Source organism: Magnolia sinica, chromosome 3 (assembly GCF_029962835.1).
Source record: "Magnolia sinica isolate HGM2019 chromosome 3, MsV1, whole genome shotgun sequence".
Classification (NCBI taxonomy): Eukaryota; Viridiplantae; Streptophyta; class Magnoliopsida; order Magnoliales; family Magnoliaceae; genus Magnolia; species Magnolia sinica.
Window position 1 is genome coordinate 94,393,534 of NC_080575.1, and position 72,089 is coordinate 94,465,622.

Here is a 72,089-nt window from a genome sequence, read left to right on the forward strand (position 1 = left end):
GAAATATGGACATGCTAGCTATTTACAAACTATTCAGCATAAGACATCATTAATTGGGACCCTCGAGGGTTGATAAAAAGTAACCTAGGGGTAATGGTCTGCTCCTCTAAAAAGGAATCTCCAATTTTGAGCTCCTAGAGTTAGAGTGTTTCGACAAAAAACGAATGAGTTTTGATAGGGGAATTATCATTCAATAATAATGAAGAAAATAAAAGAACATTCATCATCATAGATTTTATTGAATCTGAGTTCGTTTATATCCTCGTGTTTTCCTTGATTCTGAAATAAAGTACAATGAATTGGCATAATGACAGTAAAAAGAAGTAATCCAATGGCAATTTCGATAGCATTTCGGCGTGTTTTGCATCCATAGAGGCGACAAAAGGGTTGTGCGGGTCTGTGATCTTTACTCTAAGCTATATATATTGGAGGTCGGACTGTAAAAGAATCTATAAAACTATAAAGAATAGAGCTGTGGGGACACTTGTTGTGCTCATATCCAGTGTACCGCACAACACTATTCACCGCACAATATTATTCATCGCACAACACTATTCCCAGTACCTGCTCCTCTCTCTGGAACTTCTGATGATGTAAATGAGAGGGGGAGGGGGTATTTATAGGCTTTCACATGTGTGAGACCTTAAATTATATGCCACGGGCCCCATCCCACGCAATAACACTATTTTCATGCAACATTATTCACCACTCAACACTATTCTTGCGCAATACTATTTACATGCAACACTATTCCCACGCAACACTATTCACGCGCAACACTATTCATCGCGCAACAAATTTTTCAGAGAGAGGGATGATCGAGAGAGGATCGCACAAATAGGAGAATGCTACACAATAAGAGATCTGGGAAGATAGAGAAAAGGTCACAAAATGGACATGGCTGCCTATCTTGGATCCTTGATGCGCAATAAACCAAACTCCTATTAAATCGTGCTTATTTTGTGCCCCAACATAGAGATTTGGAGAAAATCATAAATTCCTATATAAACACTAAGAACTATGTGAGATTCATGCAATTCATTTTATAAAAACCTAAGTTGAAAAATAGGATTTGTTTCTTACCTCCCAATCGCGAGTGGGGTGGATTCGGCGGAGGAAAACGATCAAGGCTAGGCTAGGGCCTTGATTAGAGAAAACCGATGAAAGGAAGCACCAACACCTCCCCACTCCTACTCTTCACTCTTCTTCTTTCTCTTTCTCTTTTTCTCTCTCTCCTTTGGCAAAGACAAATTCGTATGGGGAGAGGGGGTGTGAAATAAAATAGGTTTTATAATGTCGGATGTTGCACAAATGGCCCCAATGGCCCTTTATTCACTATACTAACCCTGGAGGGAGTTGTTTCCAACCAATGGGACCCGCTAGGAGGTGTAAGGGTTAATCTGAGATATGAGATAAGCGTCCAAATAGGCGATCTATATTTGGGTACAACCATTTGATGATTGGGCATGCCAATTAACTAGGAAGGTCCTAACTTAGATCGATGGTCACCGATTATCAATCGGGGTCGTGGCTATACGGATATATGTAGGGAAATGTCTTTAGTTAGTACCCTGACTTTGGCCATGAATCGACGGTTCGAAAGTTACAACTTCGCGAAAGAGAAATGGGCTATTTTCGCTTAAATTTCAGATTTTCTTACAAGATATTCGCACAACTCAAGCACTCGCCTTGCGAGTCCAAGTTGAATGATTCGAGATGCTATCTCCGCTTAATGTCTCGCGATGGAGATCAAGCCCACTAAGACGAACATCTTTTTATTGCCTCGGGTTTAGTGGCCCACTAACGAGTGATTTATAACTTGTTCAGATAATCAGGACATATTTTGAATGAATTGGGTAGCAAGATTTCTTATGCGTAGCTAAGTTCATAGTGTGGCCTATTCACATTTAGTGGAAATGGTGATTTGATTATAATCACCCTAAACCGTCGGTTCTCAAGCTAAAAGAATACTGGGTCAGTTTGGTTTGTTAATTAAGATCTGACTTCTAGTTGTCTCGGCTTTAAGTAGATCTTTATTTAGTTATGATTGTCTTGATTAGTCAGTGATATGTTAATTACATTTAAGCCTTAGATGAACAAATCATGTGGCTAAACTTGGTGTTCAAGTGATCAGCCCGATTAATTGGCTTCCTACGGTTGATTAATTGGATTTGTGTGGTTCTTTATTGGCACCACCCGCGTATAGGCTAACATCGAGTGTTAATGGTCAGTAAGTGAAAACATAAGTTAATTTTAATGAAAAATTTCAAAGGTTTTTGAAAATCCAAAATAATAAAAAATTCAGGACATTACACTTTGTGGAGGCAAAATAAGGGAAACATGGTAGAATCATCTCTTTATATACACATGGTAAGGTCATCAAGTTATCTTGGTCACATATGACAAATAGTTTGAACTACAAGTGGATTAAGTAATGCTAGCCATGTTATTAAGGGCCTAAAAAACAATCGTTGAGCGATTGACTGAAAAAAGGGTTGTGTAAAATGTCTTTTCATTTCTTAAGCCTGTTTGGAATGAAGATTATTACAATAATGCAATGGAAAAATGCAATAGTTACAAATTCTTATACCTACTTAAAAAATAATTGCACTTGATGATGATTGCCTAGTTTAGTTTATTGATGGTAAAATTGTAACGATGATCCTATTATGTTACTCGAGGGTTTGTTTGTTCCATCAATTATCAAGACAATGCAAATAAAATGTGCAAAGATTACAAATTATTTTTTCTCCCATAACATTTATATTTGACCACCCATTTTTATGTATGGTCATTTGGCAATAAAATCACAATGATGACCTTTTTACATTACTAATATCCAATCATCATCAAAATTAAAGCTATACACGAACTAAGTTAGCTCAGTTAGCTTACTCTACTCAACTCGAAAAAGCCCGATTCGACTTAGTTTGAAACTGAGTTCGAGCTGATTTTTTGAGCTCAGAAAAATTTGAGGCATGTTCAAGCTTGCCCGAGCTCGACTCAATTCGGATCGAACCCCAACTCGAACCGAACTTGGATCGAATTAGTTCGGTGACTCGATTATTTTGATATTGATGTTGCTCAACAAGTGTTTGTGAAATGACTCAACGAAGTGTCGGCCGGTGGGTGGCAAGGAAGGTATGAATATGAAACAAATACCCTTGTATCTTGATTGTTATGTTGCCTACCGAGTGTTTGATGAAATACTTGTAAACCGATGTTGTTGTTTTACATTTCGTGAGAAATTGAAGGTGCACTCCATGTGTTTGAGAAAATGCCACAGAGGCTTGATCTTGGCTCGAACTGCCTGAGCTGTTGACCGAACTGAGCCAAGCTGCCTAGTCAGGCTCGAGGACCGAGTCGAGTTCAAGCTGGGGTCAGCTAGTGGCCGAGCTGAGTCGAGTTGTGCCAAGCTCAACTCGTGTACACCTCTAATCAAAATATTTTGATACACTATTGGAATTCAATAATTTTTTTATTACACCATAAAAAAATTGCAATAATTATAAACTTCTTCAATTGTTTCTACATACATTTGCATTTGACTGGAGACTCCCCTACTTGATTTGGTGGTAAGAAAATTATAATGATAATACTTTTCCTTTCAATTTTTGGGTAATTCAATTTTTGGGTATTTACCGAAACAAATACTCATTAAATGCCAGTTTATAAAATCCGTACAACGATGCGACTTTTTAGATTTGAGATTTTTCCGGTAATGCAATTGAAATATACAATGATTATAATTTCCTTTGTATATCCCCTTAAAACATCTGTATTTGGTTGATTATTTTTGTGTTTGTTTTTCGAGGATAAAATCATAATAATGGCAATGTTCCTATACATGACCTGATAATCTCTAGTCCAAACACGCCCTTATGCAATGATAAAGTGCATACCACATTTGTACGAAGGGTGTGATCCGACGAGGGCTTATATTTCGAGGGGATCAAACACGTGTGGGATACCTGAGAAGTCAGCGCACATGTAAAGAAGCCATGCCACTAATCAAGTAATGTACACTGTAAACATGACATGTACCAGTATCATACTCATCAAGTTGCACATGCACATTGAATTGAATTTGGACCGTTGAACTTTTTTTTTTTTTTCTAACCATAAATTCTTTTTTTACATACAAGCCATGCCAGCTTCATTTTTGGTTCACTACATGTTAACTGTGTACCTTATATGGTGAATGGTTAAAATCGTTGTATCAAAGGTCTTCGGAGTTATGGTCATATAAAGGTGGGGTGTGCACGATGCATGTGGATTGCATTGGCGCATCTGTTTATTCACATCGGCCCTGGCTTTTCTTATATCAATTTAAGGTATGAGTCCAAAAATAGGTGGATCCAACACTTGAGTAAACAATATCACATATGATTATTGTATTTAATGCAACCCAAGTTTACTATTTGGTGTGGTTCACTGGAGCTTTGGATCTACTTCAATTTTTGGCCCATACGTTAAAACGATCCGATAAAAGAGATGGACGGCATGGATAAATAGATACATCACGGTGGGCCTCCCTACTGATCTATCTGTTGGTGGCTAGAAAAGGTGGGGTAGGACAGAATCAGCGTCCGTATATGATATGCCGTTTAGATCAATGAACATATTTTTTAAATATTATAAGTCCTGACCATTTATTTTCAAAACTGGCATTTTTTACCTGGCGCATGAAATAATAGTTAAAAGAGTCGCTCCGTATTGAAATGTAACATTTAAATGAGCATTCTAGATAAAGAGTTTTATTGGAATTTTTTAAATTTTTTAATTTTTTTTTTTAAAAAAGCCCTTACCTGATGAGTCCCACCAAATAAATGGTCCAGATCATCGAAGGATGGCCACATATCCAATGGCAATTGCTCCAATGCAATAAAAGGGGAAACGGATTGGCTACTCCCCCTGCCACCCGCCCATGGCTGATGGTCAGTGCTCTGTGGGCCCACCATAGTGTATTTGTTTCATCCATGTCGTTCATCTATTTTTACGGATCATTTTATGGTAGGAGACCAAAAATTAGATATATACCAATATCAATTGGTCCACATTATAGGAAACAGTGTTGAATGAGCTTCTACCATTAAAAACCTTTTAGGGGCCATAAAAGTTTTGGATCAAGCTGATATTTGTCTTTTCCCTTCATATGGGCTTGTATGATCTAACCAATAGATTGGATGTCAAATAAATAGTACAGTGGGCCTTATGAGGATTTTAATGGTGGATATCCAATTACTATTGTTTTCCTGTGCTGTGGTTAGGGCTATACATCGAGCCGAGCCGAGTTGAGCTGGGCCAAGCTTGGCTTGACTCGTCCGTGCTATGCTCGAGTTCGAGCTCACCTTCGAGCTCAATATTGAAGCTTGACTTGTTTGCTAAAGCTTTCGAGTCAATCTCTAGTTGAGCTAGTAGTTCGAGTCAAGTCGAGCTTACCTCGAGTCGAGTCGAGCTTGTTTATATGCCAACCTAGTGCTTAACCCGACCCAAACCCACATCCAACTCAACTCGATGCTCAACCCAACCCAACCTAACCCACCCCCCACTTTGTAAGACCCGTATCCTAGACCATACTATTCCGTAGGCTTCCGCGGTCTTTCCAGTCGAATTTCGACAACCTTCGACTTTTATCCGACGTTTGCACATGACCCTGAGTTATACGTCGTCAACTAGAGTCCGCTCAACCCGAGACTTGTACCCTAGTGACCGCGCCATCGCCGCGGTTCCGATGCCGCGTCTCGCGTGCCGAGGCGATACCCAAGCCAGGAGATGTGGGTCTGCGTTCGATTTGAGGAAAACGTTGCGCGTTGCAAAACCCAAGAAGATCTCTACAACATGTCACCTCAATCCATTAATCAATCCCATCAAGGGTCAAGTACATGTCAAGTACACCATCACCTCTCACCCATTCCCAAGCAACCCCAAAAGTCAAAAATTTCTTACACCATCTACCCTAAAGTCAAAAAGTTCTTACACCCATCACTGACCACATTCATCACTCCATCACCCATCTCTCTCTTTACAACCCCCTCTCTCTCTCATTTCTCAAACTCACCTTTCCCAAGCAAGAAAAATCACACATCCAAAGCTCTCCCAAACCTCCATGAGAGAGAGCTTTGTATGTAGCCCACTTCCTACCCCTCATCTCTCATCTTAACCATCAAAACTCCATCTCTTCCGTTAGGATCGAAGCTAAGGAGCAAAGGAAGCTAAGGGAGCAAGAAGAGTGGACGGTAGGTGATCTTGGACCCACATTTTTATCATTTTGTAAATTGTCTTTTTGAGATCTAAAGGCCCACATATGGTGGGACTTACTTTGATGTATGCTTGTATCCAAGAGGGGCCCATAGTGGCGGGGCCCCTCCGTTATCTTCGATCTCTCTTCCCTCTCTCTCTCTCTCTCCTTCTCATGTATTATGGACCCCATTGTGATGAATGGTCCACGTCATCCCATTCGTAGGGCCCACCTTGCTGACCGTCCTTGGTTGGGCCTGAATGTAGGAGAAACACAAATATCAGCTTGGGCCATGGGACCCTGGGCCACCCCACGGACCCACGTGATGTATGGGTTTTATCATCACCGTCCATCAGGGACAATGAGACCCAGATCCATAGCTCAAGAGGTAGACTGGGTGATAGATACCTCGTTTTAACGCTGAGGTCTTGGCCGTCAGGCCCAGACCCATAGCTCCAGCGGTAGGCTGAGTGAAAGATACCTCCTTTCAACGTTGAGGTCTTGGCATGGATTTCCTACTGGGAGTGGCTAACGGTGAAGTGTAACTGACAATGTAGTGTGGGCTAGCGGTGGAGGTCCATGGGACCCATCCACGTAGTCCATCCTTTGGGGTGGGCCTGACCATCATGTATGTGTGGTGTCCACCGTCCCTGGACGGTGGGACCCACCCCACGTGTGGGCCCTCCTTGATGTATGTGACTGACCAGGCCGTCCAAAGGCATTTTATATATTATATATTATATATATTATATATATATATATATATATATATATATATATATATATATATTATATTATATTATATTATATATATATATATATGAGGTGGTGGGCCCTATAAGGGACCCACCCACGTGTGATGTATGAATGTCCAGGCCGTCCAAGGCTTGGACGGGCTGATATATTGTATATAATATCAATATATTATATTATATTATATTATATTAGCATATAATATAATATATTATATATTACTTTACAATTTCAATATTGTGGTGGGCCCTACGTGAGACCCACCTCTCCCTTTAATGCCTAAAAGCTGCACAACAGCAGATATTATATAATATAATATATATATATATATATTATATTATATACTGTATGTATATATAACGGCGGGCCCTACATGGGACCCACCTCTGCCTCTTTTAGGTAGTAGCAGTTGCCCTATTGCTGCTGTGTACGGCAGCAAGTGGACCCCACCGCCAGCTGCTGAACATAACATCAAGTTTCATGGGTCCCATCTGTTCCATCCACACCGTCTATCTATGGGACCCACCATGAGGCATGTGTTGTATACAAACCGTCCAACCATTTGAGATATCATTTTATGGCATGAGCAAAAGAATGGGTCAGATCTAAAGTTCAAGTGGACCCCACCATTTAAATAGTGGACCGTGACATCCACCGTTCAAACTTCTAAGGGCCATGGTAGTCTCCAATTAAGCTGATATTGTTTTCACTTTATTTATCTCTATGTTAACTTATGAATAGGTCAGCTCTCAAATATACATAAGGGTGGGCCTGATTGGATACACATGAGGCCCATCGGTGCGGCCTATTTGATGTACATGAAGCCCGTTGGTGTGACCCATATAATGCGGCCCATGTGCAGGGCCCACTTGTTATGTAATTGAGGCCCAGGTACAAGGCCCACCTATTATGTATATTAGGCCCATATGCAGGGCCCACCTGTTGTGTATTTGTGGTTCAAGTATGAGGCCCATTGTGTTGTGTAGCAGGCCCATTGATGTAGCCCACTTGTCGTATTTGAGACCCATGGGTTGCTGCCCATTATGATGTATTGAGGCCCATAGCTCGTGGCCCATTGAGATGTGTTTTCGGCCCATATGTCGTGGCCCATTTGATATATTCGAGACCCAGATATGTGGCCCATTGTGATGTATTTGAGGCCCGATGTGATGTGTGTGTGTGGCCGTTACGTTGCGTATAAATCCCTTATGTGGGCCACTCCTTGGGAGCAATGTTGGTTAGATGTCCACATTGATGGGCAATGATGGTTAGATATCCTCATTGTGACCTTCCCTTAGGCCTTATTAAACCCATTCTTGTCAATTCCGATTGTCGTGACCGATTGCCGATTCCGATTGACTTAACTAATTTGCCGATTCTGATTATCGATCGATTCTGGTTGTCATAACCGATTACCGATTCCGGTTGACGTAACCGATTTTTCAATTCTGATTATCGATCGATTCTGATTATCACGACCGATTGCCGACTCCGATTGACGTGACTGATTTGCCGATTCTAATTATCGATCGGTTCTGATTGTCATGACCAATTGCCGATTCCGATTGACGTGACCGATTTGCCAATTCTGATTATCGATCGATTCTGATTGACATGACCAATTGCCGATTTCGATTGACGTGACCGATTTGCCAATTCCGATTATCAATCGATTCCGATAATCGAGGCCGATTCTGATTTGTCGAGGTTGATTGTATATGCCTATTTCGATTGATGAGGCCGAGTGTCGAAGCCGATTCCGAGTGTCGATTCCGATTGTCGAGGCCGATTTCGATTGCCAAGGCCGATTGTCGAGACCTATGTAAATATATGCGGCCCATATTTGAGGCCCATTGTGATATGTATTCAACCCGTGTTTAAGTTCCAATGTGATGTATATAAGGCCTATGTGATGAGGCTCATTGTGATACAATTGAGGGTTAAGCGATGGAACCCATTATGATGTTCGTTAGGCCCATGTGAAGGCCCATTATGATGTGTATTAAGCTCTTGAGTGAGGCCCATGGTATTGTATATCAGGCCCTTTGTGAGGCCATGTGTCCACTATATGTTAGGCTCTATGCGGGCCACCCCTTGGGGGTAATGTTGGTTAAATGTCCACATTATCGAGGCTGATTGTCGAGGCCGATCGTTGATACCGATTATGAGTATGTGACAGCATAACATTATGATACATGCCCATACACATCATCTGCATATTTGATATGAGATATGGTTGACCGTTGTATATGCCATGGGGCGGGTGGTTCATGGGACTCCCTGATGGGCGGAGTTGCCCCACATGAGCCCACGGTATGCGTAGGATTAATGTATGATTGGACTGTGTGACTCATGCATCTTACATTTTGTGATTTTGATTACCGTATGCCCTAGCGACATTAGAGCTGAAGCCTCCACATGCATATCGTGGATGGCCAGATGGGACACCAAAAATCTGTTCTACATGGGGTGCTATAGATATCCTTGGGTGAAAGTCTCAGAATACTCTTGGTTCCAGAGGTTGCTTCAACGTGTAGACCGAGTGGATGCAAGAGCGCATGAGAGCTGTATACCGTTAGGCCGCGTCTCCCACTGTGTCGTGGTCGGTTGGAAGGGGGTACGGCCTTACCTGCCCGAGAGGAGGGGGCAACGCTAGACTGAGTCTGACCAGCTCGAGGAATGGGTCCGCTATTATAATGTCTCGTTCAATCGGTACAGTGTCCTAAGGCGTCCACGTAGGATTTTCCGCAGGACCGAACGTTTAAAACATTCGTGGCAGGGATACCATGAACTAATTAACCTGGAATTAGCCCGTTTGAATAAACCAGACAGGCCTTGGCAAGACCAAGTGCGGGCCGCCAAGCTGGATGACCATTTACACTGAGCAACAGCCCGTACGGGCTATACCGCGCGCTGAAAGGTCAGAAAAATCTAATAATTTAGGGAACCATAGAGCTCACTGGGCTTGTGGTCCATCGCAGACCGTGGACCCGGCAGACACCTAGAAGTGAGATCTGGCACTGACTAAACGCACCCCACCATACCAGGACCAAATCTGGCGCTTGCAAATGGAACAAAAAATTTCAGGTTATCCGACCATCGGATCTCTTCCATATTTACCGTGGAGGTCTAATGGATTTTCCTACACCTGCCCACCAACTCTGGGACCCGATCGTGGGCCAGTGACCGTCGATCACAAATCGGACCCGTGCGATCAAACCCCTGGTCTGATCGTCCTCAAATTTTACATGGCCCTTCATCGGGCCATGAAGCACCCATCCTAGAAATTTCATAGCCTAAGGACCACCAGAATTACTCAAATCACTAGAATGGACCCCACAGGGCCGTTTAAAGATCAAAGTCATTGACTCAAACCCCACAACCGTCTATCCGTTTGTTCCCAAATTTTACACGGGCCCTAATCGGGCCGTACGGCACCTACCCACCAAATTTGGTGGCTAAAGGAGTGTCAGGGCCGCTCCAACTCAAAAAAAAAGAGACCTTGTAGGCTATTTTGGGAATATGAGGGAACTTAAGGCCAAAAGGCCCAAGTCTAGGGAATAAACCCTATCCCTCATAACTCCCTCCCATTTCCTACAACCACCAAGGGAGAAAGAGAGTAAAGGAGAGTGAAGAGGAAGAGAGAGAGAAGGAGGGGATCCAAGGTGGACCCTAGATCAAGGTGGGCCCCAAGAAAGCCAACCCTTCCAACTCTTTGCCTCTCTTGCAAGGAGAAAACTCCTTTCCTTAGCCTCAACAACCATCTGTGGGTTGCTTAGGTGAGTTTTTCATCCATCCTTCTTGAAATTCATGTAGTAATGTGGATTTGGGTTGAAATTCTAACATGCGATACTTGATTTAGGGATTCCGACCGATCTACCCGGAAGCCCTCTTTCCTAGGGCATTTTCCCAAATCTCCAACGAGCCATAGGTGCGGACTATTACTCCTAGGTGGCCTAGCACCAATTTCAATATGAGTTTAATGATTATGATTGCTTGGTTGATGCATTTAGAGAGTGTAGAGGAAACCTAGGAATTTTATGTCTATTTTAATGGTATGGATTTGTATGTGTCATTTGATTTCCTCACATGATGCTATTCTTGTTTCTCATATGACTTGTTGAATTCTGATTATTGCTTGTGGATCACTTGTTGGATTGCTCATATGATGATACCGTATGGTATATGTGCCTTATCAATTCCCATGTTGATGTTTCTATGAGTTGTAGGAAGTGAGCAACTTCCTCACCAACACACACGACACATGCATCATTGCTAATAAATTATGAGAACTTGCTTATTAGACGAGTATGATTTATATGATTGAGGTGAGTGAATATGATTACGATTTTGCCTGTTGATACTCCTGTCCGTTGACATGTTGTGGACCACCATTCAAACCCTAGGGTTGGCCGAGGAAACGAGGAAAGCTAAGGCGGTCTTGTTGGTAGGACCGCCTTGAGGCTAATCCCCTAGATCCGGGGGAGAGCGGGTGGGCGGCTGTAGTCAGACTACATGGGTTGCTTGCACCCGATGTCGTTCTGCCATGCCCTTGCTTGGGCTCGTGCGGTCTAGCCTACTATCAGACCAACCTTGATTGTTAACCCTGCTTGCTCACACTTGTATGGAACCTGGCACACCCTACAACCGTTGTAGCTCATCGATAACCTACTTGAAATTGGTCCACAGCCTCGTGAGCCGGGCATGGTGGAATGGGACACTGTGTCCGAGCTATCGGCCTACGCTGGGGTACCGCGCCTCCCCGTAGTGACCGCGAGCGATCCCCTTTTTCTTGGCACTCCTCATGTGCTTGAAGTCGGGGTTGAGGAACCCGACGGGATCACGGACCGCGGGGCCTCGGCCTCACGCATTGAGGGGTCTTGGTCTCGCAACCAGTTTAGGGCGTTGATACGTGGGGTGTACCAGCTTCCCCAATCTGCTGGATGAATAAACCTAACTAATAACTTGGCTAACACGACCGCATCGCATCGCATTAGTTAGGTTAGCGACTCGGCAGTCGAGGTCGCACTGAGGGAGTGTTGGCATTGGCGATCGTTAGATGGCGTCGCACGAGGGAGTGTTGTGGCGAGGGCATACATCATATCATCCTGCATGCATGCGCATTAACAAGACTAGACAGATGCTTATGATTGATTGCTTTTCATTAAATTCTTATTACAATTGATGCTTATTATAACTTATGGCTAATAGCACCCACTGAGTTGATCACTCACTCCCACTCTGGGACGGTGTTTTAAAACACCAACCAGACCCTTTCATAGATGCAGGTGACTCGGGACTGGAGGAGCCTAGCGAGGCGTGCCTGGATGAGGAGTTGGAGCTGTCATACTTCCAGCTGATGGAGGGTTCGCCGCCTGCTTGAGGGGCGGGATAGGATGGCTGGGCGCTGGGCTCTGTCTCATTCTTTTGGGATATTATATTCTTTGTTATTTGTTTGGGCAACGCCTTGTGCGACCCATTTATTTTTGGACTTGTACATATATCCTTCGACCTCGTTCATTTCAGCAGACTTGCATGTTCATGTTCATGTTCAGAGAATTTCAGGCTGCGCAACTTAAACAGACTAAACACAAATTAATGAAAATCTGATAATAGTGACTCTCGGGAATTCGGGAGTCGAGCGGATGCGCGACCCCCGATTTCCAGGGTGTTATAGCTATCGACGAGCCGAGCCCAATATTGGCAGGAGGATAGTGAGGTCACTTCCACCCACCTTGTTGCACGTGATGGGGCAACAATCTGGTTTGGAGTGTAATAGACCCCGGTGATTCCCAATAGAGGAACCGTACTAATATGTGGACTTATTGAGTAGGAATTACGTACTCATTCATTCATTCATTCACTATCCACTCGGGCTAGTGGTGCGCAACTAATTATTGTGTACTTTCACATGGCCAAGATTTCAATTGGGCACGCGACTAACTAGAGATCATGAGTCTACCACATCGAGTCTGACTATCCAAATTTAGGTATGAGACTGGTTTGGATATAAGTCCTTTGTGATAGACCTCATAGCTTGTGATACTACGTACTATCATCCCGACTTCACTCTAGCTTGGTCATTTCATTCGCACCGCATATTGTATTACTCCGCGGCATATGGTATTTTAGGGTTGTTATGTTTTAGCACTTATATAGCTTAGACGCACTTAACACGATTTGCATATTACCTTGCATTCTCAGCATAGGATATTGGCTTATTACGTTTTTGCATCGCATAGCCTTGGTACGGCTAATAGCATTCATGGATTTATAGATTGCCAGTATTTCCGCTTACTCTGATATCGTGTGATTCATGATCTTGCCTGTATCACCAATGTTATATGATTTATGGCATTGTATTGCATTCTTGGCACTTACCTTACGCACACACTTTCACCACCCTCTAAGTTTTTTATAAGCTTATGCACGATAGATGCGTGCAAGTAGCGTTAGGTCGCAGCAACGTTGAGCTTGGAACATGCAGTAAACTTATTGAGCTTTGATTTTGACATATGTATTTCCCTTTCAGCATTGTATTCAAATGTTTATATTAGTGGATATGTGATGATGATGTTACCTTTGTGATTTGGGTAAACTTGTAGTTATGCTTATTACGAGTTAAATATACATTGGAAAATCTCCTTGTAGGATCCCAGGATCGGAATCTAGCGTATGGACGCTGGGAGCCAAGAATGGGGTACTATGAAGGCTGTCGGCACCTGATTCGGAGATCGAGAATTTTGTGAGCTCGGTTTTCGAGTTTAGGGCGTGACACACTTCAACCTAAACCTTAACTCGACTCAATCCAACACGGTCGGATAGAGTTTTTTAGTAAAAACTTTAAGTTTTAACCCTTTTTTTTTAAGTTAAACATTTTATATATATATATATATAGGGAAAAGGTACTATGCTCTCGACCTCACAAGACCATCTCATGAGGTCGAGTTGTGTGGACCCCACCATGATGCGTTTCGAACATCTACCCCATCAGTCAGATGCACCATTCCATCGTGGGCCTAGGTCTCAAAAATCAAGTCAATCAGTGACTTGTGTGGGCCACACCACATACAGAAGTAGGGAGGGGCCGTGCACCATTAAAACATTCATAATCATTTTTTGGGCCCACCGAGATGTGGTTTGCAAATCCAGCCCATCCATTATGTGTATCCCACTTGGATGAGGGTTCAGACCAAGTTTCAGCAGCATTCAAAACTCAAGTGGGCCCCACCAAGTGCTTTTATATGTTTTTGGTATGTCTTCACATGATTTTAGATGGTATGGCCCACCGGAGTTCCGTATATGGCTGACTTTTGGGATATCCCATAATTTAGAGGGGATCCATTAAATACACGGTGTTGATGGTCGACATGCATCACGGTGGGGCCCACACAGCTCGACCTCACGGGAGCTTATCGTGAGGTCGAGCGCATAGTATGTATGTGTGTGTGTATAAAATACATAATATTAAAATATATTACTGTAGCCAGAGTCAAGCTCGAGCTCGAGCTTCGAGTCGAGTCGAGTTGAAATGCACCATGATCGAACTTGGCTTGAACTCAACTCGAGCTTTAGAAAATAATCTTGACTCGCCCCAAGTTGGCCTTTCAAGCTGAGTTAATCTGAGCTGACTCCAACTGAGTCAAACGAGCTTTTCGAGCTAGCTTAACTTGTGTACAGCCCTAGCTGTGGTCCACCTGAGATTTATATCCTTCTCACTTTTTGGATCAAGCCTAAAATGTTCGTAAAAATGGATGAACGGAATGGATGAAACACATACATCATGGTGGGGCCCACAGAGCACCGACTATCAGCAACCGGGCTGGTGGCAGGGGGAGCAGCCAATCCGTTTCCAATAAAAGGGAGGCTATTTTTGCAAGATCTCATTTTGCATCCGCGAACATTTTTAGGATCCAGCGTGTCCCTGCCTAGTGGGACCCACGTGTGTGGTCCGATGACCGGAACGGTCCATTTTGTGGGGGCCACACCATGTTTGACGAGCCCCTCTCCTCTGAGACATTTGTCAAATAATCTTATCCTAAATAAGATTATTCCACAACGTGACGTGGGGGCCACACTTCGATGCATGCACGGCATCCACCGTCCAGCAGGGGCGACTTCCCATGTCAGTCTTTTACTCAGGTGGGCCACACCCGTAAATTCATGCCCAAAGCATCTAAAAATCACATGGTGTGGTGTGGCCCATCTGAGTTTTGAAATGGGCTGATTTTTGAGGTTTTCATTCTCCCAGGGGCTCATCTAATGAATGCATTGGATGGCTTATAAAAAACTTGGAGAACCCTAACCACAGTCTAAGGTTTTAATAGCGGGTGTACCATCACAACCGCTCACTTCATCGATGGGTGTTTTGGATCTGCCTTATTCTGGTATACAAGGTTGATTTGAAAGGGCCCACTTTATGGACGGAGTTGATGTAGGCCGTATGATACGACGCCACGCACATAGAATAGAACAGAATAAGGGTCTTTTGCGCCATACAGACCCAACGTAGTATTCACCTTTTTCGCAAAAAAAAAAAAAAAAACCCTTAAGCACGAAAGTAGAACTTATTCATATAGGCTAATTCAGAAATATAAAAATATACCTGCTTTGAACAACTTTCTAATCACTTTTACAAAAACGAGAGACTCACTTTTGCAAAAAAAACGAAGGGCAATTCCATCCTAAAGTCTAACTTGGTAACATAAGGTTTTAGGACGCCCCCAAATCACGCTGGGTAAATGGCAGTGTTCAAAGCCACAATCATTTCTACAATAAGCCTATTGTACCAACACTGAAGAGTCACCGACCTCTTCTTCACTTAAAGTTACTTCTCTGCCGCGTGTTGAATTTCTCAGTAACTGTGTATCATTATCACACTCGGCCCAAGTATAAAAGTAATGCAATAGGGGGGTCCTTACTCTTACTCGGGTGATAGACTCTTGGGAGTTCCAACAACCGGTATCCATAGGTGGTGAAAACCCACTATGGCATGAGTGTGTGTGCATGGGTAAACAAAAAAAAAAAAGTAATGCAATAGAGTAATTTTTTACTATAGATGTGAACAATTATTTATTTTTTTTATTTAATCAAAACAAAACATACTTACCAAACTAGATCTCTATTCATATGGACAAACCTATATATATATGAAAGCATCCCTATTATTTTCACTGCCTTACCCTAACTTAGGAGTATTTTTGTCAAAAACCTTTTTACCGTACTCAAAAATCTACTTTCGTGACCTAAGTTCTCGGCCGGCAAAAAAAAAAATAATGGAAGGGAAGCATCTACAGTGCTAATTTTTTCCTTCAAAATATAAGGTGCTCCCGTGCTCTTGGCGTACTGTAAGTTACAGTGCTCTTAGCTGCATTAGTTCACTTAGAGAATCCGATCAATCGATCTGAACAGTCCATTGAGTATACAACACACTTCATGGCCTACGATGCAAAAACCACTGATCAGATTATCCCATCTATCCTTGATTTGGCCGTATTTCTAAGCCATGGTGGGCCTTTTTTCCAAGCCATTGATGGATCTAATTGTTTATTTGACTTTTTTATATATAAAATGATCTTGACAGTCCATATTGAAACCACTGATCAAATGGTTAATATTTGTTAAATCAGCATGATGTTTGCATGGTAGTAATGAAACATACATTGGGCCTTAGTGAGCAGTTTAGATCATTGGATTAGATAGTCTAAATGTCCCAGTGCAACTAGGTGTACTACAGCTTACAGTACTACGAGAGGACCGGAGCATTTAATAAAGAAAACAGAAAACTTCTGTCCCGTATGAATGGTGTAATTTATGGGACCACTTAAACGCTATCCTTGGACTGTTAGAGGCATATGATTCATTATGATTTGATATTATAGAGCCACCTTCCACCGTCCACGCGGAAGGGTAGCCGAATTGGGACCGTACACCTTTCACGAAAATGATATCCTAGAGTGGGGAGCGGATTAGCTGCACAGCTTTGTGGATGTTACCCTTACTGTATGAGGCCAACGTTGTTGAGTTTTCTTAACCTCCGTTGATGCAGTTTTTTGGGAAACTCTCCTGGGTTAACTGTTCAAAACTTGTACAGATGAAAACAAGAAACAAATGAAACCTTGACTTACATAAGAAATCCACCGATACCTAAATCATGACCTTGGGTCTTTTGTAGGGTAGGATCTCTTTAGGAAAAGAGTCATCAGTCGAGTATAAGGATATGCAATGCATACTTTACATTAAATGAGGGTACCTTTTATTTATAGGAGAAGGAAAACAACCATAAGGAGGGAGTTGTTTTTAATACGTTGGAGACAAATTCGTCCAAAGATTCGTTTGGGATCTTCTCGAGAGTATCGTCGTCAAAGTTTCTCGGGATCTAATTTGACTCTCTAAAGTTCTTAGGAGAAATCTTCAGGCCGTTAAAGATATTCCCAGATTATTGATCCGGGAGAAGATCATACAAGCCATATTGAGCTTTTCGTAAAATCGACGTTTGCCCTGTTTTAGAGATTATCCCGAGCTATGGTCGACCTACAGTCGAGCTATGGTCGACCTATAGGTTATGTCGTCAAATAATCATTTGAGTGGACTTAAAGTTACATCTTCTTTGAGTATTTTTACAGTTACACCATTCTCTTTGAGTATTCTTATAGTTGTACTGACCTCCTTGAAGGTCGGCCTATTTTTGAAAGTAGATGTCCCTTAAGGCTCGAATCTCTTTGGGCCTGTGGTTATTAGTAAAGTTGGTCCATTCTATGAGTCAACCTGTTAAACTTATCCAATTTTTCACCCAACAATATCCACGCCGTCTATCCGTTTTTTATATCATTTAAGGACTTTATCGCAAAACTTAAGCAAATCCAAGTATCTGGTGGATCAGACCGCTGGAAAAGGTGGTGAACAACAATTAAAAGCTTTTTGTTGGCCATTAAAGTTTTCGATAAAGATAATCTTCTTAGTTTCCCTTCGTCCATTAAAGCTGATCTTATCAACAGGTTGGATGGAAAATAAACATAAAGGATCTTCTTATAACAGGCGTTGGGAAGTTTTTAACGGTGAGCATTCAATCATCAATAAGAATATGGTGTGGTCTATCTTAGATTCGGATATGCTTAATTTTTGGTATCACGTCCTAAAATGAGCTGAAAAAAATGGATGTACGGATTAGATATACCACCTATAATTGAGGTGGGCCCTACTATAAGGGTAACATCCAAGCTGTTACCTGGGTAACACGTGCCCGTCAGAGCGTGACTCGCGCAATAAGGTGTAGCTTTCATTTTTCCACATTCGTTTCATGACACGCGGATTGTGTGGTGATCCAACACGGACGCGGATTGCCCACCGACAGTACGTGGATTGCGTGGTCTCGTAATGTATGTGTTCCATCCACTCCACTAGTGTATGATCCGAATATCCAAATGTCAAGTGAACCCGGCCATAGAAAAAAGCGGTGATTGAACGCTCGCTGTTGAAAACTTCTTGGAGCCCGTTGTAATGTTCATACGTGGCTGTGGATATCAGTTTTGCCTAGCCCAGATAGTCTACACTGCAAGAAACAACGTGGATAATGTAATTCTCCGTTTGAAACCTTGGTGGTGCTCATATTGATGTTTATTTGTCATATCTAACTTATTTGTAAGGTCACATATACCTAGAAGGAAGGAAAACACAAATATTATACCGGTTCAAAAGTCTAAATGTCTTAGATGACATTCATTCAATCCCCACTCATTATATGGTGTGGTCTACTTGAGTTTTTTGATTTGGAAAGTGAGGAGCCGAGCAAGTTTTAACTGCACATCACCTTCGTGGGTGTTACCTTGACCGTGTGGGGTCCACTTTGATAAATTTATCGTTGTCCATGAGTTTTTCCCTCTCATTTCAGGATGAGATTTCAAAACTTATATAGATCCAAATCTAACTGTGACCACACTATAGGAAATAGTGGTGATTGAACATTTATCATTAAAAACTTCCTTAGGCCTACAATAATGTTTATTTGCCATCCAACTGGTTGAGGAGGCCAAACAAGCTTAGATAAAAGTGCAAATGCAAAGATTAGCTTAGTCTAAAACTTTTGTAGGGCACAAAATATTTTTAATGGTCAATATTCACCACCAATATGGTAAACTTGATATTTGAATCTGCTTTAGTTTTAGGACATATCAATGGTCTGAAAAAAAGGTGAGTGGAGTGGTATACAACACATCATAAAAATGATACACCTAATCTATTATCAAGAATGACAAATGGGCTTACCATGGTGTATGGATTTATCCACATTATCCGTCCATTTTTCTATATCATTTTCTTGTATGAGCTCCAAAACAAAACATATCCGAGGATCACGTGGACCTCAAAATGGATATTAAATAATCACTATTAAAAGTTTCTTAGGAGCCATAAAACTTTTGAATCAAGCTTGCATTTATGTTTTACCTTCATTTATATTCACGTGGGACAGGAATTAGATACTGACAAGGTCAGTAGCTAAATGGCTGTTGAAGTGACGTCACCAAGCTATGTGGACCCCACTATGAGGCATATGTTTTATCCATGCCATCCATTAATTTGGAGTCCATTAATTTGGAGAGATCGTTTTATGATATAAGAAAAGGAATGAGATAGATCTAAAGTTCAAGTGGACCCTACCACAGAAAATAGTGGGTACAGTGACATCCACCATTCAAAACTTCTTAGGGGCCATAGAAGTTTCCGATCAAGCTGATATTTTTATTTTCACTTCATCTATCTCTATGTTAACTTATGAATAGATTGGATAAGAAAAATACATCATGGTGGACCCTATTAATGTTTCAACGGTGAGCGTAATTGCTCCCACAGTTTTCTGTGGTTGGTCTACTTTAACTTTGGATCTATCTACTTCTTTTTCTCATGCCATAAAACGATCTCTCAAAATGGTTGGACGATATGGATACAACACATGCATCATGGTGGGGTCCACATAGCTTGGTGACATCACTTCAGCAGTGATATGGCTACTGACCTTGTCAGTATCTAATCCGCATATGAATTGATCATATGGCCCATACACATCATAGTGGGCCCTAAGTAGGTTTCAATGGTGGACAATATTATTATTGTTGCTTCATGTGGTGTGGTTCACCCATGTCTTAGATTAGAGTCGTTTTTGGCTTATAACTTAAAATGATATGAACAAATAAATGGAATGTGGATAAACCCATATGTCAAGGTGGGCCCCTTAGAGCGCTGCCTGTTCCAACCTTGGGATAGGGGGTATTACCCAATCCCCATCCTGCTCCCAAGAAAGTATAGGCAGATTTTTTGCCAAAATAAAGCCCACGGACACGGATTTTCTTCTACATGAAGTTTCGGAAAAGCTAATTGGAGCCAGTTACAATGTTTTTTAGTTTATTTCAGCCAGAATAACTTTATAAACAATTCGGATGGCATATAAACATCAAGGTGGAGCTTAAAAAGATTTCAACAGCAGACATTTTATTTTACTTTTTCAATTTTTCCTTTGGCATTGTCTACTTGAGTCTTGAAACCTATTCATATTAGGTCGAATGTAAATAAGGTTGCAAAACCTACACCCAAAGTAGATATCTCACAAACACTATGGTGGGCCTCACCTAGCTTCCAAGTGAAGGAACTTCTCATGATTCCTGCACAGTGAAGCTAGGTGGGGCCCTTGTGAGAAATCCATCATGTCCAATCATTTTTTTAGATCATTTTAATACATGAGATAAAAACAAGGTGAATTCAAAACTTAAGTGGGGCACATGAGAGGAAATAGTAGAGATACAACAATAGCCGTTAAACTGTTTATATAGCCACTTAAGTTTTGTACTAGGTTAAGTTTTTTTTTTTTTTGGTTTTCAGTTTGTATTAGATTTAAGTTTTTTAATTTTTGGTTTACAAGTCGTCCATGTGGGGAAGACCTTATAAACGGCCCCAATGGCATCTAAACATCAAGGCGGACTTAAAAGGGATACAAAGGTAGGCATTTCTTCCCCCGCTTCTCTCTCTTGCGCCTCCCAAATTTTTGGATCGGCATATTTTTTGACTATGCACGCAGCAGGTAAAATGAATGTCAGGTTGAGAAGCCGGACTGGCTATTGAAGTGACGTCACGAAGTTATGTGGGCACCACTATGATGTATGTTTTATATCCACACTGTCAATACATTTTGAGAGATCATTTTACGGCATGATACAAAGAATGAGCTGGACCCAAGGTTGGATTGGACCTCACCATAGAAAACAGTGGAGATACTGATGCCCACCGTTGAAACCTTTCAAAGGTCCACCATGATGTTTATTTGAGATCCAACCTGTTCATGTGTTAAAGCACGCAGGGAACGACACAAATATCAGCTTGATCCAAAACTTTTGGCCCTTAGAACCTTTCAATGGTGGGCGTCACTCTCCACACTGTTTTCTATGGTGGGGTCCATTCAAGATTTGGATCTGACTAATTCTTTCGATTATGCCCTAATATGATCTCTCCAAATGGATAGACGGTGTGGATACAAAACATACATCATGATGGGCCTACAGAGGTTGGTAGCGAGTCTCCTACTCAACCTATATCTCACCCGCGCTCTAAAAACGTTTTAGGGGTATATGAGTTTTGGATCAAGCTGATTTTTATTGTTTCCCTTTATATAGGTATCTATGACCTAATCAACTGATTGGATGTCAAATAGATAGTACAGCGGCCTTAAGAGGATTTCAACGGTAGATATCCAATCATTATTTTTTTTTCCTATGTTGTGGTCCACCGAAGCTTTTTATCCCCATCATTTTTTGTGTCAACCCCTAAAATGATCTTTAAAAATAGATGAATGGAATGAATGAAACAAATACATGGGGCTCACATAGCACCGATCATCAGCGACGGGGCTGGTGTCAGGGGAAGTAGCCAATCCGTCTCCGGCGTCCATATCACGTATCGTACGTGTGTTTGCTGTACCAATGAGAGCCCTCCACATGAGAGCTACACCTAACCGGGTATTTCCCGCCTCACCGAATAGGAAACGGATTGGCTACTCCCCCTAACACCAGCCAATGGCTGCTGGGCGGTGCTATGTGGGCTCCACCATGATGTATTTGTTTCATCCATGCCGTCCATGTATTTTTAAAGATCATTTTAATAAAATATACCAAAGATGAGTCATATCTCAATCTCAAGTGGACCACATTGTAGGAAACATTTTTGAATGAGTATCGACCATTAAACATTTTGTGGGCCCTAAAAGTTTTGGACGAAGCTTATTTTTGTTTTTTCCCTTCATCTGGGAATGTATGACCTAATCAACAGATTGGATGTCAAATAAACAGTACAGTAGCCGGAGGATTTTAACTGTGAATATCCAATAATTATTGTTTTCATGTGGTGTAGTCCAACAGAGATTTATATATCTCTCATTTTTATGATAAAGCACTAAAAGGATATTTAAAAATGGATGAACAGAATGGATGAAACAAATACATCATGATGGGTCCCACAGAGCACCGACCACCAGCCACGGGGCTGGTGGCAGGGGGAGTAGCCAATCCGTTTCCCACCGAATCCGGTTCTGGTTCCAATACGTGGCAGCAAAGACGTTATCTGTGAGCCCCACTATGATGTTTGTGTTTTATCAGGCCGTCCATCAATTTTTGATTATTATTTTTAGAGCATGAGCCTAAAATGAGGCAGATCCAGAACTCAGGTGGACTACACCACAGGAAAGCAATGGTGATTGAATGCCAGCCGTTGAAAACTTATTAGGCCCACTGTAACGTTTATTTCCCATCCAACCTGTTGATTAGGTCGCAAAGACCTTGATGATAGAATAACACAAATATAAACTTGATCTAAAACTTCTGTGGCCCTTAACAAGTTCTTTAGTGGTAGGCGTTCAATCACCACTATTTCCAAAAGTGTGGTCCACATGAGAATTAAGTATGCCTAATTTTGGTTTAAATACAATTAAATAATCTGAAAAAATGAATGGACGGCGTGGATGAAACATATACATCATGGTTAGGCCCCATAGCACACATAGCACTTATAATAGTATGGACGTCGGTAATGTCATTCCGTATGCAATCCGCGTCCGCGGTGGGCGAAGGCAGTCCCAATCCGCGTCCCAATCGAGTCAAATGTGCCTGTTTGTAGCATTTTCGCCACCGTTATGTAAAAGCCATCAATGGTTATATGCACATCCATCCAGACCGTCCAATATGTGGACCACATTGCAGACAGTGCGTCAGCCAACAGATTAATCCGACGAACTTAACCATCCTATCCATCCACTCAAACTTCAAATCATGATCGTTTTCTTTTCATCGGTCCATTTGAGTTCCCCAGTTGGATTTTTGCAGAAATATTATGGTTCTGATGATTGTTCTGTTGTCCATCGACGATGAGACCAAAGTATCGACGGTCTGGATAAGCACACAGATGAGTTACCGAGTTCAACAAATGGTGGCAAACGCGCTCGTCGCGATGTTGTTCACGTCTCGAACGCAGTAAATTGGACTCGCTACGCGGGCGATAAATGGATGGAAGGCTTCGCAGTACAAGTAAAACATTGAAAGTTATTTGTAAGATCTAGACCATTAATATGAAATAAATAATTTAAATGTATATTACAGAAAAATATATAATTTTTTTCCTCAAAAGAACTAAAATTATAGAAGATAAAAATACACCGTTAGAAGAGAATTAGCATCTAGACGATCTTAAATGTTTTATTTCTTCTATAAGGAAAATCAGATATGGGACGTACCTGAAAAAAGGATGTGATTCTTAACACGTGCATTAATATGGTACGTGTAGTGAGATTTCCCTGTCCGTGTCATGCGAGCGATTGAACTCGTAGTTTCCAACTTTTTAAGCGATCAACCGCCTAGTCCGAGTGGCTATAAATAACCGTCTCTCTGTTGACTCTTGGTCCAAAACAAAACACTCTAAGCTGTTGCTGCTTTCCATCAGATAGCTTTTTTCGTTAAAAAATCCCCCATTTTCAGGTGAATTGAATTTCTCTTTCCTTTCTCTAATCATCGTTCGTTTGTGGTGTCCTTTCAATTTCAGCCATTGATCCGTTTCTCCTAGGGTTCGAGAAGCAGATCTGCTGTTTCGGCACGTCAAACCCTAGATCGATCGATCTGGAGAGGTTTTGCTTTTCCATGTATTTGATCAAGCGTTTCAGGCCGATCGCCTGATATTCTTTGATTTTTCTGACGTTTCTGTGGTTATTTTTCTTTTTTTAGTTTGTGTAGTGTAGGATCGTTCACTTCAAGCTGGTCGAGGCAGATCTCTTTCTATATCCATCTAGATCTTGACATCTGAAACCCTAGAAATTGATGGATCTAAACGTGTTTAGTATGCTAAGCTGGCCGATCTAAGTACTGAAATTCAAACTTGCGTGCTTGCTTTCAAGAGTAGTTTAATCTCCGGAAGTTCAATTTGTAGTCTGGAAGAAATCGAATAATGTTTTTTCTCCCCTCTTTTGTGGTAACTTTTATTCCTCGTGTACTTGATCTTTTGACTTCTCAAATTATAATAGACATTGATTGAGCGAGCAGCTTGCTTGGTTAGATACAGTCATCCAAGCATCAGAGTGGAAAAACTTGCTTTCTTTGTAATCTTGAGTCTTGTTTTGATCTTTGAACATTTTCTTATGATCTGAAATTGAATGTTAGAGAAATGGATCGATTTTAGGTAAGAGAAATGATCAGATACAGCCATTTTTCTTGCCAACATATCATATGTAGAATATCTGATCCATGCAAAAGGTCTGCCACACCATGGTGATCAGCTGATAAGAAAATCAGGCTGATCTACTCTTCGAGAAGAACGCTACATCCAAATCAAGGGAATGCTGATGGTATGCGTCAGCATGCTAGCGTGGCACAGTCAATGAGTTGTTATGCCTGATTTTCATATCTGGTGATTGTTATGGTGCAGCCTATGTTTTGCACGGATTGGATACCTGACGCATCTGACACGTTGGCGGAAGAAAATGGCGGTATCAGAACTTCTGATAGAGCCAATGCATCTGGTCTTTATTGTATTTGGATCGGTGGAAGCCAAAATGTGGATATGGAAATCCATTGTGGAAAGCTGAGAATAGGGAGAAGAATCTATGTTAACCTGTTTGTTTTAAGCTACTAGCACACTTTATTTCCTTGGAAATATTAGAAGGTCAGTAGTCAAACAATGAGAGCTGTCTCTCGTAATTGTGGAGATCTAAATTTAACAGGATTTAGATAGGAAATTGGTCTCGCCTCTTCTCAAGAAAACTGTGGAAATGGAAATTGATTTCCGTCCTAGTTGTGTATTCACAAACAGGGGCAATGGCACATCTATGAAGATTGGTTTCATTTCCATGGTTTTCCACTGATCCAAACACTGATATCAATGCCCAACTTCACTCACGAATAGACCCTTCAATTTTCTACTTATTGGTAAGATAGGACATTTTAGAGACTGAAACATCATATAATTCAATTGATTCAACCAACAGATATCAACACCCACCCCGATGAATCTTTCATAAGTGTATTTATACATTAATGTGGGCCTGACATTAAAACAAACGTTTACCTTTACAACTGGCAGCCAAAAGACTCAGAAAATTTCACCGTCGATAGTCTTATGCTAATTATCAGCATAGTTATGATCTTTGATTGATTTTTATCATGATACTGATCTATATTTAATACTTTCAGCTTTAGGAATGGATAGATCGGATGTCGATTTCCTGCGAAAGAGGTTCCTGCATTGGGATGCTAGGTGGGGCCCACCCTGATGCTTGTGAGAAATCCACACTGTTTATTCGTTTTGAGAGCTCATTTTAGGACATACGACCAAAAATGAGATGGATCCAAAACTCAAGAGGGCTGCACGAGAGGAAACAGTGGGATTTAGCAACCACCATTTGAAACATTTGTATGGTCACAAAGTTTCATAGCAGGCTAAGTTTTTGGTGTTTTCACTTTATCCCAGTGGTAATGACCTTATAAATGGTTTGGATGGCATATAAACATCATAGTAGATCCCAGGAAGGTTTCAATGGTAGGAAACTCTTTCCCCCAGTTTTCCCTCTCGTATGGCCGCCTTGAGTTTTGGATCCACCTTATTTTTGGTCTCATGTCCTAAAATGATCTGGAAAAACGGATGCACGGAGTGGATTTCTCACAAACATCACAGTGGGCCCCACCTAGCATCCCAACGCAGGAACTTCCTGCAAAAGGCTTTCACAGGAAATCTGCGTCCAGATAGATCTAACCTGCCTTTAAGGGTATTAGGGTTTATTATGAAGTCATTTTCTAGTAGTGTGGAATTTTTCTTAGAAATGGAACTGATTATGGTTTTAAATTGGTGTTTGGGGCATCTTATTGTTCACAACTTATACGGCCCTGTGTTGCCCCATATTGCCCCTATATCGGGCTGTTTCAAGCCGAAATGGGCCAATAATGCCCTTTTGTTCATGGGCGATGCTGGCTTGTATCGGGTGTTACGTACCAGTTTCGGATGATATTTCAAACCTTGGAACTAGAGTATTTGGTCTTGAGTGCGGCAACTTTTCCTGATTTTTAGCACTAATAGGTGCTATGATATGATCCATATGTTTCTGGAATAGAGACTAAGGCCCCGTTTGTTAAATCTGAAGTCTAAAGCCCGAATCTAAAATTTGAAGCTGAATCTGAAATCTGAAGTGTGAATCTGAAATCTGAAGTCAAAAAACTTGTTTGATAATTATAGCTGAAGTTTGAAAATTAAGTACTGAATTTGAAATAATCTATTTGTTAACAAACATATGAAATGTCTGAAATATGTTAATTTGACACATTTGCCCCCATCTCCTGTTTGGAAATGTTTTACACTTGATGCAGATTTCCCGCCAACTTTGATCTCCTTTAAACCGTTCGTGCAACTCGGAGCTCAATGATCATTAACGTTATATAGCTACTGTTTCCTCTCGTGTGGCCCACTCGAGTCTTGGATCCACCTCATTTTTTGTCGCTTGTACTAAAATTAGCTTGCAAAACAAATGAATGGAGTATATTTCCTAAAAACATGGTGGCGGGCCCCACCCAGCATCCTTGCGCAGGAACTTCCTGTGAACGGCTTTCGCAGGAAATCCGCGTCCATCCAATTCGTGCCCGGTGTACCACACGGAAAACCTCTTGTCTAGTCCCGCTGCCACCCGCCAATGGCTGATGGTCAGTGCTCTATGGGCCCCACCATGATGTAAGTGTTTCATCCATGCTAATGGCTGATGGTCAGTGCTCTATGGGTCCCACCATGATGTATGTGTTTCATCCATGCTGTCCATATATTTTTCCAGATCATGTTATAGTATGAGACAAAAAATGAGGTATATCCCAATCTCAAGTGGACCACATTATAGGAAACAATGTTGAATAAGCTTTGCCCATTGAAAACTTTCTGGGGGCCATAAAAGTTTTGGATCAAGCTGATTTTTATTTTTATTTTACGTCATCTGGAAATGTATGACCTAATCAACATATTGGATGTCAAATAAACAGTATAGTGGGCCCTAGGAGGATTTTAATGGTGGATATCCAATCACTATTGTTTTCCTGTGGTGTGGTCCACCTGAGATTTATATCCCTCTTATTTTTGGGATAAAGACATAAAATGAGAAACGTAAAAATAGATGAATGGAATGGATGAAACACATGCACCATGGGGGCCACATAGCACCGACCACCACCAACCGGGATGGTGGCAAGGGAGTAGCAAATCCGTTTCCGTATCCAGCTATATAGCTGGTGTAGATGGGCACGGATAAGATACTGACGATACTCGCTACTGAAGCTGCATCACCAAGTTTTGTGGACCCCACTATGATGTATGTGTTGTATCCACAACGTCCATTCATTTGGAGATATTATTTTAATGCATGACCCTGAGAATGAGGGAGATCCAAAGCTTTAGTGGACCCCACCACAGAAAACGATGGGAAGATTGATGTCCACCGTTGAAACCTTCTTAAGGTCCACCATAATGTTTTTTCGAAATCCAACCTATTCAAAAGTTTAAAAAGCATTAAAGAAGGGAAAACACAAACATCAGCTTGATCGAAAACTTTTGTGGCCTTTAGAAGTTTTTAATGGTGGCGTCACTCTCTCCACTGTTTTGTATGGTGGGGTCCACTGGATCTTTGGATGTAATTCATTCTTTAGATCTTATACTAAAATGATCTCTCCAAATGGATGGATGGCATGGATACAAAGCATACATTATGGTGGGGCCCACAGAACTTGGTGACGTCACTTCAATGGCAATCCCATCCCCGCCCATCCGCTTCCAACGCAGATTGCGTCCTACCCTGCCTGGTCGGATGACCGTTGGGGCAGGCTCTGTGGGGCCCACCGTGATGTAAGTATTTTATCTAAGCCGTTCTTCATTTTTCTCATATTATTTTAATATATAATACTAAAGATTAAGCAGGTCCACAACTCCAGTGAACCACCCCAAAGGATGCTACAGTGATAATGACATCCATCATTGAAACCTTTGAGGGCCACTATGATTTTTTATTTTTTATTTTTACCAATCAACCTATTCATTAGGTCATGTAGATGTGGATGAAGTGAAATCACAAATATCAACTTGATCCGAAACTTCTCCAACTCCTAAGAAGTTTTTAATGGTGGACGTTCAATCCCCACCTTGTGGTCCAATTAATCCTTGGACCTGCCTCTTTTTTTGGCTCACACTTTAAATGATATGAAAAAGTTGACAGACGGCATGGATTAAACATATAAATCATGGTGGGGCATAAAGAAATTTCAGAGGTTGAAAGTTGGTTTTGTAGTGCGCGAGAGAAACAATTGCCGTATTAGCTCAAAAGAGGATAATTTTGGAAATAAATAAATTTCTTTAATAAAAAATTCACTGAGCGCATTCCGCATTCACCATTAAGTCATACTCCTATCACGGAAAGAATTCAGTGAAAAACCACTTGGCGCTTTTCTTCTTCCGCGTTAACGACGCGTTAACAAACACCACTAAACACGAAATATTTCAAAATTCCGCGTTAAGTGCAAAAATTCAGTGTTAACAAACAGGCCCTAAGGCATTTGAAATGGGTTGATCTTTTAGTCTTGTATGCTGTGCTTTTCCTTCTTTGCTAACCCTTGGTTTATTTTCAATGCTTGTCTTCAGATTTCACACGAAAAGTATTTTGACACCAAACTTTAAAAATAAAAAAAAAAAGAAAGAAAAGAAAAGAAAGAAAAAGTATGCTGACACCACAGGCTTAGCAATGGACCAATCCAGACATCAGAGTTTACTTTGGACATTTGAACTTTCGCTAGACCTGAATCTGCAATTGTGACAAAGTAATACATCGAGGTGATTTTTGAATGGTACATGTGGTATGCATGGATGCCAATGCAAATGGCCAAAGCCATGGACCTCACCGTGGATGGATTATAGCCAAAATCGCACTGATTGGAAAATCCTAGCCATTGATCGGTGGCAATTAAATGGATGGCTAAGAAAATAAAATGGTAAATGGTCCAAATTTGACACCTGAAATCAGATGGTTAAGATCATCCAATCAGTTTGATTTTATAGCTGCAATCTGTCTGTGATTTTGATGGTCTGGATTGATAAGCATGCATGCATGTGTTAGCTCTTGAATTTTGTTTTTTTTCCTTTTTACCTGTTCTTAATAGGCTGAGATGATCCATTGGCACCACAAGTTTATTTTAATTAAAGACGAATGTAATTACCTTCAGCTTGGGACTGATCAGTCGAACTATAGTATTAATGTCTTTAGAACATTGTTTAGAGGGCAATGGTAGATTATGAGTTATTATTTGAAACCTTAGTTAAAAAATTCACTTTTAATTTATATTCTCCTTTTTACTTATTTCGTCAATTGTTAATTTAAATTGATATGGGGCATGACCTAAACATTATATGTGTTGACATCTATTTTAGGTGTTCTTAAGGTATGTCGTCCTCTGACGATAAGCCAGAAGTAGCTGAAAGGAAAGTTAAGGAGGAGAAAGACCACAAGGAAGAGGAAAAAGATGATGAAAAGGGAGGATTTATTGACAAGGTCAAGGGTTTCATTCAGAACATCGGAGAAAAGCTTGAGGAAGCAATTGGTTTCGGGAAGCCAACTGCTGATGTTTCAGGGATTCACATCCCCTTGATCAATCTGAAGAAGGCGGAGATCGTTGTAGATGTATTGGTTACAAACCCAAATCCCATCCCAATCCCTCTAATTGACATAAATTACCTAGTAGAGAGTGATGGGAGGAAACTCGTGTCCGGACTAATCCCTGATGCGGGAACAATCCATGCGCATGGATCAGAAACTGTTAAGGTACCACTGACATTGATCTATGATGATATTAAAGAAACCTACCATGATATCAAACCTGGAAGCATAATTCCTTACAGACTCAAGGTCGATCTCATTGTTGATGTTCCTGTTTTCGGTAGGCTTACTCTTCCTCTGGAGAAGACAGGCGAGATACCCATCCCTTACAAACCTGATATTGATATTGAGAAGATAAATTTCCAGAAATTCTCCATTGAAGAAACTTCTGCAATCCTCCACCTGAAATTGGAGAACAAGAACGACTTTGACTTGGGCCTCAATGACCTGGACTATGAAGTTTGGCTCTCTGACGTGAGCATCATAAGTGCAGACCTCGCTAAATCAACTAAAATTGATAAAAATGGAATTAGTTACATCGATATTCCGATTACATTTAGGCCCAAGGACTGCGGCTCTGCTGTCTGGGACATGATTAGAGGGAAGGGTACAGGTTATTCCATGAAAGGAAATATCAATGTGGACACCCCCTTCGGACCAATGAAGTTACCCATCAGCAAGGAGAATGGGACCACCCGTCTCAAAAAGAACAAAGAAGATGGTGAAGAAGAAGACGACGATGATGAGGTAATCTGACTCAAGGATGTTTTAGTGTCTCTCTTTTTTTTTCCTATATAATTTCATGCATATCATTCTTTTAGTGCTTTCTCGAAATATCCTTGTTATATATTTTGTTTGCAGTAGTTAAAATTTGAAAGCATTTATTTACTACCAGAATGGATCACCTGTTCCTTATCTTGCTGTGTGTGTGTGTGTGTGTGTAATACACACACACACACACACACACACACACACACACACACATATATATATATATATATTAAAAGGGTGATATCTTATTAAAAGCCAAAGAAAAGGCAAGAAAGCAAGACATACGTAGAATGATGAGATGTCATCAAACCCAAGGGCTCAAGGTCCACACCACCAAGTTCTCTCAATCTGCTCCAGACGACACCCCTTAAAGATTTTGAGCTAGAGCCCTCCGAATAACCATCCTTTCGGCCCTAGAGAGCACTTTCTCAGCAGGATTGAAGAAACTGAAGGTTCTATTATTTCATTCTTTCTACATTGCCATCATAACCAGCCAGAAGGGCAACTTCCATAGCACATTCCCCCCTTCACCTTGTTGACTTCCACTTCATGCCACACCCAGCAATTTAAATAGGCCTTATCTGGCTCTAGTCGCGCCCATATGGAGTGACAAATCCAAACTTCTGTTTGTAAAAGCATGAGGTGCAAATAAATAAATAAATAGATAAATATGAATTCATTAGATCTACTTAAATTGTATATAAATAACCAAAAAAGAAACCTTTTTTGACATGCAAATAGTTCATTTTTTGAAAATAGCACACTTGCTATATGGCTCTGTAGGCTCTCTTTAGTAGATGTATGGTGAACTTCTAACAAAACTTTATATTTGCAGGAAAAGAAAATAAGAAATAAAATGTGTAAACAGCCTATGTTACTTTGTGCAGGATAATCTTTGCCTATGTTAATTTGTGCAGGATAATCTTTGTACAAAATGACATTTCACTAAATTTCATTTGAAACACGTCCAAACACACCCTAATAGAGTGGAAATAACCAGATTTTATTTTCCTTACATTCACCTTGAAGATCTATGCTTGATGCAGTAAATATGTTGCTTTCAAGTTCAAGCTTTAAAGGAAGAGAAGTGCAATTTGAGGTCTACTTCCTCATCATGTATAGACAGTATAGTAGGAAATGTTGTTTTTTTTTTTTTTTTTTTTTTTTTTAAATTTTTTTTTTTATTTTATAGAGATAACTGCAGTATTCATAAGGGCTCAAACGAGCAAAAGAGAACAGAAAACAAAAGACAAAGGAGAGGGCCCGCTGAGATAGCCGGCCACACACCTTAGCAAAAAGAGGAAAAATTACAAGGGGAAAGATTTACAACATTAGAAGCCCACTCGTAAATAAGATGACGAACCCTCCTAACCACAACCTCCACTGGATCCGAGATATCACGGAAACATCTCTTGTTCCTTTCCTCCCAGATAGCCCACCAGACAACGAGAAGAGACATTCTCCAAACCACAGTAATTTCCTTGCCCAAAGCCACACCATGCTAGGCTGCTAACAATTGATTCGAGGAACCCAGAGAAGACCACATCATCTGAAAGGACGACAATAAGGCTGACCAAACCTTCTGAAAGAACAAGCAATGTATGAAAAGATGGTCAATCGTTTCTTCATTAGCCATGCAACAGAGACAGATATTGGGGAGAATCATTCCTCTCTTCCTAAGGTTGTCCACCGTTAGGACTTTCTTTTTGCCAACTAGCCACCCAAACACCAAGATCTTCGGAGGAACTTTGTACTTCCACACCCTTCCTATCATTGCATGAACCACATGTGTCGACTTTTTTCCGACACTCGAATAAAGGGACGAGACAGAAAAGAGACCCTTCTTATCAAGACACCAAATCAGCCTATCCTCTTGAGTTAGGTTGGGGGAGACTTTATCGACACGATGGAGAAGAGCCACATACTCCGCAACTTCCCAATCATTCAGGTATCTTCTACAAGGGGGATGCCAAGTAACAACTGTACCTTGCATCGAGAAACAATCAGCAACAACAATGGACCGACAAGCGGCTAGGCAATATATAGAGGGAAAATCCTCCCGCAACATGGAATTACCAACCCAAATATCTTCCCAAAATTTGATCTTATCACCTTTTCCCAAGGAGAACCCAATTCCTTTACGGACATCCTTGCTAGCTCTTAGCACTCCTCTCCATATAAAGGAGTCTCTATGGAAAGAGGAGTCCTTGGACCACCTTCCATCAATCGATCGACCATATTTACTTTTGACGACTTGTTCCATAACGCCCCCTCTTCCATACCCAGTCTCCACCACCACTTCCCAAGTAACGCACCATTCATGCCCTTGAGATTTCTAACTCCCGCCCCACCTTCTTAAAAATGTTGACATACTTCTTTCCAATCAAGCAAATGGAATTTCTTCTTATCCTCCAGCCATGCCAAAGAAAATCCCGCCTTAGCTTTTCTAGAATTCCAATGATCTTGGCCGGGCATCTAAGGAGAGACATGAAGTAAAGGGGAAGATTAGAGAGAGCCGCTTTGATCAGCGTGAGACGCCCGCCTAAAGATAAATATCTACACTTCCACCTAGCTAGGTAGAATTCAAACCTTTCAACAACTTTATCCCAGAGGGCCATAGGAGGCTTACCAATACATAACGGGAGACCCACGAAAGTTGTCGGAAGCGTACCCAAAGCACAACCAAAGAAATCAACATACTTTTTAGATTCGTCCACCTCCATGTTAACCCCAAACATCCTTGATTTGGAGAGATTAACTTTTAGGCCCGAGATTGCTTCAAAACACCGGATGGAAGTGCGGAGATTTCTAATTTTCAAATCTTCAACCTCACAAAAGAGAAGGGTGTCATCTGCAAACTAAATGTGGAAAGTCGGGGCATCCAAACTTTTCACCTTGAAACCGCCTATTAAACCTTCAGCCTAACCTTTATGAAGCATACTGGAAAAAGCCTCCCCCACAATCAAGAAGAGGAAGGGCGAAAGAGGATCCCCTTGACGAAGACCCCTTAAACTCTTGAAAAAACCTTTTGGAGACCCATTAACGATAATGGAGAAATAAGCAGACCCTATGCATTCCTTCATCCAGCTAATCCACTTCGGCCCAAAGCCCAATCTATGAAGCATATAAAGGAGAAACTTCCAATCCACCCGATCATAGGCCTTCTCAAGATCCAATTTGCAAAGAAGACCTTTCTCCCCTGAAGTATAACTAGAATGCAGGCATTCGGCAGCGATAAGGGCACTATCAATAATCTGTCTTCCAGGAATAAACGCACGTTGATTTTGAGAATTAACATTATGAAGAATGCCCTTAAGACGAGAAGCCAAAATTCTGGCGAGAATTTTATATGGACCTCCAAGGAGATTGATAGGCCTGAAGTCTTGCATGGAATATGCCCCACGAGATTTGGGAATCAGCGTAATGAAAGTGGCTCCCATAGATCTTGACAATTTTCCATTTAGGAAAAAGTCGTTAAGGAAGGTCATTAGGTCGACTTTAGTAAACTCCCAACAGCACAGGAAGAAGACAATAGGAAAGCCATCGGGGTCCGGGGCTTTCTCTCCTCCCAACGCAAACATTGCTGCCTTTACCTCTTCTTCAGAAAATTCCACTTCCAGGGAGGACGCTTCCTGATCAGAGATACGCTGGAGAGGAAGAGCATCCAGCGTCGGTCTATCCCAAGCTTTAGCCTGAAGCAAATTAGAAAAGAAAGAAATGGCTTCAGCAGTGATCCTTTCCTTATCATCAATCCTCTCTCCCTTAACAGTCAGCGAAGAAATCTTGTTCTGTCTAGAGCGAGCACTAGCCACTGAGTGAAAATATCTCGTGTTTTTATCCCCTTCCTTTATCCATTTGCTCTTGGCTTTTTGTCTCCACAACACTTCTTCTTCACAGACCCTAGCTGAGAAGACCTGAACTAGCTCTGCCCTTCGAGCCCTCAAAGAGCTGTCAGCGGCTGAAGACTCCAAAGCGACATCGATATTCTGAATCTACAACAACAAAGCTTCCGTATCTTCTTTTCTTCTCCTGAGTTCCACGTTCTTCCATTCTTTAATCTTTTCCTTCAACATCACCAGTTTTTGCCTATAGCCCGCATAGCCCTCAACCTTAAATCCCTTCCACCAACCTGCAATAATCTGAGAGAAGCCCTCAATCTGGAACCAAGATACGTCAAATCTGAACGGTTTGGGCCCCCAGTTATCCTCCTCCATAGAAAGAATAATCGGCCAATGATCTGAAATCGGGCGGGGCAGCATCTGTTGCGAGAATTGAGGGAACTCGTCAAGCCACTCACCGGAAAGTAAAAATCTATCCAATCGAACAAGATACGACACCTCCCTCTGATTGGACTAGGTGAATTTAGATCTAATTAGAGGAGGATCAACCAGACCATGAGAATCAATCCAGGATGAGAAAGAACGCATTGCAGAGGAAACACTACCACCCTTTGATTTATCATCAGTGTATCTAGTAATGTTAAAATCACCCCCAAAACAGCACGGCCCGTCAAAGCTATTTGTAACAGCGCTCAGTTCCTTCCAAAAATCCACCCTTCGGTCCACAAGGATGGGACCATAAAACGAACAAATAAGGCAAGACAGATCCGCATCGATCTTTCTTAGAACAATTGCAACTGAGAAAACACCCACCCTACTAGACTCTAGCGTCCACAAAGACGACTTCCACGCTATGAGAACTTACCCCCCCCCCCCCCGCGAACTACCACTGGCGTTTAACGACACCCATTTAACGTCAGAATCCTACCAGATGGAACCCATCAGGAAGCAGTTAAAATCTTGAACTTTCGTTTCCTGGAGACAATCAATTTCTACCCTACTTCTGCCCAACAGATTCTTTATAAGAGCCCGTTTCTTCTTAGACCCCACCCCTCTAACATTCTAGGATAAAATCCTCATACAGGCACCGACCTTCCCCGTCGGCCACCACCAGGCTTGCCCAAAGTGATATTCCTGCAACTGAAGGAAGAAGACAACAGGTTCTGCAATTCTCTGTTTCTACCAAGCTTTGGAGAGGGATGAGTAGGAGATTTTGACGTATTCAGAGGGCGACCCCGCATCTTGATGCAATGAAATAAAGCAACAAAATCATTTGGATGATCCCCAAAAGAAAGCCCCAATAATCTCCCCACATGCCCCAAAGCTTCCCTAATCCACCGTTTTCCTTTAACAGAATCCGCGAGCTTCACCCTCTGGTCCTCTGAAAACATACTTTTCTCAACAGTAAGGGACGGGGAACCCATCCTGACTTGGAGAGGCTCTGCTTCAATTATCCCTTCACCTTCATGACCCTGGAAGAGAGTTAACAAAGCAGGTTCAGAGAGGACCTCCGACTGTTGAGACGACCGAGGGACCCACAAGACAGCGTCTCGGCTTGATTTGAATAGACCGACACAGATCGAAGATCTTCTGAGAGGTCTCCCTTCGAGGTAATCATCTGACGAGAAGAAAAATCCGAAACCGAAAAGCCAATCTGATTCTGCTCTTCAGAGCCCCGACAAAACGAACGAAGCTGCGCCTTCACGTTAATCACTGGCATGGATAAAGCGGGGAGAGATGCAACAAATACATTTCCTTCCACCCTCACTGGAAGAATCAGATTCAACCAGTTCAAGCGATTAAGGATCAGGTCTTCCTTTGTATTTTGAATATCCTCCCCAGCCTAGCTAAAGGAAGGCCATACCTCCCGATGGAGAACACGTGTTCGTTCGAGGCAGGCCACAACACCACGTGTCACCTCCTCAGTGAGGGACGACTTCTTCGAGGCTGGCTTGACACGTGTAGAAAGAGAAACCGCCTTCGCGAATTGGCGCACATGCGACAGACCGAGCGCATGCTCCACATTAGTGAAACGTGTGGCACTGGGAGAGGGCGGGATGTCGACATCGCAACCGATGTCGACATCCAAGGGACAGGCAACCGCCTGACATCGACCATCTACATGCGCCACGTACCCCTCCCTCGCTGCATGCAGAGGATAGCTGTCGAGCCCATTAAGCTGCGCACGATAACCCCAAAGGCCGTTGATTCGGTATCCCAGGGGAGTACCCACACCGTACTTCGTCTTCTGCAGACCCCTACGAATGCACAACATGCTGCGGATGCTGAGCTCCCTCCTTCGACCTCCATAGATCACCCCATCGCGGGATAGGGTCGTTTTTTATTTCTTGTTGAACTGGAAGGACCACCTCTCTCTGATCTACCGAGATTTGGATGAAGTGAGGTAGAGGCATCCCCTTTTTCCTCCGAACTCTCGCTCAAGCCACTCCTAGCTCTTCCCCCGACACCGTTTTGGAGTCGAGCTCGATGAGCTGGCCTAGACTTTCGAACGCAGATTTTAGAAACCCATCAAACCAGAACTCCAAGGGAATCGACCACAACAGAATCAACACCTCTTCGAACCCAAACATTGAATATTCTTCCCAAGTATGAATCGTAACAATCGGACCATCCGTGTGTATCACTCCAGCCATGATTAGAAGGTCCATGTTAAGATTTGAGCTCGTTCTGATCCGTAAGTCGTTGAATCCAATAGGCGAAATCATGAAACTAGACACCGGGGCTCTGATGCAGTCATCTAACCACTGGCGGACTTGGGTAAGGGAGATTCCTTCCTTGGTGATGGCTACGACTGAATTCTGAAGCGACTCTTTAGATTTAGCAAACTCCCTCGGGTTTACTTCAATCTCTGGTTCTACGTGTTCCTTAGTCTTTGCCATTCCCTCTGCTGCCACTTCAACCTTCTCCTGCACCGGGTTGGTATGCTTCTCAGGAATGGGAGCATCATCTTTTCCGTTCAACAAAATCCGTTTGAATGAGATGGATCCCTGCTGGAACATGGAGCTTTTATGACTACTTTTCTTCTGTGCTGGAGGTAGAACGACCGGCAGAGCCCTATTCTGGTGCTTAAACCTTAGCTCTGGACCAAACCTCGCCCTCTGAACTCGCATTTTGATACCCCCAAAGCTCACTCCGTTAAGGGATTTTATCGCCTCCTTCAACTCCTCCTCTGAGCTCATCCTCACCAGCGCAAAACCCATATACGCCCTAGTATCCTTGAGTCTAGGCATCACGACATCCATGACGATACCAGCCCTACCAAACACCCTCTCCAGATTAAGGGGGAACCACCTGGGTGGATAATCTTTCACAAACAAGGTAGGATAGGAATCCAGTCTTCTTCTCTTAACGTATCCCTTGTCTTTGAATCTTCTAAAGGGTATCATAGACCAACCTCCGTCCGCCTCTTGACGGGAAAGAGGATCCCTGATTTCCTCACCATAACTGTCAACCATCGTAGCAGGATATGGGTCGTCCCTCACTTGTTCTCCGTCCGTCATTTGCTCTCCGTCCGTCACTTGGTGAAGATCTGCTCTCCGTCCCCTACACAAGTCGGGCCTACCAATCTCTAGGTGATCTTCATGGTCGGGCCTACCAATCTCATGGTACTGGTGTCCCCTACACAAGTGGCATGTTGGCGGTCAAGATGGTACAATACCTGCCTGTGGGGGATCAGTTCTCTAAAAGAGGAAATGTTGTTGCTGTTGTTGTTATAATTATCATTATTTTTTTAACCATACATTGTTAGTTTTTTTTTTTTCTTTTTCATTTCCTCTTGATTAAATTGAACATTTGTAATACCATCTACTTATGGTTCCATTGTTCATGCTTTAAATTTTCAAAGCGTTTGATAGATATCTCAAGGGCTGGTTTGGTTACCATTAAAGTTGTGTTCAGGTAGAACCTTTTGAACACATCTATCCAACCAAGGGTGACCAAACAACGAATGGACCATTTTATTTATTTGTTAGGTTCTTGCACACATTATGCACATTGAACCTTTTGGACACGCGATGCACTTTTAGATTAATAATGGCACATGTGGCACATATGGGCTACTCGAAGATGCATGGTAGCACATCTCAATCTCTTGAACATGCATGGTGGCACATTTGAGCTCGAAGGCCGAATGTGGCACATGTGGGTGGTTGAAGACTAGTACTCACACTTATGGCAGATTCACATGTGTCGCTTATGTCGCAAATGCAGCACATGTGCCATGCATGTTTACGAAATATTGGCACTCCTATGTGTATTTTATGGAAAATATGAACCAACTGTGTATCTGGATTGCCCAATCCATAAATAATGGCTAGTTTTTCGGACAGCCTTGTCTTTGGTTTTATTGCAATTTGTGTCGTCCAAATAATTGTTGTTGACAAACTAAATGGCCCCTAAGCATGAGAACATGCACATATGTTGGATGTAGAGAAGTAGGCAACACCTTGTTCCATTAGGTGTTTACACACCCGTTTGGATACCACCAAATAAGTTACACACCCGTTTGGATGTAGAGAAGTAGGCAACACCTTGTTCCATTAGGTGTTTACACACCCGTTTGGGTCCTTACTCTTGCTCGGGTGGTAGACTCTCAAGAGTTTCAACTCCCGGTCAAGGGTTCGAGTACCCATAGGTGGTGAAATTGCACTAGTGTGAGTGTGTGGGGTGTGTGCGCGTGTGTAAGAAAAAAAAAGTTACTTTTTCTATTTACAACAATAGATAAGTAGCTTATTTGAGATAAGTTTGGTTTATGAGAATCCATGTCGTAGATCAAACCGGGAGTCATTTAGAGTCGTGAATTCTTCGGTTTTCCCGATCTCAAGGCAATTCCACAGATTTTAGCCTACCGTGGACTTTGGAACTTTTATTTTGGCTAGTGGTGATGGTGTAGAGTGGGTCGCGGACAGTTTCATGGCCAAGATGGATCAGAAAAGGACCGGTCGACGACAGAAGTGATCCAGACCGTCAGACCTTAGATTGGGCATATCTCGTAATCCGGAATGAGTTATCGGGCGTAAAATATATGATTTTGGGGTAGAACGAGCTACTTTAGCCACCGAACCCCGCTACGCCGGGTTGCACAAGCCGGATTTGTGAATCATCGTCTTCCTCAAGGATAACTGCTCCGAATCCACAGAGCTTCTCTGGACTCCTCACAGAGACTTCTCGAATCCACGAGGAAAGAAAGAAAGAAGAATAAAAATAAATTCTAATAAATTCGTAATTTGATTGATGAGTGAAAATAACGAGTTCATAACCCTTTAAATAGGGATACCAAGCAATGGGAGAGAAATCAGAAGCAAACTATAACTAAAACTCCTAGAATTCGCAACTAACTATAAACTATTTATAGATGGTCGTGATGTCTACTAGTGCGCAAGGTCTTCAGCCAAAAATAGTGTCCTATTTGGCTTCACAGAGCTATTCTCCTAATTATTTTAAGCTCTTTTTGCATTAGGCGCAACTCCTAAAGCCCAACAGATGAAGAATTATAATCAAACTAAAACTTACTATTTATAGTAAAAACGGATTTAAAATAGGGAAACGAACCTCATCACGTTCATCCCTGCATAGGAGTGCCAAGATTTCGTAAACAAGGGATGAATCCAGACCATCTGAAACTTGCAAATGATGAACTTGCTGGCCTTCTGGCTGAAGGTCTCATCGAGCCCACTGATTCACCTTGGGCTTGCGAAGCTTTTTACGTGAACAAGCATGGCGAGCAAGTTTGCAGAAAACTTCGCCTTGTCATCAACTACAAATCTTTAAACAAATATCTCAAGGATGACAAGTTTCCATTGCCACATCGTGGCTCCTTATTTCAACACTTGACAGATGCAAATCTGTTCTCCAAGTTTGATTTAAAGGCAGGGTTCTGGCAACTGGGTATCAACCCAGCTGATCGGCACAAAACAGTGTTTACTGTCCCAAATGCACACTATCAATGGACGGTAATGCCTTTTGGATTGAAAACCGCCCCGTCTCTTTTTCAAAAAGCGATAGTTAGGATCTTTCAACCCATTCTTGACCATTGCTTGGTCTACATTGATGATCTCTTGCTCTACTCCCCTGATGAGAAGACTCACAGTGATCTTCTCCAGCGCTTTCATGCAATCTGTGTAGAACACGGCATCACGCTCTCTGAAAGAAAGATGCGGTTGGCTTAAACCAACATCGATTTTCTCAGCGTGGAAATCAGAAATGGACGATACTCTCCTTAGCCACACATTGCCGAACATCTTCTCCAATTTTCCGATGTTCTGAAAATTGCAAAGCAAATCCAATTGTTCATCGGCATTGTGAATTATGTCTCTGATTTCATTTCGCATGTGAGTTCGTATCGCAACGTCCTCACCTGATTGCTTAAGAAAGAAGCTCCTCCTTGCAATGATACTCATATAAATGCTGTTAGAGCTCTCAAGAAGATTATCTCTAATCTTCCTCCATTGCAGATTCCGAGCACGAATGCAGTCCGTATCCTCCAGACAGATGCCAACGACACTCAATGGGGTGCTGTTCTTCTTCAAGACATCAACGACACTAGACAAGTTTGTGGTTATCGTAGTGGTCAGTTCAAGCCCTCAAAGCACCATTACCACTCTACCTACAAAGAAATTCTAGTAGTCAAATACAACATTTCCAAGTTCTAGTTCCATCTACTTGGTCACCATTTTTTGGTCGAGATGGACATGTTAGCGTTCCCGCGAATGCTCGACTTAAGCGGAAGATGATCCCTCAACCTTAGTTGCTACGTTGGTCTAATTGGTTTTCCCAATAGAGTTTTACATTAAAAAAGATTAAAGGAAAGGATAACATCCTTGCAGACTTCCTGTCTTACCTTCCTTGTCAACCCCATCCAAAAGCCATATCCTCTCTAGCCATCCATGAACTCTCCATACTCCATATCTTTCCTCTTGAAAGAATTCCGACTCTCCCTCCAGAACTCCAGGCCATAATCCGCTCCATGTATATTGCAAACATGCCAACCCACAATCTCAAAACCTTCCTTGGGATCCATCTGTTTCGAAATGCTCCAATTTTTCGCCATATACCACATCCTCATTACCCATACCTGACACCTATATCCTTTCGAGATCTGTATTACTTGCCTAATGAAGCCTTTTGCTTCCTGTACTATATTGTACAAAGTTGGACGATTATGTTCATCTTCAATGTGGCTTCGCTCCATGCGTACCTTGCGCACATCCAATGGGACAGCTCTTCCGGTACTAACCAAATGACTCAAACCAACAAGAATCTGTCCAAGTTCCTTGAGCTGTTTCATCCGCTCCATGTTTGGCACTCGCAGCTCTATCATCATAGTGAATTTGTTGAGATCACATTCAGAAATTCCAGGGATCTCGTCTCCGCCATTGATGATACGTTTTACTACCTTCCCTTCGCCTATGATCGTGTGGTGATCCGTGGCCACAGTAACACGTTGTCTTCTTTACCTCTTGCTTTAGTACATAATACGATTTTGATTATGGATTTCCGCATGCTAGGGTTTCTTAATATAGGTTGTAGAAACGGTCTAGTTTGCCCAGGTAAGAGTTGTTTTTACTAACCAACTTGCGTGCTTGTGTGACGATTGTCTTGATGATGAGTATGAAGACAATCCCAAAAAATCCAGATCCTTTCAAGCACAGCTTAAACACAGATATGAAGCGGGAGATCCAGAAGTTGGACTCCTTGGCGAACCCTCTGGAAAGTTCGACTATTATGTCCTCTACCCCAAAAAGAAGCCCTTATCCGTTCCTCTTCCACCATGTAAACCATCACCTCCTAAGCCAAAACCTCCACCACCTACACCTCCAAGATGTACCCTGTCATCTCCTAAACCAAATCTAGCACTGCTGAAGCCACCTCTTATGCCATACTACCAAAAGGCCTTTGCCCATCTCAAGTGTTCCCAGTCCCTTCCTCAAAAGCCTCATCGTCTCCCTTCCACCCATGGTGTGCGCATATGAACCAATAGCTGATCCATACTTTCCTGACACTGACGACTTTGACCACCCAGCAGAACGAACTCGTTACGTCTGGAAGATCAAAGACCCTCCTGGTCTTCATTCCGACAACACTCCCAAACGCGTTTCTGTTGCTGAAGCGGCCCTAAATTGGCAAGCTGAGAATGCTGCCCAGCAAAATCGTGCGTTGCAAAAAATTTTGTACAACCAGCAACAGTTAGTTGCCTCTGTTCAAAAGCAAAGTCTAGTAATTCCTTTCCTTGAAGCTCGCATTGCAGCCGTTGAAAAGGAACTGTATGACATTGCTGCAACAGTTCACCATTCAAAACTCCTCTTGCAGAAGGAGATGGAAAGAAAGTTCCTTAAAGATCAGCTCCACTCCATCCAACATCCACCTTGTCCTGCTTCCATTTATCCTCCGGAAAATCCTTTATTCCCCCAGTCGAAGCAGTACCAAATACCTTCTTCGCCACCATTACCATGGAAAGTGATAGCAAGGCGTACAACACCAAAGTGCAAATGAGTGAATTCTTGTTGCACGAACGACTCAAATGAGATCAAACTTACATGGGCCCCACAATGATGTATTTATTATATCCATACCATTTATCCATTTTTCGAGATAATTTTAGAGCATTAGAAAAAAAAATGAATTATATCGAAAGCTCAAATGGACCACACCAAAAATAGCAGCGAGGATAATGATTTTCATCGTTAAAAAATTTCGTAGGGCCCACCATAACGTTTACTTTCCATCTAATCTGTTAATAAGGTTAAAAATACATTGATGAAGAGGAAAAACAAATTTTGTATTGATCCGAAACTTCTGTGATCTCCAAAACGCTAAGACGAGCTCTCAAAATGGATGGACGGTTTGGATATAACACATACCTCATAGTTTGACCCACAAAACTTGTTGACGTCAATACACCACCATCCAATCCGCTTCCGGTTCACGGAACCGTGACTCGTACTCCACCCACTTCTCTCCTCTGCCCTAATCCCACCCCTCCCTACCAAGTAGGTCTTTTATCCCGCCCATTCCCCTTCTGTACCCAACCCGATCCGACTCGGTTTACCTGACCGAGTCAGACTCGGTTTGGGTCAGGCCAACAGTGAATCGGATCGGATCGGATCAAGTCAGCTGACCCGAACTCTGTCCCGAATTGAGTTCAGGTCAGTTACTTGAAAAATTCGTATCGAGTTGAGTTGGATCCAATCCGGTCCAACTCGACTCGACTCGATGCCCACCTCTACTCCTGACCATTCGGGATTTTATGGAGGAATCTAAGGAAATTGGTGAGGTATACTCTGTAGTGGTGAAGGGCGAGGAATCAGAACCCTCAAACATTTCTCCAAGTTTAAGACTATTGCTAAACAAATTTAAAGAAGTCTAGCCTGAAGATTTACCTGATGGATTGCCCTTCATGAGGGACATCCAACGTCACATAGACCTTATCTTTGGGGCTAGCTTGCCTAACTGCCCTCATTATCGAGTCCGAAGGAGTGAGATACTTAAGAGGCAAGTGGAGGAATTGATCCGTAAAAGGTCTCTTGAGAGAGCACGAGCCCATGTGCCGTACCAGCATTATTAATGCCAAAAAAAGATGGGAGCTGGCGCATGTGTGTCGACAGCCGGGCAATCGACAAAATTACCATCAAATATCGGTTCCTATTACCGCGGTTGGACGACATGCTCGATATGCTAGAAGGGGCCAAGGTGTTCTCTAAACTAGAGCTAAGGAGCGGGTACCATCAGATTCGTATCCAACCCGGTGATGAGTGAAAAACAATATTCAAGATCAAGGAAGGGTTGTATGAGTGACTGGTCGTGCCCTTCAGTCTATCGAACGCACTAAGTACTTATATGCGTTTGATGAATCAAGTTCTAAAACCGTTCACTAGCTGATTTGTAGTAGTATATTTTGATGACATACTGATATAGAGCCAGGATGAGACGGAGCACAGGAAACATCTCAGGCAGGTGCTGCAGGTCTTACAAATTAACAAGTTGTACCTCAACTTGAAGAAGCGTAGCTTTTTAATGGACAGTCTGTTGTTCCTAGGATTTGTTGTAACGTCCACGGGTATCCGTGTGGATGATGAAAAGATGCGAGCCATTAGGGAATGGCTGATCCTGACAAACATTCACGAGGTGAGGAGTTTTCACGGGTTGACGACCTTTTATCGTCAATTCGTGCAAAATTTTAGCACAATAGTCGCGCCTATTATAGATTGCATGAAAAAGGACCGTTTCAGTGGACCGATGAAGCTGATAAGAGCTTTCATGAAATCAAGCATCGTTTGTCCACAACACCGGTCTTGGTGCTACCTAATTTCGACAGGCTATTTGAGGTTAAGTGTGATGCTTCATATGTCAAAATTGGAGGAGTATTATCACAGGAAGGCAGGCCGATAGCCTTCTACAGCGAGAAGCTCAGCGAAGCTCGAAAGAAGTGGTCGACGTATGAACTTGATTTGTATGCAGTTGTTCAGGCATCGCGACATTGGCGGCATTATTTGATTCAAAGAGGGTTTGTTTTGTACATTGACCATTAAGCATTAAAGTTTATTAATAGTTAGACTAACGTGAATCGTGTCCATGTTAGATGAGTTACGTGTTTATATGAATTCACGTTCGTTCTGAAGCACAAGTTAGGGCAGAAGAAAAAGGTTGCTGATGCGCTTAGCTGTCGTGCATCACTAGTTACGATGAGCAATGAGGTGGTCGGCTTCGACTGTCTCAAGGAGTTGTATGCCGAGGACGGGGACTTCAAAGATTCTTGGATAAATTGCTAAGAAGGTCATCCCAATGACCTTCATATACGGGACAATTTCCTCTTCAAGGGGAATCGATTGTGAATCCCCCAAAGTTCTCTGAGGGAGTAGATTATTCAGGAGCTATATGGAGGTGGCCTCGGTGGACACCTTGGGTGAGACAAGACGCGAGCTCCTGTGGAAGAGCGGTATTACTGGCCGTAATTGGTACATGATGTGGGAAAAGCCGTATAACGTTGTCATGTTTGTTAGACCTCTAATGGGCAATCTCAGAATACGGGCCTCTACACCCTGTTACCTGTGCCTGATGGTCCTTGGGAGGATTTATTTATGGATTTCGTGCTTGGTCTCCCACGAACACAACGCAGCATGAATTCGGTGTTCGTGGTGGTAGATTATTTCTCCAAGATGGTGGCACACTTTATCCCATGCAAAAAGACCCTCGATGCAACACACGTGGCGAATCTATTCTTCAGAGAGGTCGTACGGCTACACGGGTTCCCCAAGACCATTACTTTTAATCGTGACACGAAGTTCATTAGCCGCTTTTGGCGGACTTTGTGGACTCAATTTGATACACGACTTCAATTCAGCAGCGCCTACTACCCACAGACTGATGGGCAGACCGAAGTTGTGAATCGCACGTTGGGAAACCTCCTTCGTTGTATTTGAGGAGAAAAACCGAAGTAGTGAGATTTGGCCTTGTCTCAAGCAGAGTTTGCATTCAACAACGTGGTGAACCGCTTGACAGGGAAATCACCGTTCCAGATCATTTATGGACAAGTGCTTCGCCACACACTTGACTTAGTTCCTCTGCCCAAGCTCCCATGCATGAGCATTGCAGCAGAACGTATGACAAACAGGATCATGGGCATCCATGCGGAGGTGCAGACCAAGCTACATGCCTCGAACGAGAAGTACAAGGAACAAACGGACAAGCATCGGGGACAAAAAGTGTTTGAGGTTGGCAACCACGTTATGGTCTATCTGCGCAAAGAGAGATTTCCGACCAGGATGTACAACAAATTGAAGAATAAGAAGATTGAATCGGTACCAATCATTCGAAAGATCAATGATAACGCTTACGTTGTTGATCTTCCAAATGACATGGCGATCTCACGGACTTTCAACGTCGCGGACCTGACTGAGTATCATGAACCAGAGCAGGACGAGTTCTTTTGAAGTAGAGGGGATTGATGTAGAGCGGGTCGCGGACAATTTCATGGCCAAGATGGATTAGAAAAGGCCCAATCGATAACGGAAGTGATCCAGACCGTCAGACCTTATATCGGGCATATCTCGCAATCCGGAATGAGTTATCGGGCGTAAAATATATGATTTTGGGGTAGAACGAGCTACTTTAGCCACCCAACCCCGCTACATCGGGTTGCGCAAGTCGGATTCGCGAAATACCCCTGGATCAACGATCGTTTCCCTATTTTAAATCCACTTTTACTATAAATAATAAGTTTTAGTTTGATTATAACTCTTCATCCGTTGGGCTTTAAGAGTTGTGCCCAGCTTGAAAGGAGCTTAGAATAATTAGGAGAACAGCTTGGTGAAGCCAAATAGGACACTTACTATTTTTGGCCGAAGACCTTGTGCAGTAGTAGACATCACGACCGTCTATAAATAGTAAGTTTACTATTTATAGTTAGTTGCGAATTCTAGGAATTTTAATTATAGTTTGCTTCTGATTTCTCTCCCATTGCTTGGTATGCCTATTTAAAGGGTTGTGAACTCGTTATTTCATTCATCAATCAAATTACGAATTTATTAGAATTTATTTCTATTCTTCTTGCTTTCTTTCCTCGTGGATTTGAGAAGTCTCTGTGAGGAGTCCAGAGAAGCTCCGTTTATTCGGAGTAGTTATCCTTAAGGAAGACGATGATCGACCTCATCATGTTCATCCCTGCGTTAGATGACTTCAAAACAGTGCTTAGTCAAGCCATTCTATCAGTCTTGTGAAAGGTAGTGTACAACCTAGAACCATATTAGGTTATTGCAAACCAAGTGCACACCTGTTTGTCCAGTGGCATGAAGTTGGGTTAGTTGCAGCTTCTAAGAAGAAATGGAGAATGTTCCTTTTGGCAGGTTTGCGGGCTATTTGGGCGGAAAGGAATAATAGGTGTTTTAGAGATAAAAGTGGGTCTTCCAGGAGTGTGTTCTTGCCTCTCTTTCTAATGTAGCTTTGTGGTTTGGGTTGCAGTCTGTGTAGCTTTCCTGTCTTTTTTCGTTTTACTTTCTTTTGGCTTTTGCCGCTTTTTGATAAAGTTGTCATCCTTTAAGGAAAAAAAATAGAGATCAATTATAAGTAGCTTATTTTAATTTAAAGTTACTTAATCACTTTAGTTTAATAAGTAGAAAAAGATAAGCTACTTAAGGCATAAGTAGCTTATCTTAAGTAACTTACGATTCAAACGCCCCCTAAGTGATGCAGGGACACGTGATGACCTAATCTTAGATGCATGTATAATCAGGTTAAAGAACGTTCAAATAAATACACGAATCAACTAACCGTTTCCAATCAAAGGAATTAGGTAAATTTCAACACAAAGATGAGATCATTCTGTCAGGATAATGCCTCTTAGCATAAAATCGCGTAAACAGTAAAAAGGGCAGACCTAGAGATATAAGGATATCCCAGATCTAGCATAAATCAGTCCATGGTCAAGTTTGGATCTGATTTTACTGACTAACCATCACTCTTTTCCGTTCAAACTAGAAAGGGGATAACCAGATAGGAACGAAATGGGTGAAGAGTGAAGGATTCGAGATGAAGAAAGTACAGGTCCTTTTATCGTCAAAAGAAAAAAAGGAGAGTGATTCTTACCTTTTCCTGCATCTCGAAGATCTAGAAAGAAGGAAACCTGAAATCGGGGTGGAATCCTCAACACCTAAGGGCTAATCCTGAAACCCTAATAGCTTGAATAAAGAGGAAGAAAAGATATGAATTTCTATTCATTTAATAATAATGAAAATAGGGTTTCTCACAACGTATATATAAGCTATGGAAAAAGTAAAAGTGCACTAAAGTCCATGAAAATAAGAAAATTAACCAAAAAAAATGAAAAAAAAAAGTGCAATAAAGCCCCCTTAAACAAGAAAAAAGAACAAAAACGCCTAAAACTAAAACATCCGTGTGGTAGGGTGTGAAATCCGACCCATGGATCTATGGTCAGGGTGTGGTCATGCTGCCCTTGCACTCGTAGCGCGTCAGAAAATGGGTCCGATGGACCCGACGTTCATCCACATCAACTCCTCTGCTCCGGTACTCTGTCGGCGACGCCGCCTCCTCTGGTATACTCTAAAAGGTGCACCACTGATGTCCGCATTACTAAGAGTCCATGATTTTTAAACATATGGTGCTTTTCTGCAGGAAAAGACATGCATGTGTGAAAAATGGGTTTAAATAACTGCTCCCTTTTGATATATCAGTTCTTGTAAATTATAGATTAAGTATGCGGTCCTCTACACCTAGCATTTTCTCATATCATTGTGCAAATGAGTCCATATGTGGGACGTGAGAAAATTGTGTAAGGGCTTGCTTGGTCGACCATTTCACCATACCATGTATCTAGCTTTTACATTGTTTCATATGATCCGCCCTAGTATGTATCTAGCTTCAACATTCAATTGTTACACGCACCAATGGAAAATCAGGAACCTCATCAGAAAGAAGCTCTTCCTATGAGTTTTCCCAGTTTTTATCAACTGGGTGACAGTGGTGTTCTTTGAATGTCATACTGTCTCGTCTATACGCCTAGCAGGCCATAAGCTAAGGTTTTGAAGTAAATAGCTATGCCAATGTGTGAAACATGAAGATGAGAACCGAGATTGTATCATCTTTAATTAAAATCATATTGGTTCTTTTTTTTTCTTTCTTTTTTTTCTTTTTTTTAATTTTAATTTTTTTTTTTTTGAGGTTTAGATCTCCGACAAATCATAGAAAAAGCAGATTACCTCCTGTTGAATCACAACTGACTGATGCATCTCCAACCATTTTCTGATATTTTGTGCAGGAATAGAAGTCTCCCGCCATAACTCATACTTGCAGCGTGTGATTTTGCAATAATGTCATCAAATTTTAATTTAGGTTGGACTCTTCTATGTATTTAAGCGTTGCACTGGACTCCTTGCTTTTCGAGGTAATATCTATGGTTATTGATTTCTATGTATCTGTTAGCTGTTATACCTATTGAATGATCTTTCTGCATGGACCCTGCAAAGTTGATTTAGATAAGCATATGGATTACCATAGCTTTTTATCTTATTATTTATTTCTAAGGGTGTATTCAGTTCCACCAAATATCATGACCAAACGGTCAATTTGGTGCAGCCAAATGCAACCTAAAGCATTTCGTTCGAGGAACCCATTCTACCATTCAATGCATTGGAAATGCGCAATTGCATCCATAACTTGTTTTTTCATGGCTGGCCCCATGTATGGTGTGAATGCAATTTCTTGACACCTTATTTACAATGAAAAATTTTTCACCTCTCCGGAGGCACTTGTGTATGGCCTCCCCCCCCCCCCCCCAAGTTTTTACTGCTTGGGCTGCACTGTATATATAGTATTGGTCTTTGTTCGGCCTGGGTTTGCCTATTTGCCTCCCTGAAGTGCATGGACGTGCAAGGCTGTAGCTCGCAAGCTACTACTACTGAAAGTAGATTGGGTTTGACTATGGTGACTCATCCGTGGTACATGTGTCATTCAGATATCGCTGTGTGTATTGTCCAAATTACGTGGCCCAGTTGTTGTGGAGCATAACCCTAAATTCACATTGATTTTGTGACCTCAACCAAATGGGACATGTTCACATACATTTGATTTGAGGGTTTTCTCTGTGCCATATGTGCCAACTTTTGGCTCATTGTGCAAGATCATCAGTGGTGGGGCCGAATGGGAAAATGCCAAGGTGGACCACATGTATATGTTCAAGATGAACCGTTCTTTTCCATTTTCTTTTTTCTAAGGTTCCATTTCTTAGCATGCATGCCCTACATGATGATGAGTGGACTATCCAACATTTGGATGGTTAAGATTGTCAGGTGGGTTAAGGTATGCTCCATCCAGAATGGCCCCCCACCATTTGAACACTGCTCATTTTCTTACCGTCCCCTGCATTCTAAATCACTTGCATCTCTATCATACATGACTTGAGAAGTTGAATAGAGAACACAAAAGAATACTTTGTGTCTGGCCCCCTAGATAGGAGGTATATACATTGTTTCCATTTCCATAAGAGTATCTAACACCCTTTTTCTTTCCTCTTTGAGTGTAGTCTGCTCATTAATTGCTCCACGCTTCATATTAGGATGGGATGCCAAAACCCAGGCATATCTAAAACTCAAGTGGACCAAGCACTAGAAAATGTTTGATGAGACATCTACCATTTGAAACCGCTTTAGCATTGCATGTATCCGGCACCTAGCCAGTATCTTTTCCTCCCATTTCTCCAGATGCGTTGCACATACCATACCCCTTAGGTGACAGTGGATAAAACCAAAGTTGTAAGAAAAGGCTAATGAAAAATCACGGGTGTTTTTGGAAGGTTATCAGAACACGGTCGGAGAGAATCCACTGTAAAATAAACACGAAGAAAGCAAAAAGCACTGCGAGGTTCAATGAACAAGGGTTCTACAGGTTCATGCACTGAGAAAGGCTTGGAGGCATTATCCATTGATGGATACAGCAGTACATGACAGTACCGAAAAATCTACTCATCAACAAAATCATTGGGGGGACATCATCTACAGAACATTCTTTTTTACCATAAAAATGTCTAGGTGTGTGAAATGACCATAGCACTCTCATCTACTTTAAAAAATAATAATAATAATAATAATAAAAAAAAATTAAATTAATTTTTTTTTTTTTTTTTTATTCCCTACCAAAATGTGGGGTCCAGCATTGTGGGTACAGTCAACCCTTCCAACAGGTGAATTCCTACCTGATGATCAGATCTTCCTTATTTTTAGTTCGCAACTTTCAAAAAGTCGGGCCACACAACATCACATTTATTTATTTTTATCTTTTTTTGTTTCTTTTTATAAAGGAAAAAAGTAGACAGCTAATGTGGTCATTTGGTCCCAGAAAAGTTCATTCTAAAGGCTAAGAAGGTCAAGGCATTGTTTGGTAAAATCAGAAAACACGAGGAATTTTCCTCCATGAAAATTCCAAATTGTTATCCCTTTGATTGATGGCCAGCAAATAGACAGCTAATAAGATACAGCAACCGTCTATATTGAACCAAGAGAAGGCCAAGAGTCAATAGCTAGGATCTTCAAATCTAGTGAATTTTTGGTGCAATGGCCACCTAAAATGAAACTCGCTTCCCCACCGAGCAGTGGGCCCTACTGGCACAAATGAAGCCCTGAGGGCCTGTTTCGGTGCAACTTAAAAATGAGCTGATCTCATTTTAGTTATTATCAATCCCACGTAAGACTCTTAAGGGATGGTAGTTTATATAAATGGTTAATTTTATTTTTAATCCCTGCCAAAAAAATAAAGTCCTCTGAGGGCAGGCACTCTTGATGCCACTATAAATGTGTTTCAGTGCATCTTGCTCTGTCTCAGAGCCTGTCGGAAGCATACCAACGGCTAGATTAAAATATGAGAGTCTGGCCCAGTGAAGCATCTATTGGATCCTGAAATTCTACTTCTATGTATTGTTTGTGAATGTGAGTCTGATGAGCAAATTCCAATTTTTCGGTTTTAACGTGTGTGAGAGATGGACGTCTGTATCTGAGGATTTAATGTAAAATGAAAAGTGGGCGGCATACAAGCACAACCTAATACAATTAGGATTGATGAAAATGAGATTAACTTTTTTTTTTGTTAGTGGCAACCAAACAGGCCCTGAGAATATTAGAATATTGTGCATACAAGCACAACCTAATACAATTAGGATTGATGAAAATGAGATTAACTTTTTTTTTTTTTTTTTCCTTTTTTGTGGCAACCAAACAGGCCCTGAGAACATAAGAATATTGTACGGATTTTTGGTGCCCCTGCACTGTAAATGCGTCAGTGGCGTTTGGACAGGGTTGCTTACATGGGGACATTCGACGGTCTTATCATGTCCAACGCTCATTGCTTTTTGGCCCTTCCTTGAAACTAGTATACAGGGGGACCCACCCATGCTAGAATTCCCACCATCCATAGACTGTTGAGTTCTAGCCGGAATCTCTCTAAATGATGGGTTGATTAAAATATTGGTGTTCTTCGCAATGCAATTCAAGGGAGTGCACTCATCAGCTTTGGTGATCCAGACCATTGAGATTGTGGCTCTCATCATGGATGGACCATGCTCAAAGAATCTCCTTCTGGTTACGGGCACGGAACTTTTATAGTTCAATTCAATTGAAAGAAAAAGCCCAAAGATAGGCAGTTGGAATTTCTAATTTTGGGAAACTTTTTGTTTCATGGCCCATACATGATGGGGGCATCAAATCAATGGCTTGGATGACTCAACCATAGCCCCACAACACACAAGTTATCTATTAGATGCTAAAAGAGAAATCGGCCTAACAATCACGATAATCATTTTTTGATGGAGACTAAAAACCAAATGAATTTTGAATATCTCTCATGTGGGCATGGAGCATTGGTGCGATGAACTAGACCTTTGATTTGATCACTGGCCCCACAGTTTATCCATGGTCATAAAAAGTTATGGTGATGGAAGTATATTAGTAATCTCAATAGTGTCCAGACAATGAATTGTTGAAGAGATTAGGTAAAAGTATAGGCAATGATCCTCATTCAATGGACAAAATTGTACCATCAAGTGAGTCGTTGGAATCATTTGACTGTCACAATTTTCAGACCATGGCCCATTTCTCTGCAATTGCTGATGTGGGTCCAGGTCCAAATGCATGTAGCGGTTTGAAGTGGAAATTAGAAGATGACGACTTGCTGGGATTACGTTAGAAATTGACTAGATGCATGGCACATAGCTTTTTCTGTAGTTGAAGGTGAATTTTCAACCAAAAAAATCAGTGATGGTGGGCCGGCATGTTGCGGTACAGTGCCTAGTCTTTCTTTAACTTTCTAAAACCATGTCCACGCTGTTGGGTTTTGACTTTATATATTTTAATCCTGTAACTAATTGAAAAATAGTGTAATTTTACCGTAAATTGGAGGGGAAATTGTAACTATTATCTTTTAAAACGTGTTTGGAAAGGAGCCGGAATTTCACGTACAAAACCGGGCCCTACTCAATAACCAAACTGCTGTTTCCTAGTAAAAATTCCATGGGCTCTACCAGAATGTATGTGTTATATCCATGCTGTCCATTCATTTTTTATATCATTTTAAGGCGTGATTCTAAAAAATGAGGCTGATCCAAAGCTTTAGTGGACCACATCACAAAAAAAACATTGGGGATTGAATGCCCACCATTGAAAACTTTGGGGCTTATATAAATTTTGGATCAAGCTGATATGAGTTTTTCCTTCATCTGTCTGTGTGACCTTACGAACAGATTGGATCTCAAATAAACATCATGGTAGGTTTCAACGTTGGGTGTCATTATTTCCACTGCTTATTGTGGTGTGGTCCACTTGAGCTTTGGGTCCGCCTCATTTTTGGGCTCCCTTATTATTATTATTATTATTATTTATCACAAGCACTCACACAAGCCCATGCACACACACCCAATGGATGCTCGAACCCATGGCCTCATGTTGAAACTCTACTAAGTCTACCACTGAGCCAGAGGGTTACCAGACTCATTTTAGAGCTCCTGCCCTGAAATGATCCAGCAAAATAGATGGACAGCCCCGATATATAAAACACATAAATCTTGGTGGGGCCCACAGTGCGGTGGCAAAATGAATGGGCGGCCTGGATAAAACACATGCATCTTGGTACGGCCCACAGTGTTTTGCCATGTACCCACGGCGAACCTTGTTTTTCGGGTTGGGACCTACCAAAGATGTCTACATTGCATGTGACTTCCCACCAATTTCGGTAAATGTAATTTTATAAAATTTAAAGTGATTACAGCTAATCCAACAGGCCCTATGGGTTTGTTTGGATGCAAGCAAAGTTGCAAAGGCCGTCTAGGCTAGTCTATTTCACATAGTCTTTTCAGATCATGGGTGTATATATTATTCAAAGTATTAACACATGTGGCACATTTATAACACTTGGAGATTAATATATTTGGCACCTATACGCATGTGTATAGAACATCGTGTTTTTGTATAAGTTGAACGAGGAATGAAATATCATCATTGTTATTTTTACCTTTTTTTCGAAGACATTATTCTTGCAAAGGGTGGGAATACAGGATACATTATCCTTATTTTACTAGGTTATAATGCATAAATGGATTTGACAAACTATCATATTGCCTATCATTGCATATGTCAACACAACTTTGCCTAAATCAAAATCACCTCTTTATTTAGGGGTCATTTGGTAAGGGTAAATAGTTGTAGTTGGTGCTAAATGGACCCACGCGGCCAAAAAAGGTTATTTAGTTGATGGTAAATAGTGATAATTAGAACCAATGTGAAATGCAATACAACAAAATCATGTGACGTGGAACCTCTCAAAAGGGTGGGAACCAAAAGCAAATGTCGGAAATGGTGGGAATTTCTTAAGTGGCCTACTTTTATAACCCACTCGAGTGATGTAGGATGTGGCATAGATACATTCCTAATATGGCTGAACCAAAAGAAGGCCAAATGAAAGCGAAAGTAATTTGTTAGATTTGGGCTCAATCCTACGTAGCTCATGACATAACTAGGCTCCTCTCACGTTCGGTTCAAAGAATTTCAATTGATATAGGGAGATATTGTTGTTTAAACTGTGAACCGTAAAATAACCTTAACTTTTGATTAAGGTATTGTTACATGATGCATGATTGCATGATCTATTGATCTTCATGTAGCAGGCCATTCAAAGTCAAAACACACTATATGGGTCGCGCCCGTCCGTTTTGTGAGAAAACATACACTTCCAATTCAAAATTAAGATTTTAGATTTTTTTTTTACTATTTTTAGTAATTTCAATTTTTTTCATATTTTCTTATATTTAGAGTTTTAGATTTTCACCTTTTTCAGAGTTCAATTGTAATTATGCCAGAAATCCTCCCATAATGTTTATCTAGACTTTCTTTTTAAAATACTTTTGTTAGAATTAAGAAATTGAACTTTAGAAGAGTTTTGTTAGAATTAGGATATTAGGCTTTGAAAGAATTTTACAAATTTGTATACTTTCAAATTAGAATTTTTTTTTTTAAATTTTTAATTAATAGTGTTGTTATTATCAAAATCTGGTTGAACAAATGTGATCAATTAATGAGATGTTGAACCTGCATAAGAACAAGAAGAAGTAGACAACGAAAGGGGGAGCTGGAAGCAGCCGTGAACCCTCCGATGCTTAAGTCAGACTAAGGGGCTCAGAGGAAAGGCTTAAGTTTAGGTTGTTTTTTCTTACCCTTCATTCGTAGTTGCTATACTTATAGGGTTTATGGGCAGTGGCCATTCTAGCGTCTCTCAGTGGGATGCGCTGGAAGGTCCTTGTTTGAATGGGGATTCACCCCTGAAAATATTGCCGAGCTTACTTCGATAGGCGCCATCTTCGAGTAGGTGTAACGTCCTGTCTAACCAGAACAGTGTCCTGAGTCGTCCACGTAGGATTTGCCGAAGGACCATTCGTTTAAACTACTCGTGGTGGGGTATCACAAGTAAATTAACTTAAGATTAGCCAATTAGAGTAGACCAGTCTGGTCATGATCGGACCAAGTGCGGGCTGTCAAGCCATATAACCATTTGCACTTAACGACAGCCCGTGTGGGCCACGCAGTGGCCAGGGAAGGTCAGAAAAATCTAAAAATTTAGGAAACCAAAGATCTCATTGGGCTTGTGGTCCATCGCGGACCACGGATTTAGTGGACACCCAGAAATTAATTATCCACGTCGTCCCAGCGGTGCTTGCCAAACGCAACTCACCCAAGGCCAGAATTGAAATATAACACTTGTAAATAAAACTAAGATATCAGGCTTTCCTGCCGTCAGATCTCTTCTACGTTTATGGTGGAGGTCTAACGCATTTTTCTACGCCCGTCCATAAAATCCGGGACCCGATCGTGAAACGGTGACTGTTGATCGTAAATCGGACCCGTATGGCTAAATCTCGCGTCCGTTTGCCTTCAAATTTTGCATGGCCCTTCATCGGGCCATGGAGTACTTACTTTATAAGTTTCATAGCCAGAGGGCCACCAGAACCTCCCCAACCACCAGAATGGACCTCGTAGGGCCATTTAAAGATCGGAGCCGTGGGATAAAATCTCGCATCCGTTTGTCTCCAAATTTTGCATGGCCCCTCATCGGGCCATGAGACACCTACACACCAAATTTGGTAGCCAAGGGGGGGTGATAGGGCCGCCCCAAAGCCTATAGGGAGTCCTAGAGGGCCATTGTGAGAATTTGTGAAAACTTAAGGCCAAAGGGCCCAAGTCTAGGAAATAAAACCCTAAGGCCCTTTTCCTCATAACTCCCCCACTACTCCAAAAACCTAAGGGAAGGAGAGAGCAAAGAGAGTAAAGAGAGAGAGAGAGAGAGAGAGAGAGAGAGAGAAGAAGAAGAAGAAGAAGAAGAAGAAGAAGAAGAAGAAGAGTGAAGGTGGACCATAGCTCTAGTGGGGCCGAAAGGAGTCCGATTCTTTCAACTCCTCACCTCTTCCTCAACAAATTCTTCACCCACGACCGGAAGAACCCCTCTCTACCATTGAGTAGGTAAAACCCTCATCTCTTAGAAACTCCTTTCGTTGAGTGAGGATTTACATGAAATCCTAACAAGCAAATGCATTTCCTCAGGATTCCGGCCGATCGACACCAAACTCGACACTCCTAAGTCGTTCTCCAAGTCTTCAACGATCCATGGGTGTAGACTATTATCCTTAGGTGGCCTAACACCAATTTTAGTATGAGCCTAATGATTTTGATTGCTTGGATGATGTATTTGGAGGATCTAGAGAGAACCTAGGAAAGACCTTACCTTGATCCATTCAATCAATATGGAATAGTTATGGAATGTTTATTATTGCTCACATGATTGGGTATAAATTGTTGATTGCATGTCTATGTCTTGTTTGATTCGTATATCCTCTCAATCAACATAAAATAGTTATGGAATGTTTGTTGTCTCTCACATGATTGGGTATAAATTTGATGTTTGCATGTTCATGACTTGTTGATTCGTGTATGGTGTTATATTATAGCATGTATGATTCATTAACCCTTGTGTATTTTGTTCCCATGACACATATATGAAATGCTTAGCTTCCTCACTAACCCACACAACACATATGCACCTTTATTTCATAACATTGTTAGCTTTGCTTGGTAGAAAAATTTGAGTTTTATGTTGAGGAGTATGAATGCATAATATTGCATATGCTAGTTGATAACCTTGATTGTTGGCATGTTACGGATTACCACCAGGACCCTTAGGTTTGTCAGGAATATGAGGGTGAAGATAGTCCTGTCGGTAGGACTATCCTGAGATTAAACCCTTGGATTTGGGCGGGTGCGTATGGGCGACAGTAGTTAGAGTATATGCGTCGCTCGTACTCGATGTCGTTCGTCACGTGCTCGCCTAAACTCGTGCGGTCTAGCCTACTTACTGACCAACCTTGTTTGTTAACCTTGTCTGCTTACACATGTATGGAACCTGGAACACCCTTTAGCCGTTGTAACCCATTGATAACCAATTGAGACCGATCTACCGACTCGTGAGCCGAACATGGTGGAATGAGACACTGTGCCTGAGCTGTCGGCCTACACTGGGGTGACGAGCCTCCCCGTAGTGACCGCGAGTGATCCCTTTTCTTAGCACTCCCCATGTGCTTGAAGTCGGGGATGGATAACCCGACGGGATCAAGGATCGCGGAGCCCTGGCCTCGCACATTGAGGAGCGTAGGCATTGCAACTAGTTGAGGGCATTAATATGTGGGGTGTATCAGTTTCTCCAACCTACTGGATGAATGGAATTAGCTAAGAACTCGGCTAACACTATCATATTGCATCGCACTAGTTAGGGTGACAACTCAGCAGTCGAGGTCGCAATGGGGGAGTGTTGGTCATACGCGATCGTTAGACCCAGTCGCTCGAGGGAGTGTTGTGGCGATGTCATGCATCATGTCATCTATCATGCATGTGCATTAATAAGATCAGTTAGATGTTTATGAATGATTGTCTTTCATTAAATTCATAATACAATTGATGCCGTTACAACTTATGACTAATAGCACCCACTGAGTTGATCACTCACTCATACTCTGGGACGGTGTTTTAAAACACCAACCAGACTCTCCCGTAGATGCAGGTGACGTAGAGTACGAGGAGCCTGACGGCGTAAGTCTTGACGAGGAGGACGAGCTGTCCTACTTCCAGCTAATGGGCGGTCCTCTACCGACCTAGTGGATGGGTTTTGGATCGCCGAGTGGCGGACTCAGCGCACTATTCTTTTGGACATGCTATTCTTTTGTAATTTTCTTGGGCAATGCCTTGTGCAACTCATTTATATTATTTTGGACATATATATTTGACCTCTTTCATTTTAGTAGACGAGTCGTGGTTGTGCTTTATGTTTCAAGTAATTTCATGCTGCACCTTTAAACCTGATTAAACACAATTTAATAAAATCGGTTATAAGTGATATCCGAAAACTTGGGAGTCGAGTGTATGCATGATCCCCAAGTTTCAGGGCATTATAATAGGATTATTTCAAACCTTTCCTTCCTTGATACGAGACATGATTCTCTCCGAGTTTCCCTCCCAATTTCCCACCGTCGTCGATTTGGCGAGCTCGGGACTTCGGGAATTCATAACCTGAGCTCATTGCTTTGTGGGTTATGCAGTTGTATCTGTGGAATAGCTCGGCAACACTTGAGCTCCGCCCTTAGTTAGCTCAGCTTAAGTCGGCTTCAAGACTTATCTCTTGGTCAGGCGTATCACTTGCTTTGCCTTCCGAACTCTGTACTTTTTTTACTGTGTCTGTTATATTTACCGTATGATTGACCAGTTCGGTTTTACCCACAACATGTGTAATTGAAAAATCATACACATTAGACCATTATTCAATAAAATATTTGAGTTTTCTCTCTTATTATTTCTTGTGAATTTAAGAACTAACTTATGGATTTCAGGTTTAAATTGCTCAATGAAGACAGTGATCTTCCTCTTCATTTTTTCACGCTCTTCCCTACATCACCGAGGCACACACACACACACACACTCACACTAAAGGATTTATTTCAATAAACTCATTATAATTATTATGTCGAAATTCACATATATTAATTTGAAATATTAAAATTGATTTACTGAATGCATTCTAATTACAAGCATCCAAACACAAATTTTGAACGGTAATATATTCTAATTATAAACATCTTAACACAATTGAGGATTCCATTTACAACGCGATATAGATTTCATTTTATTCCAATTACAAGCATCCAAAGAAACTCTTGCTGACTCAAAATTATTCACCTGAGTTCAAGTTAAGCTTGAAACGTAATTCTAAAATTATGGTTGATTTTTATGTGGGCTTATCAATAATACAAGGAATCATGTCATGACTCACAAGCAAGCATGCGTAGAGAGAGGAGCACTACAATATGTCGGGCTACCAAGTGGGTCTTCCCAACTCCCACTGTTGGGAATGCTGTGATATGACCTTGAAATGACTACCCCAGCCATTGGTTTAATGGGCCCCACTTCGAAACCAGAGGATCCCATTGTTTTTACAAAAATGGAGAGTAGTGGACCAGCCGGTTTGGTGGTCCCACAAAAGTGACACTATGAGGTGCAACATGCCTGGTTTGAATTGGAAGCAGATTGGCTGGTGTACCACACACTACCAATCTGGCTGGTGTGGGTATGTGCCGTGCCAAGACGAGCGCTGCCGCTCTTCTATCTCCGAGTTGTACAAACGGTTGAAAGGAGATCAAAGTTACATGGCCCTCTAAATGATGTATTTATTATATTCACTTTGTTCATCCATTTTTCAAGATTGTTTTAGAACATGACCCCAAAAATGATTTATATCCAAAGCTTAAGTGGAGCACACCACAAGTGGGGACAATAATTCTCACCGTTAAAACATTTGTAGGCTCCACTATAATGTTTATTTTCCATCCAATCTATTCATAAGGTCGAAAAGACTTGGATGTAGAGTAAAAACAAATATCATAGTATCCAAAACTTGTATGACCCTCAAAATGGTTTCAATGGTAGATGTTCAATACCCTAGTGATTTTTGAGTCGGTCTACTTAAGCTTTGAATTTGTCTTATTTTTGGTCTCAAGCCTCCAAATGGAAGGACGATTTGAGATATAACACATACCTTGTGATGAGACAGACGGAACTTGATGACGTCAACACACCAACTAGATCTGTGGTGTGTGGTACACCAGTCAATGTACTTCCATGTGTCTTAAATTAATGAAAGACCCAATGACTTACGGTTTATTTTTTTTCACGCACGCACTCACACCATAATTGATTTTCAACCACAATGAGCATGCAAACCCATGACCTCATGTTGAAACTCTTTGAGTCTACTATTGAGGTATGCATAAGGACCCAGACCTATGATCTAACTTAGATTTACCTAGCTGAGGCCAATTAATTGAAATGAAGCTTAGAATATGATGAGTATGTTTGACTAATAGATCATTTATCTTTTACCTAGACCTGACCTAAACCCAATCTGAATTTTAATGAGTTGGGTTTGGGATCAAGACTCTGACTCGATTCTTAAGTGGGTTGGGTCTGACTCCCCTTGCCCAACTTGACCCGACTCATGGCGATGTGCCCATGCCTTTCTCCACAAAATGATTATTCATCGGAGTTGACTCGGACTTGGTTGTATCAAGTCAAGCGTTATATGTTTCAATCAACAATATGGTTGAACCAGCCTAACTTAGACAAGTCACCCTAAGTCAGTTGAGTTTCAACTCAACTCTAGACTGGATGATACAATCCAAATTGTAATTATTTCTGGGATTTATAATCTGATCGTAATTATTTCTGAAACTTAAAACTTATATTTGGACTGTAATTATTTTCAGAACTTGTATTCTGATTATAGTTATTTTCAAAACCTAGACTCAAATTGTAATCATTCTTAAAACCTTTTATTAAACAATAATCGATCTAAGACATTTTTAAGTAAGTCGGGTCTAGCTCCCTTAGTTAAACCTGACACAATTCATCATAAGGCCTTATAACCACATGTGCCCACACCTTTCTCCACAAATTGCTTACTTATCCCAGTCGACTTAGACCCAGTCGTGCCCGTTCAAGTCAAGCACGACGAGTGAGAATCGACACTATAAGTGAACCAGCCCAACTTAGACAAGTCACCCCTAACTCAGCCGAGTCTCGACTCAACTCATCTGGGAACTGAATGAGTCGGTCCGAGTCACAAAACCATCTCTCTCTCTCTCTCTCTCTCTCTCTCTCTCTCTCTCTATCTCAGTGGTTAAATAAGCAGTGGACCCCGCCCACAGAAAACCAAACCTCTGTTCCCAAATGTGTTTGAAACTTAGAATAATGGGACATTGTGTAATGGCCAGCATTTGAATAATTGAATATGGATGGTTGTGATTTGTTTATTGACTACATAGACAATTAGTCAAGGTTCATCGAATCATATCTCTCTCTCTCTCTCTCTCTCTCTCTCTCACCTTACAATAGATTGCAGTATGAAAAAAGCATATGTATTCCTTCCTTTCCTATCAAGTCTTTTACTGTAAAAAATAAAGAAAGAGAAAACCAAGAAATGATTTCTAGAATCCCATACAGAATCTTCCTCTCCAACCCCACTTTTGTTTTTCATCAGCAATCGTACCGTACCTGTGCGAGAGTATTGTTCATGATACACATGCGCGCACAGACATTATCCATAGTACCTGAACCCCAGCCATTCAAAATCTGGGGCCCAGCTATAAAAAAGTCACATTGAATGGCTCAGAGTAACTATCTGTTTCGGTTACTGCCAAGGCAAATGGCCACTATTTGAACGGTTAGGATTGTCTTGTACTTGTGATTTTTGGGTTGTATTCCACCACCCATCACTTGGATGGTTAGGATCGTCCTACATCTGACCCCCAACCATTCAAAATCTGGGGCTAGACAATTCCATAACCACATTGTTTGGCCGCATCCTAACCGTCTGTTTCATTACCATCAATAAGTAGGCGAATGCCCATTAATTGGACGGTTAGGATCATCCTTGTGATTTTGGGGTCGTACCCCACCCATCACATGGATGGTTAGGTCGCCGTACTTACCACCAATAAGTAGGGGAATGGCCATTAATTGTACGGTTCGGATCATCCTGTTCTTGTGATACCCCACCCATCACATGGATGGTTAGGTCATTCTTAGCCATTTAACAATCACATTGAATGGCTAATCCTGACCGTCTGTTTCGGTTGCCACAAATAATTAGGGGACACGGCTTCGGTGGATCCCTGATTGTGGGGCCCACCGTGATGTATGTGCCTCAAATCCACGCTGTCCATCCGTTTTGATAGCTCATTTTTGTGTATGATCCCAAAAATGAAGCAGATCTAAATCTCAGGTGGACCATACCACAGGTAACAGTGGTGATTGACCGTTAAAAACTTCTTTTGGTCCACAAAAGTTTTGGATCAAGCTGATGTTTGTGTGGTCCCTTCATCCAGGTCTTTGTGACCTTATCAGCGGGTTGGATGGCAAATAAACATTCCCAGTGGCTCCTAAGAAGTTTTTAATGGCCGATATTCAATCACCACTTTTTCATGTGGCGTGGTCCACCTATTATTTAGATCTGCTTCATTTTTCGAATAATAACCTAAAATGAGCTTTCAAAATTGATGGACGGCGTGGATGTAATTCACATACATCTCGGTAGGCCCCACATGGATCCACCAAACCGCATCCATAACTAGACCTACACGCATTAACTGAACGGTGAGGATTTTCCTGTAGTTGTGCATTTTTGGGTTATACACCATTCACAGCTGGGACCAATGGTTTGAACGGTTTAGATCTAGGTACATGCATCCATGAATGATGCATGAAACAGGATACGGACTTGGATATCAATGTCAGTGATATGGTGTGACATGCTTTTATTTCATTCTTTTTATTTTTATTTTTATTTTTATCAGTTTCATTGAATCTAACCATTAAACGGGGTATGTATGTACCAGATCTGGACCATTAATGCAGTCGGTTCCTTTGAAAATGGGCCATGGTCAAAAGGCCACGTTGATTAAATAAAACTCAACCGTCTGTACTATTGATGGCCGGCAAATGGACATTCAAAAACAAAATAACCACGGTTCACATTCAACAGGCAAAAGTCCTCCCATTGGATTTTGGGCTTACCCTACAAACCCATCTTGGTGGGCCCCACATGTACGGTCTGGGTTCAGTTATAGGAAGCAGAACACGCAAAACATCACGTGTCCCAATTGGTCCACGTGAATTTGTCCACCACATATCTCCCACCGTCCATCACATGGATTTAAGGCAGCCAAACTGGCTGTGACTGTAACATTATCCACTTCGGTGCCGGAAGAGTTCCGTGGGTCCACTATGATGAATGAGAGTTTTATCTACACCGTCTATCCATTTTTTCAGATCATTTTAGAACATGAGCCCAAAAATGAGAAAGATCCAAATCTCAGGTGGACCACACCAAAGGAAGCATTAGATATAGACGACCTACGTTTGAAACCTTCCTATGGTCCACTGCGATGTTTATTTAGCATCCAAACTGTTCATATAGTCACATAAACCTGGATGAATAGAAACCATAGATATCATCTTGGTCCAAAACTTCTGTTGCCATCAAGAATTTTTAAATGGTGGAAATTCAATCCCCACTCTGTGGTCTATTTGAGCTGTTGGTCTATCTCAATTTTCGGCTCATGGTCTAAAATATTCTAGAAAAATGGATGGACGGAATGGATGAAGCACATGCATCATGATGGGGTCCACATCTCTTTTATAGCACCGACGTGGATACTGGAGGGGTAACTACCGAATCCGAATCCGAATCCCGGTTAGTTCTACAAATGGAATTTGGATACACCCATCGTAGTGGGCCCAACACATATGGTCCAGGTTCAATGATAGGGAGCAAAAGAAGGGAGGATCACGTGTCTACCAAAGACCTTCCACCGTCCATCACATGATTTAAGCAAACCCTATTGTCAGTAACATTAATTGTCCTACTAATAGACGGTTGAAAACAAAACACACCACCTTTGTAACCTTACCATGGCCCACCATGATGTTTGTGAGAAATCCATCCCATCCATCCGTTTTCCCAGCTAATGTCAGGACATGAGCTCAAAAATGAGGTGGATCAAAAGTGGGGAAGGAAATGCTCATCATTGAAACCTTGCTGAGGTCCACCGTGAGTTTATATGCCATCCAAACCGTTCATAAAGTCATTATTACTGGGTTGATCTGAAAAAATAAAAATGTTAGCCTGATCTAAAACTTCTGTGGCCCCACGAATGTTTCAACGGTAGACGTTCAATCCTTAATGTTTCCTACCGTGGTCCACTTGAGTTTTGGATTCCTCTCATTTTTTGGCTCATGTCCTATGATAATATGTCAAAACGGATGGTTGGAATGGATTTCTCATAAAGATCACAGTGACCGCAGGAACTTCCTGCCACGTGGTGTCCCAGGCAATCCACGTTCCAATTTGGGCTACAACCCATCTTGGTGGGCCCCACACGAATGGTCCGGGTTCAATAATAGGAAGCAAGATGAGGGAGAATCACGTGTGTCAATTAGCATACACGTGAAGTTGTACCGGATATCTCCCACCGTCCATCACAAGCAGGTGGGAAATGTGAATAATATGGGTTTCCTCAAGCACCAAGGTACAGTGAGAAATGTTCAACATGTGCCGCACCATCTCTTTCTCGTCCGCATGCTACTTGTACAAGACATCCGTACCATGAAACTGGTAGGCCCCACATTAAAGATCACCTACCACAGAGATTAGGGCTGTTGGCTGTAAATATCAGCCACATTGTTGGAATTATTTCATGACAGGTGATCTGACTCAACATGTAGTTGTGGCCCACCTAACAAGTAGATCAACCTGATTTTCGAGGTGGGCAATTTGATGGTCGGATTTACCGTTTTCACGGTGCAGATGTCTTACACTAAGGGAGTGTTTGTTTGTTTTTATTTAGGGCTGGAAATAGAAGTAAATTTCTCATCACATATATTTCCCGCAAGAAATACAGGGGAGAAATTTCCTACTGTACGACCCATTTATGGCTCACCAGCCATTTGAAGCCCACCTCTTTTTAAGCTTCCAAGAATACTTCCCTGTGTACGGCCGACTTTTCAAGGGACCAAAATACCCCCGTCATTTATTCCTTCCGGAGGCCGATTGGCTGGGGTGCGAAGACGAGCGCTGACGCTCGTCGATATGGGCCCCACAATGATGTATTTATTATATCCACACCGTTCATCCATATTTCGAGATAATTTCAGAGCATTATCGGAAAAAATAATCATATCCAAAGATCAACTGGACCACACCACAAATAGCAGCGGGAAACTTGATTTTCACTGCTAAAAATTTCATAGGGCCCACCTTAACATATATTTTCCATCTAATCTATTCATAAGGTCACAAAGACCTGGATGAAGAGGAAAAAAAAAATCATATTGATCTAAAACTTCTGTGACCACTGAAAGGATTTCAATGGTAGACATTCAATCCTCCACTGCCTTTTACGGTGTGGTCCATTTGATAGCTAGATCTGTCTTATTTTTCGTTTCAAGCCTTACAACAGCAAAAAATAATAATAATAATAATAAATAAATAAAAACCAGGAAGTGATGGCTACGGGTTTTCTATGGCTACGGATTATAACCGTAGCCATAACTGTAGTATATGCTAATCAACGAAAATTTTTTTATTTTTATTTTTTTACATGGAGAAATTTATTCTACCTACAATTTTCTCTGATACATATTTATATAAATATATATATATATATAATAAGCATATTAATTTTTTTCTCTCATTTTTTCATTTCTTTCTTTATTCATTTAACAAGAATATTTTATAAACCAAAATTAGTTACTTGACGTACCCTATATAATTTTGGGGTAGGAGAAGCTACTTTAGCCAACCAACCTAGTTAATTTTCAAGATTCCATCATGTCGATGGTCGAAAATCCATTTCATTCACTTCGTGGTCAATATCAATCTGGTCGGGGTCAATTTTGTTCATTTCATTTACTTCGCGATCATTTTTATGCATTTCATGGTCATTCCTAGCGATTCCGTGTTGATTCACGGTCATTTCCATGCATTTCATGGTCAATTCCCTTCACTTCACAGTCATTTCCATGCATTTCACAGTCAATTCGCTTCACTTCATGGCCATTTCCAAACATTTCACGATCAATTCTCTTCACTTCACGGCCATTTCCATGCATTTCATGGTCATATCCGGCAATTCCGTTTACGTTCACGGTCATTTCGACGCACTTCACAGTCAATTCACTTCACTTAACGGCCATTTCCAAGCATTTCACGATCAATTCTCTTTACTTGACGGCCATTTCCATGCATTTCACGGTCATATCCGGCAATTCCGTTTATGTTCACGGTCATTTCGATGCACTTCACGGTCAATTCACTTAACTTCACGGCCATTTCCAAGCATTTCACGATCAATTCTCTTCACTTCACGGCCATTTCCATGCATTTCACGGTCATATCCGGCAATTTCGTGTTCATTCACGGTCAATTCGACGCACTTCACAGTCAATTCACTTCACTTTATGGCCATTTCCAAGCATTTCACGAGCAATTCTCTTCACTTCACGGCCATTTCCATGCATTTCACGGTCATATCCGACAATTTCGTTTACGTTCACGGTCATTTTGACGCACTTCACGGTCAATTCACTTCACTTCACGGCCATTTCCAAGGACTTCACGGTCAATTCTCTTCACTTCACGGCCATTTCCATGCATTTCATGGTCATATCCGGAAATTCTGTTTACGTTCACGGTCAATTCGATGCACTTCACGGTCAATTCACTTCACTTCACGGCCATTTCCATGCACTTCGCGGTCAATTTACTTAACTTCACCGTCATTTCCATGCATTTCACGGTCATTCCCGGCGATTCCGTGTTCATTCACGGTCAATTCGACGCACTTCACGGTCAATTCACTTCACTTCACGGCCATTTCCATGCACTTCGCGGTCAATTCACTTAACTTCACCGTCATTTTCATGCATTTCACGGTCATTCCCAGCGATTCCGTGTTCATTCACAGTTAATTTGATGCACTTCACGGTCAATTCACTTCACTTCACGGCCGTTTCCACGCACTTCGCGGTCAACTCGCTTAACTTCACCACGATCATTCGTTGCTATTCTATGTTCATTCACGATCAATTCGACGCACTTCACGATCAATTCACTTCACTTCACGACCATTTCCATGCACTTCGTGGTCAATTCACTTCACTTCACTGTCATTTCCATGCATTTCACGGTCATTTTGCTTCACTTCACGGTCATTTCCATGTATTTCACGGTCATTTTCAGCGATTCCGTTTAGATTCACGGTCATTTCGATGCACTTCATGGTCAATTCCCTTCACTTCACGGCCATTTCCATGCATTTCACGGTCAATTCGCTTCACTTCATGGACAGTTCGATTCACTTCACGGTCAATTCCCTCTAATACAACACACTCAAACCAAATCACTCCCTCTAAAATTTCCGCGACCTTCACGCTCATTTCCATGCTGTTCATTCATTTCTTTAAATGATTTACGATCATAAACCAAAAAATTAAGTACATCCGAAGCTCAAGTGGGCCACGTAATAGAAAACGGTGGAAATAAAATAGTCGAGGTGGACTGGGTCATACCCGGTCGACCCCAACTCACTGTACATATACCCGGACTCGGTCGACCCCATTTCCCTACAATTCACATAAGTGGGGTCGACCGGGTCCTAACTCGGTTGACCGGGTAACTATACAGGGAGACCCGGTCGACCCCGACTATTTTCTCTGGCAGGCATTCAATCTGCATTGTTTTCTATCATGTGGCTCACTTGAGCTTCTTATTTCCATCATTTTTCATTCATTTGTGGTTTTGTATTTGAGATGGTGTTACTAGCTCGGCCCTCTTGATTTTTACTGGTTGCAGGACATATCAAGGCTTCTGGAAAGAACCCAAGCCAATCAATGTGACCACTTTTTTCCATTGATGACAATCCAATAAGTTCTGAAAATAGCTTATCTACACTTCTGAACATAGATATGATAATGGATCGGAGGATGTTATATTGTATCAGTCAATAGAGAAAGGGTCTCTGTCATCATCAGGTGAAGGATTCGAAGTGGAGGATGTGGGCAACCATCTTCTAATTGAGAATCTCTATTTGTATGAAGGGGGATAACATCCATGGGGTTGATAGAGAACGGACCGCTATCATTTCCATGCATTTCACGATCAATTCCCTTCACTTCACGGTCATTTCCACACATTTCATGGTCAATTCGCTTCACTTCATGGTCATTTCCATGCATTTCACGGTCATTCTCGGCTATTCCGTGTTGATTCACGGTCATTTCCATGCATTTCACGGTCAATTCCCTTCACTTCACGGTCATTTCCACGCATTTCACGGTCAATTCGCTTCACTTCACGGTCATTTACATGCATTTCATGGTCATTCCCGTCGATTCTGTGTTGATTCACGGTCATTTTCACGCATTTCACGGTCAATTCCCTTCACTTCACGGTCATTTCCATGCATTTCACGGTTAATTCGCTTCACTTCACGGTCATTTCCATGCATTTCACGGTCATTCCCGTCGATTCCGTGTTGATTCACGGTCATTTCCACGCATTTCACGGTCAATTCCCTTCACTTCACGGTCATTTCCATGCATTTCACGGTCATTCCCGGTGATTTCGTGTTGATTCGCGGTCATTTTCACGCATTTCACGGTCATTTCCACGCATTTCACGGTCAATTCCCTTCACTTCACTGTCATTTCCACACATCGCCGGGAATGACCGTGAAATGCATGGAAATGACCGCGAAATGCATGGAAATGACCGTGAAGTGAAGGGAATTGACCATGAAATGCGTGAAAATGACCGTGAATCAACACGGAATCGCCAGGAATGATTGTGAAATGCATGGAAATGATCGTGAAGTGAAGCGAATTGACTGTAAAATGCATGGAAATGACCGTGAAGTGAAGGGAATTGACTGTGAAATGCATGGAAATGACCGTGAATCAACACGGAATCGCTGGGAATTACCGTAAAGTGAAGCAAATTGACTGTGAAATGCATGGAAATGACCATGAAGTGAAGCGAATTGACCGTGAAATGCGTGGAAATGACTGTGAATCAACACAGAATCACTGGGAATGACCGTGAAATGCATGGAAATGACCGTGAAGTGAAGCGAATTGACCGTGAAGTGAAGGGAATTGACCGTAAAGTGAAGGGAATTGACCATGAAATGCATGAAAATGACTGTGAATCAACACGGAATCGCGCGGGAATGACCGTGAAATGCATGGAAATGACCGTGAAGTGAAGTGAATTGACCGTGAAATGCGTGGAAATGACCGTGAATCAACACGAAATCGACGGGAATGACCGTGAAATGCATGGAAATGACCTTGAAGTGAAGCGATTTGACCATGTAATGCGTGGAAATGACCGTGAAGTGAAGGGAATTGATCGTGAAATGCATGGAATTGAACGTGAAATGAAATGAATGAAATTGACCACGAACTGATTGAAATTGACCATGAAGTGAATGAAATGAATTTTCGACCATCGACCTGATGGAATCTTGGAAAATTAGTAGGTTGGTTAGCTAAAGTAGCATCTCCTACCCCCAAATCTTATATGGTACGCCAAGTAACTCATTCTCGTTTAAGAGAAATGTTTATTAAATGAATAAAGAACGAAATGAATAAAAAAAGAGAAATTTTTTTTTATATGCTTATATGTACATATTTATATAAATATGTATTAGAGAAAAATGTCCGTGTTCATTTCCATGCATTTCACGGTCATTCTCGGCGATACCGTGTTCATTCACGGTCAATTCGACGCACTTCACGGTCAATTCGCTTCACTTCACGGCCATTTCCACGCACTTCGCGGTCAATTCACTTCACGCCCATTTCCATGCATTTCACGGTCATTCCCGGCAATTCCGTGTTGATTCATGGTCAATTCGACGCACTTCACGGTCAATTCACTTCACTTCACGGCCATTTCCACGCACTTCGTGGTCAATTCACTTCACTTCACTGTCATTTCCATGCATTTCACGGTCATTCCCAACGATTCCATGTTGATTTACGGTCAATTCGACGCACTTCGCGGTCAATTCACTTCACTTCACGCCCATTTCCATGAATTGACCGTGAAGTGCGTCGAATTGACCGTGAATCAACACGGAATCACCGGGAATGATCGTGAAATGCATGGAAATGATGGTGAAGTGAAGTGAAATGACCGCGAAGTGCGTGGAAATGGCCGTGAAGTGAATTGACTGTGAAGTGCGTCGAATTGACCGTGAATTAACACGGAATCGCCCGGAATGACCGTGAAATGCATGGAAATGACAGTGAAGTGAAGTGAATTGACTGCGTTGTGCGTGGAAATGGCAGTGAAGTGAATTGACCGTGAAGTGTGTCGAATTGACCGTGAATCAACACGGAATTACCGGGAATGACCGTGAAATGCATGGAAATAGGCGTGAAGTGAAGTGAATTGACCGTGAAGTGCATGGAAATGGCCGTGAAGTGAAGCGAATTGACCGTGAAGTGCGTTGAATTGACCGTGAATGAACACGGAATCGCCGGGAATGACCATGAAATGCATGGAAATGACGGTGAAGTGAAGTGAATTGACCGCGAAGTGCGTGGAAATGGCCGTGAAGTGAAGTGAATTGACCGTGAAGTGCGTCGAATTGACCGTGAATCAACACGGAATCGCCGGGAATGACCGTGAAATGCATGGAAATGACGGTGAAGTGAAGTGAATTGACTGCGAAGTGCGTGGAAATGGCCGTGAAGTGAAGTGAATTGACCGTGAAGTGTGTCAAATTGACCGTGAATGAACATGGAATCGCCGGGAATGACCATGAAATGCATGAAAATGATGGTGAAGTGAAGTGAATTGACCGCGAAGTGCGTGGAAATGGCCGTGAAGTGAAGTGAATTGACCGTGAAGTGCATCGAATTGACCGTGAATCAACACGGAATCGCCGGGAATGACTGTGAAATGCATGGAAATGACGGTGAAGTTAAGTGAATTGACCACGAAGTGCGTCGAAATGGCCGTGAAGTGAAGTGAATTGACCGTGAAGTGCGTCGAATTGACCGTGAATCAACACGGAATTGCCGGGAATGACCATGAAATTCATGGAAATGGGCGTGAAGTGAAGTAAATT

At 41.8% G+C, this 72,089-nt stretch overlaps 1 protein-coding gene across 2 annotated transcripts; it reads left to right on the forward strand.

The window, feature by feature from the left end:
- Window positions 1-23,920: 23,920 nt before the first annotated feature.
- LOC131240288 (uncharacterized) lies at window positions 23,921-49,736 on the forward strand. Of its 2 annotated transcripts, none has more exons than XM_058238417.1 (3): window positions 23,921-24,003; window positions 29,960-30,932; window positions 49,584-49,736. In XM_058238417.1, exons 2-3 carry the CDS (start codon window positions 29,973-29,975, stop codon window positions 49,587-49,589), a joined length of 966 nt encoding a protein of 321 aa, XP_058094400.1. In that variant the 5' UTR covers window positions 23,921-24,003; window positions 29,960-29,972; the 3' UTR covers window positions 49,590-49,736. The 2 variants fall into 2 exon arrangements, with proteins under 2 accessions (XP_058094400.1, XP_058094401.1); XM_058238418.1 differs by lacking the exon at window positions 23,921-24,003 and adding an exon at window positions 24,083-24,149.
- The last annotated feature ends 22,353 nt before the right edge of the window (window positions 49,737-72,089 follow it).

Excerpts from the sequence above, each read along its gene's own strand:
- LOC131240288 (XM_058238417.1), top strand. The coding sequence starts at position 29,973 with ATGTCGTCCTCTGACGATAAGCCAGAAGTAGCTGAAAGGAAAGTTAAG.